This window comes from Delphinapterus leucas, chromosome 8 (assembly GCF_059928025.1).
Source record: "Delphinapterus leucas isolate spDelLeu-1000000601 "Yukka" chromosome 8, BTC_Dleu_Yukka2, whole genome shotgun sequence".
Lineage (NCBI taxonomy): Eukaryota > Metazoa > Chordata > Mammalia > Artiodactyla > Monodontidae > Delphinapterus > Delphinapterus leucas.
In genome coordinates, this window is record NC_143136.1 from 84702218 (window position 1) to 84774306 (window position 72089).

A 72089-nucleotide genomic window follows, 5' to 3' on the forward strand; every position below is an offset into this window, starting at 1 on the left:
AAATTATTTGTACAGTTAAACATATTTTTAGAAATAAAAGAATAAATGTCTAGAAACAGTTTAACACTGAAGAAAATATGTCATATAATATATATCCAGTTCACTTATAGGAGGAAATAAAAAATACTCTGTCTACTGGGAAGAAGGCATATGAAAAATTTTATTTTATTTCTTATTTGGTCTGTCAGATGTTCTTTGTGGACATTGCCTTTTCTTTGCAAGGTGGATCCCTTCCAGGAAATGGACCCTGGCAGACACAGGCTGAGCTGTCACTTGAAAGTTGGCATATCCTTGCAGGTAAACAATTGGTTAGTGTGCCTGCTTGTTTGTCGCCCCTGCCATCTGTCCCCATCCATTATTTTATGCCCCTCTTTGCCCTGCTTTGAGATCTGAGATGCTGACCACTAAAGACTATATCACCCAGGCTCCCTCATTGGCTGGCTTCTAGTACGTTGCAGCTTACATGGAGCACAGGCATGAGATCAGAGGATGAAGACATAGAGAGGTCTTAGTACCATACCTCTGTCCCTGGTGTGGACCTTTCTGGATGTCTCTCCTCTTAGCTCTAAATATGCTCCAGTAACTATGTTCTTTGATACACTTGCCCAGTCAGCCTCATGAATGCCAAGTGCCCACATTTTTGAGAATATCTGGATCCCTCCCTATCTTTGTGGTTCCTCCAAATATGGCCACTTATATATGTAGGTTTTCCCTTTATTAAAGTATCTTTCTGAGATGAATTCTGTTTCCTAATGGGATCAGCATGTTCCAAAGTCAGACAGTCTTGGTTCCAATAGTTGCTTTACTCTTGTTACTATGAAGCTAAAGCAAGATATGAATTCAAGTATCCTCACCTATAAAATGTACATAATAATAAGATGGACGTTATTGAGACCTTATGAAGACTAGATGAGCAAATGTATATAAAGTGCCTTGCACAGAGCTTAGTACTTATTAATCATTACAATAAATGCTGGGAAGAAAATTAAAATAAGAATAAGGTATATTTCCATGAAGTCTGTCAAGGAAAATTCTTACATTCTCTTTGGGAAGTCTTGAGGAAGTAGAGGTCCAGCGGTCATACTATTCTCCACCTCTAAACTCATGCATTTCTTAATTGGAGAAATGAATGTTCAGCCAGGGTAGTTTAAGTCTCTAGCGCACCAGACAGGGTGTAGCCACCTCCTCCTATCACAGAAGGGCATACAGAATTCATTATTTCCACGAGGACTTTTGTAAATCAGGTTTTTAAAAATTACATTATTTAATACCTGTATTAGGTTATTTGCATATTTTAAATTACTATTTTAAGTAATAGCTTAAATTCTTAATTTTTACTGCCCTATTAGCATCTTGTATTTGAGAGGAATATTGTACATCCTTTCTTCTAAAATCACTAGGAGCACATATTGGAAATATCACTAAACCTCAGTGCCTAGATTTTCCAGCAAGTTGTGAAAAGGAACAAGAATAACCAACTCCTAAGTTAATAGACAATTCATCTGAAATGAAATGGAGCAATACTACATGAGGACAAAGCTTACAGTGAAAAAAATGGTATAAAAATGGAGTGTATTCCAGAGGCCAGAATCAAGGTTTGTAGATGACAACAAATTCCCCGAGAAAGATGACCTTATATAGTGGCCAGGAAAGCAAGAGAAAAAGAAAGAGCTGCAAGGAATGTATCCGTTCCTCTTGAGCTGTCCATCTACGTCGGATCAATAGCTCTTCCAACCATGGGACATGCAAGCTTTCAGCTTGAGAAATTGAAGTTCTCAAAATAAGTCAGGGTTGCAACACAAGTCCATCATGGTGTGTCACAGAAATGAAATGAGTTGTCTCCTGCTCGATTGATGATTGACATCAAACCAGGAGGAAAAAAGAAGAAAATAAACGAGTTGCGGGTTTTGAAAAGTTGTTGCAGAGACTTCTGTGGAAGTTTACACTAAGGCGACCATTCTCTGCTCGAAGCACGTGCGTAACTCCCAACACAGTAATGAGAGTTCTGCAGCGTGCCCAAGAAGCAGTGAGGGGAGAGTGCCCAGGAGAATCATTTACTGCGATGATATTTTTATACAAGCTCAAATAAGAAACCCAGAACTTCTCAGACTGGGGTGGGGAACAACCATGGAATGCCCGAGGATTGGTAGAAAATGAGAAAGGCAAGGCGGGGAACAGGTGATTTTTCAATACAAAGTGATTATATGGATCTTATATAATGACTGGAGCAACACATGCTGGCAATGGCCTATCCTGTAAAACAAACTTGTAAGAAAGAAATCAAAGGCTGTTCAGCATATGTCTGTGTTGCACAGCTAAAAAGACCCCTGTAGAGCCTACAAACAGACCAGTGAAATCCATGTTTGGTGCAATTTCTAACTGAACTTCATGAAGATAAAAGGAAAAAAAAAAGCAACTTTGTTATCCATGCTACAAGTCCTCCTGCTCCTCTATTATTTATCCTGGCTTTCAAAGTGATTGACCTGAAAATACTATCCATCAGTGTCTACAGATGCCCCGGACACGTTAGAGAACTGTGAACTGACTGCCTTACATGTATCAGCTCTTCTTTCCTTAGCCATTGCCTGGAGCAAAAAAAAAAAAAAAACAGAGTGGGAAGCAAGAGCATCCCTGGCACCAAAGGTGAAGGATGTTACGCTTAGTTGTGAGGTGTCTGCATTGCCTCATGTAATCTCAGTCAATGCCTTCCAGTTAGCAGCCATTTGCTGTATAAGACTCTGTACCTTTGCCACCTACTGGGAAGCCAGGGTTGAAGCTAGTTATATCAATAGGCCATAATCTGTCCTCTCTTCCTCTTCATGCTCTTCATTTGATATTATCTGGAAAATGCTTTTTATTTATCATTACCTCAGTCAATTCATCTCTAAAATGGACTTTTCTCCTCCTCTACAAGATGGTATGGGATTCTGAGCTTCTGCAATCAGTATGTGAAATGATAGGCAGGGAATTCAAGGATTTGACTTAGAAATATGAATGTATACAAATTCCCCTCCTTTGTATGCCTGCTGTGCAGAAATCGTGTGGCGCCGTGGTGAATACAATGCAGTTATGCAATGTTTACTGAATCAGCAGTCACTCAATTATCAAATATATAATTTTGTACAGAATTCCTGAAATATATACAGTATTTTCTTCAGTGTAGCGGGAGGAAGCTTGAAGTACAGCCCTAAATTAGTGTTCAGAAAATTGCAGTTAGAATATAATGGAACACACTTGGAAATATACACTAGTAACTCTATCCCCCATAATGTGTTCACAGATGTGATTACACACATGAAAACATGATTTTTTAAAATGCATACAGTATAACAAACTCTTCTGGTATTTTGCTCGGTAGCGGAAATTACAGCCAGGTGCCTTCTGATACACCTTTGAGTGACATAAATGAGTTGATGTATTTTCATTATCAATGACATTTCTCTCTATGTCTTGCTGACTCTGTCTGTCTGTCTGTCTCTTGTCTTGTCTCTCCTCTCTCTCTCTTCCTCCTAAGAAACAGAAGCAGATTTTATTATCCCCACTTTTCTCCACAAATCAGTATGATGTTAACGTTATAGAGAACTTGAAGTAATATTTCAGCTACTAAATTCGTATCTATAAGTTTATAAATTTGAAAATTCTACTTAAAAAGTAATCTTTGCTGATATTTAAGCCTCTTCTATCTACACTCTTTTTATTGATTTACACTATTTATTTACTTACATACTTCTGTGCAGTTGAAAATATTAGCTTATTATATACAAAATGTTTAAGGCTCTTAATTGCTTGATTGGTTGAAATACTGAACATGAACTTTCCACCAAGGAAACAATTCCAAATTGTCTTTCGGCTTTGGTTAATTGCAAAGTATATGTTCTATCTTTCAGGTCAGAAATGAAATTCAAGATTGTGTTCTAACCTAAATCACTCTCTTCATTTTTTCTCCATTTGAGCACTGCTGAGCAGTCCCTAGGACAGAGTCCCATAGAAATAAATGAAGATGCTTTTCAGTCGTGGAGTTGAGAGGGAGCAGCCAGTTTCAGAAGTGAGCTCACCCACTGTGAGTGTCAGATCAGACTTGTGCCCTATTGGCCAAAAAACAAGGGTAATTCCCAAAACTGAGGAGAGAAACCAGTTTTAGGCAAGTGAGTAAATTCTTGCTCTTTTAGTTGATTTCACCAAAGTAGTTACTCTCTTATAAGTGTAGCCTATGATATATTAGAAGTTTGTCATCACACTCAGCAAATAACATATCTTTAACTGTCTGTACTGCCCAAAGAAAAAAATCTGCACCTTCTTGGATGTTATTTGGATCTCCTCAGAATCTGGGTTTGCAAAACTTAAAAGGATTCTTTGATCTTTTCTCCCAATTCCTTTGGCAGATGTAATTATATACAGGGAACCCTCCAATACCCAATGATAATTGGTACCTGAAAAAAAATCACTTAGAATGAATCCATCTAAAATGGGAAACAATGTTTCACAAGTAAAATTCACAATTATAATTTAGAATGGTCTGAAAAGTTGTATTTCTCAGAATGAATCTATTTAAACATTACTGATAAGAATATTTTGTTCTTTTGAGATGCAATGGAACTTTTACATTTCTAAAATTTTAAAGAAAACTACCTGAAAGTTGTCTCGCTCAAGTTTATTTCTCCCTTTAATCATATAAATTTGATGCTAGATCTTAATCTTCCTTAGGACAGATAATCACCTCATTTACTTGTTATTATTAATTTTCTATAACTTCTACCCTGCCAGCATCCAATAGGACTTTCAATTTGTTATACTACTCCTTCATGGGCTCCCCCAAACCACCTTCAGTAACTGGTGTTTACTTTTGGTTGTATGAAGGCATACCAAACATTTACTATGTCCCTGAATGTGCCCTGTCCATGCATTATATGTGCTACTCCCTCTCTGAATACTGTCTATCCTTATCCCATTCTCCATCCTCTCTTCTCCCTTCTTAACCCTGCCAAGTCCTACTTTTGCTTTTTATAACCTTTTCCAGAAAACCTGTTGTGATTTTTTTCCCACCTACCATCTTGGATAAATTGGCAACTCACCTCCTTTCTGAGATCTTTCTTGTATCATTTACCATACTCTGTTTGTACTTTTTAATCACTTATCTCCCCTACATAAACTGTGAGCTCCTTGAGGAATGGAACTAAGTGGTTGAGGCTGATAAGCCATCATCTGCCAATGAACCTTGCTTGCAGTATTTGTTCAATAAATGTTTGCTAACTAAATAAATGAAGGCATTACCCACCCACCCCTACTCCTTCTGCACTGAAATCTAGTCAGTTTTAATAAAGTGAACTAATCAGATTGAAAGAGATCTTCTGAAGACAGCAATTTTCTAAATAAACATATAAGAGCAGCCAGGCTCATAGTAAAGGCTCAGAAATATTTGCTGAATTAATTCAAAACGGTGCTTGTGCATTAAGCTGATTTTCTACCCATGTATAGGTTTTCTAGATGTGATAATCACAATTGCTTAATAGTGCTTGCTATGCTCTTCAGACCTAGAAATGATAATTAATGTGGTGATTGTATAGAATCATAAGTTAAATGAGGACAAATTAATTTGTCTTTCAAAATTGCTCAGGCTAAAGTTGGAATTTTGAGTTTTGTATAGGTGTTTATTTGTTCAATAGATTCTTTTATACTGAAATGATGTGAAGTAGAAAGTGACAGAGATAGGATGGTTATGAGATAAAGGGTTAAAAAATTGGTCAGTGTGAATTACTTAATTTTTTTGCACTTGTCTTTTTTTCTGAAAGATCCTTGTCCAGTGGATCAATTTGTCATCAAGAAGGTAATCTATATTTACTTTGCGGCAGGTACTGTAGCTCTTAACTGCATTTAGCTGATTCAGCTCCTACCCAGACTACTCTGACCTCAGAAATATTCCCTGCTAAATGTCCTCCTGTTCACTCGAATTTGTACTGCCTAAATGCTTACTGGTGAGTGTCCCTCTGGCCATTTTGAAAGGTGTTTCATCACACTACAATAAAGGTGAAATACTGATGCACTCAAAATGGCACACACACACACACACAAAAGGCAGCTGGATATCGACATGGGACTGGACAGGGGCATTTATTACACTTTACTCTCATACCTTTGTCTACCTTTGGCAAAGGAAGATTTTAAGTGTCCCTGGTGGTCTGTGTCAATCAATACTACATGGGAGTTAAATTAGACCTCAAGTCAAGCACACATCTATGTTGGCTGAGATACCTTCAACCTAAAATCCCTGGAAAATTTACATTTTTCCACTAAGTTAACCAGTAATAGAGTGAAATGAGTGAGAAAAAAGCAGCTGTCTAGTTTGTACCTTGTATCCCTCCAAACAAACGTGGTCCAGTTTATAGCCCCTGTAGGTGTATTGCAGTAATTAGCTTAACAGTCTTGCAACCTTTCAGCTTAGAAACACTGTTGATTTCATTGCAAACCTTCACTAAGGCAGATAAAACATTATGACATAAAATCCTGAGAATTAGGGAAATTCTGACTTATTATCAATCTTTCCTATATAGCCTAGTTCAAAAATGTCTTCTAAATCCTGAAAGTGAATTGGGAAACAGATGTACTTTCTGAAATCAGAAATACGATCGTATTAGTTAGTTGTTAACTGAGTTGCTGATTCAAAGGTAAATTTAGGTGAAGCAGTCAATTCAGCACCCTCCAATTAGTATTTCTTCAATTATTTCGGTTCTTTGTAGGATTCATACAAAGAACCAAAATATTCACACAAATAACCAATCTGGAAAATATTTAGTCCTGTCTACAGATAACACTATTTATCTTTCAGTTTGTCCCACTTTTATTCTTTGTGATTTTTGATCAGAATATTTTTATGTTTCAAGGTATCACTTTTACCTCCTTTTAGTATTAGAATTATTTTCCGCAGAGGACAGAAGAATTCCAAACTATAGATCAAGACTCCATTTAAAATGAACATCACAAGAAGTGTTTTGCCCTAACTTTAGATAATCAGAGGTAGTTTCTGCTTCTGATCATCTGACTAGGAATAAAACAGATAACTAATTGGGCCAAGTTTCTTAGAGTGGGAAAAAAAATGTATTCAAATAATCCTGGTAGCTGATCTAAAGGGACCATTTATGAAGAATTCTTGAGAATACTGGCACATTTTTTAAGATCAAAACAACAGGTTGAACCTATTGAAAATTGTCTCAGTAGGTTGTTTTCATTGGTATTCTGGTAAGTGTTTAACAACCAGTTCTTGGGGTATGGAGAGGCAGATCTGCAGTGTTTTCAACTTCTAAGGCATAAGTATACCCACCCACAGCTGATTTCAATCTGCCGAAGTGACGTTGCTAATGGAGAATCAGGAAGAGATGCCCACAAATGGCTGTCATGAGCTGGTTCAAGCCAGCTCTAGCACAGTACTAGTTATCTTGCCAACCTAACTTCTCAACCCCAGCTTTAAGACTGAGAAAGGGGAAAAGAGCACTATGAAATGCATGGAAGCCATTAATTAAAAGTATTATGAAATGGTAGCTTACTTTCTCTTTTAACCCATACTACCTAACAAAACAACAGCAACAACATTTTATTTTTGTGTAAACTTCCAACATTTTTACATTTATCTTAATTGCCTTTCTTTATATTAGAGGTTGGGGACCTTGGCTTTTCTCACTGAGTCATGATCCAGAAGTATTTGGCTAAATTAAAAATAAGCATAATCTATACAATTTAGTGTTTGCTATAAATAAAGTATGTCTGTATTATTATGTATTATTATGTATGCATTATTCCCCAGAAATCCACATGGCTATCATCTTCCTCTCATTGACCTCTCTGTTCATATATTACTTTCTGAAATAGGCTCACCCTAACTACCCCATTTAAAATTGTCACTAACCCCTCTTACACTTCTTCTATTATTTTCCTTGGTACTTTTATCTTCTAGTATTACTGAAAATTTTACTTATTTTGCTAATTGAAGATTATCTGTCTCTGGAAGTATGGTATGTTTTGTCTGTTTTGTTCACTTATGCCTCTCCAGTTCCCAGAACAGTGCCTGGTATATAATAGATGCTCAATGAATATTTGTAGAATGAAGGAGATGATCCCAATGTCAGATCAGAAATAAAATCTACAATGCTCAGGAAGAGTTCTCTGGCAGTGTTGGTTACTTAATTGATTAGCAAGAAATTATGGGATGTCACTCAGCAATAGGTTTCAAAAATAGCCTAGATTCTCATTCTTCTGAAATTATTTAGATATGGTCCCACTTAAAGACTGAATATCACCCAGTCTAGTGATTTTTAGGGTTCCTTAGAGACCCCTCAAAGACCTCACTAAGAGGAGCGAAGGAGCCAGATGGAGGGAGCTCAGGTCTCCACTCTGGCTCTATTCAAGGACCCTGCTTTTGTCAGCTCTGGTTATGTGTAGGGAGGGGACCTGGCAGGTGTGTGTATGGGGGGTGGGAGGCTCTGTTATAACAATTTATTGGAATGAAAATTTCTACTGCTGAAGTTTGGAACACTATTTTAGATTGCTTGCAGCTTAAAATCCTATATTTTCTTCTGTATATCTAATTATTTAAGTTCTTATAATTAGTTAATAAACAGAAAAAAATCCATCTTTCCTTTAAAGTAAATTACAAAATGTCCTTTTATAAAATATCACCTAACAGGCAGAGGCCATAATCTTTCAGTAAACTCTTCCCTATTTTTCTAAAATATAAAATGTATCTAAAGTATATTTATCCATAGCATTTACAAAATGGTTTTGAAGAAAATCATATACAAGATTTAAGAGGATGGATTTGAAAAGAAACACAGTATTTTAAAAAAGAGTAAACAATCTATTACCAAAGGAGTATTGAAGAAAATTATTTTGAAATATGAATCAGGTAGAGCCAGATGCCTTCCCCTTGTAAGCAATTTGAATTCAATTTGTGGCAGAAAGTGCAGGCTCTCCTGGATCAATAGGGTGCATTCAGCACAGTTGACATACTACACCTGATCCAGAGCCAACCTGGCTGGGGACCTATTTGTCATACTTGAGGGACTTTCCCTAGCTTTTATCTCGAGGTACATCTCCTAGGATTACAGGTACTTGAGGCTAATTAGTCTGCTCAATTACCTGCCAGGGAGTGCCTCTGTTTGTACAACATCCCGTTTACCTTACAATTTCAATGAGATAATCAGGATGCCATGGTGCACTAAAGGTAAAACGATAGCCTTGCATACACCCCTGACTGCCTTTATCTGTTAATGCCATGCGCCAGCTTGTGGGCACATGCAAGCTTGCGTGCACACACACGCCCACACACACCCCAAAGCTAAAGAGAAAATAGCCAGACTGACCTGTTACAATTTTACCTTGTTTGCTTTGTTGCTTTTCCGCAGAAGTCAGTCCCTTTTCCAATCTAATTACGTAATTAGAGCTAAAGACTATAAACACATAGAGACTGTCCCCTCCCGCCAGCTCTGCAGTCAAGGCTTTTGGATGCTGAGCCTTTGGCAGGGCCGCCTGTACCTGGCTGACCAAGGGAGGCTGACCCGAGGCTCTGAAAGCCTGTCTCACTCCCGACTCAGACTCACCTGTTCTCCCTCCTGGACTCGGTGTACAAAGGGAGCACAGATAGGTGCAGTGTCCGGGCTTTCGTGTTGCATTTCTTCAAGTTTTAGAATACAATCGAAGTGTTTTTTTCCCTTTAAATTAGCATTTTATTTCCTTCTATGGCATATTCATAGAATCATAACAAATTAAGACCATGAATCAAAGCAGATCCTTTGACCATATTTACCTCTTGTATAACTACCCGTCATTGTTTGGACAACCTCCTGGCTTATTACATTTGTTCACTACGGAGGAATTATATTTGAATAGATGGTCGGGTACCTAAGATACCTAAGAAGTATATTCTATCATGATTCAGTTCTGTGAGGTCAAACCCGACGTCACCCTGAAAGTTATTCTGCCAGCTCACACGGGAGACAAGAAGCAGCAGAGAACGTGTGGGCACACCGTACTGTTTGGGCAGAAATGCACTTGCAGTGATAACAAGAACAGTTAGCAATAGTATCGTGTGCTCTGGCTTTGCTAATCCTTTGTCTCTAGAAAACATCAAAGATGTTTCTCTCTGGAGAAATTTCGAGGTCCCCTTTTGCGTACTGAATTTTGCCTACTGTCTTGTGCTCCTTTGATTCTGTTCTGTCTCCAGCTTCAAACCCACAGCGTTCCCTTTGAAGGGGTCCATTCTGGGCTGCAGAAGTGACAGTGTAAGTCAGTGTAAGTCCCTCAAAATCCTACAAGGACCAGGCAAGTGACATGGGTAGGTAAAGAGGGCATGTAGTGGGCTAATTGTATAACCCTCTACAGACTGTTTCTTTTTTTCACTTTTTTAAAATCAAATTTCTGAGATATTTGTTGATTCACATGCAGATGCATGAAATAATCTTGAGAGATCCCATATATATATTATTCATTTTTCCCCAATGGTAATATCTTGCAAAACTATAGTATAATATCACAACCAGGAAACTGACATTGAAACAATCTATTTTTCACATTTCCCCAGTTTACATGTACTGTGTGTGTGTGTGTGTGTGTGTGTGTGTGTGTTGGTGTATTTATTTCTATGCAGTTTTATCACTTGTGTTTCTGTATCACCACCGAAGTCAGGTAAAGAACCAAAACTGTCCCATCACCATAGAACCCCAAATGTTGCATTTTTATACCCACACCCACCTCAGTCCTGCTCCCACCTTCCCCTTCTCATCCCTAACTCCAGGCAACCACGAGTCTGCTTTCTATCTCTATAATTTTGTGATTTCAAGACTGTTATACAGGGAATTACCTAGCTGTCCAGTGGTTAGGACTCCGTGCTTCCACTGAAGGGAACACGGGTTCGATCCCTGGTTGGGGAACTAAGATCCCACATGCCATGCGGCATGGCCAAAAAAAAAAAAAAAAGACTGTTATACAAATGGAATCATGTAGTATATAACCCTGTGGTCACCTGCATTGGTATTTTTTAAATTTGTATAAATCCTTTGAAATTCATACAAGTTGTATGCATCAAAAGTTCATTCCTGTTCATTGCTGAGCAGTATTCCATAGTGTGGACATACCACAGTTTGTCTAACCACTCATTCATTGAAGGACATCTGTGTTGTTTTCACTTTAGGCTATTACAAATTAAGCTGCTATGAACATTTGTGTACAGGTGTTTGTATGAACCTAAATTTTCATTTCTTGCTCACTTTTGGCAGAGACATAGAGAGATATTTCACTACTATAAGAAAAATGACCACATGAATGCCACAAAAAATAGCAAGTGTCACTCAGCCTCAGTGTGTTGGAACAATACGTAGTTGTAGGTACTATGCTGAACTGAAAAGCTTGTCCTGGGGTGAAGTAATTCCCAAGATTCAGCAAACAGTGCCAAGTGGGAATATGAGTCCCATGTCAAATCTGTCTATTTTGAAGAAAATCCTGAAATCTAGAAACGTATATGAAACATTCTGGTTTATGTATTTTATATACAGGCCTTCATGTTTGGAAACAGTATGACAGCCAAATGAAATAAGACGGCAGACTAGATTTTTTAACCATAGGCAACCTTTTTTTTTTTTTTTTTAACTTGCAAAAGCAAAGAACTCTGATATTAAGCTCACAGAGCCCATGACATCACTGAATTTACCTGTGTACTGCTACTTTTTCCCTTGTGTTTGTCTTATTTTTGAATTCATGTTACTCATAAGATAAGGAGAAATGGAATGCACTTAATCGGTTCCTGAAACTATTCCCTCATTCAATAACTAGAACGGGCCTCCCATGGGTCATTTGAGTTGCAATGTGGATACACAGTGAACTGGAGGTAAAGCCCTGGGCTTTCTGCTCACAGAGTGGGTAGCCTTGTGGGGTGTTTACAGACTGGTAGCTGAGAGTGAGTCTGGCCCTGATGGTATGATTTTTCTGACCACAATCTCTATCAATAATTATTAATTAACTTCCTACATTTATATATAGGATGATATCTAATTTTTTAAAAAAATACAGACTTCTGGCTTTTGTTGAAAAACTGGAAACTCAGATATGACTGAGCTCACTTTCCAACATGGGCAGGTCAGTTGGAGATGAAGAATAGCCACCCCAGTAGGCAGGACAGGCACCCTCCTCTCCCCCAGAATCCCCTCAGCCAGACTCTCTCATTTATACGAACTGCATGGCCTCTATGAACACATGAGTTTGCTACCTCTGGTTTCGTGAGAGAGAAAACACTACAAAAACAATAAATGTGCTAAATCCTAGCTTCTCCTAACAGCTCCTTGCTCCTTCCAGGGAAATTACCACTGAACTTGAGTTGTTACAACCATCATGGATAGATGCATAGACACCAAGGCTGTTAAGCATATTTTGTATGATTGGGTCATTGCATATACCTACTCCAATATTTAACTCCTCATTCTTCAGTAAAACATCAGTCTTAAGATGCACAATGAGTAAAATCTGAACATATGGAAAACCAACAGAAATGCATAATTTTAGTCTATTCATCTTATAATGTCAATGAAAAGTCCCAGACTGCTAGATTAGAACTTAGAGAAGGCTCCTTGGATAAAGATTGTAAGTCCAAGTTCTATATTCCAGACATGCACATGATCAAGAGACTGTGTAAGAGCTATCTCTTTAGATTTATCAGGAACATACCCGTTGTTATAGGTTAGTATTTGGGGACAAAGTGGCTGTGACTATAGAAGAGAATCATATAACTTCTTCCAAAGGGAGGAAATATTAAAACATCATTGGCTCTGTAAAGTGATGCATTTGGAAGAGGTGTCATAATGCCAATAGTAGCACACTCTTATTTTTGAATTGGTGCACTGCCTTCTGAGACAATCATAAAAGAGCAACAAATGATCACGTCCCAGGGCATCATCAATGAACTTTGCTCCAGATTCTGTGGTGAATTTCTCATGTTTCATAACATTCTGAAGTTTATAAACCTCAAGAGAGTATACTAAGGGTCTTGATTTTTCTTTAAGATAAGATACCTAGAAACAAAAAATGGGTTTTATTTTTTTTCCAACAAAAAAGGTTGATTCACACATGAACTGATCTTGGAAGGAATATTTGTTCTTTTTTGTTCATAACCTGGCCTTATGACAAGGGTAAGGAAGAAGAAGAAGTTGCCTAAGGCATTTACAAGCCCTACAAAGACTATTAAAAAGAAAAATACCCACAAATTTACTACCAATCCATCTAGATCTTTCACCGTATTGTGTCAGCTCTCATGAGCGACCTGTAACTTGAGAGATTTAATAGCAAAAAGGCACAGAAGCAAACTTTACAATGCAAACAGTAAACCATTTAAAGATATAATTTTTTCTCATACATGCTTGAGAGGCCAATCAGAGAACAATTTCCGAAAAATTGAATTTACATGTACCAAAGTCAATGAGTGCTTAGTCTAGCTGGTCCATTAAATGTTTACTAAAATCACAACTTGTGCTTTGATTATTATTATTATTTTACATATTATATTTATGATGTCAGCAAGGCTTCCAAACAAAGGGAAGGATTTGCCAATCCCACTCTAAGTCATTTTTGGTGACTTTAGATAGAGTGGACAAAGTGTCTCAAGATTGTTAAGCTCACTGGGTGCTGGGTCCTTTCACTCCCTCATTTAAAATGCTGCACTAAGTACATAAAACCAACCAAATTGGATTAAGAACCTGAGGCATTTATTGTTTCTTTTTTCCAAATTTACAGGTCTAAAATTACTTCACCATTGATTAGTGCAGTCAGGCTGATCTGCTATCTTCCAAACACACCAGGTAAGTACCATCTCATGCCGTGTTGTTGCTATTACTGCAGTGGGTAGAATGCTGAGATGGTTAGGAGAGTTTTGCCTCCTTGTGTATCCACCCTGTGCAATCTTGCCCCGTTGAATGTGGGTAGGATTTGTGAATATGATTGGATTTTACTTCTGATACTAATTGGGTTGAGTAATCTGCTAAATTTGAGTTAATTTTAAAAAGGGAGATTAACCTGGATGGACCTGGTTTAGTTGGGTGAGCCTTTTAAAGAGAGACTAGCTTCTTTCTGAAGAGGAAAATTTGAAGCAGCAGACATTCTCCTGATGGCCTTCAAGAAAGACGCTGCCTGTTGTGAGAGGACCTCTGGAAGGTCCACGTGGTGAGGACCTGCGCGTGACCTCCAGGAGATGAGTATGGCCCTTGGACAACAGCTGGCAAAAGAAAATTGGAACCTCAATCCCATAGCTGCAGGGCACTGAATTCTGCCGACACACACGGGAGCCTGGAAGAGGACCCTGAGCTACAAATATCAAAGCCTCCTGGATAATACCTTATTTGCAGCCATAGAAAACAGGGAGCAGAGACCCCAGTCAAGCCTTGCTGGACACCTGACCTACAGAACTGGGAGATAATAAATAGGTGCTTTTAAGTGGTTAAGTTCATGGTGATTTGTTACGCAGAGATAGAAAACTAAAACAATTGCTACACCCAAATGCCCTTGACTTTTTTTTTTACTTAATTCCTATCCATGTTTCCAGTCCTACCTTCTTCATGAAGCTTTAAATGTAACCAATCTCTTTGCACAGTAATCTCTCATGTTTTACCAGCTTTAGCAAATATTCCAGGGACAGAGCATTTGATATAAAGTTTTTTTTTTCTAATCTTTTTATCATAGCTTATATCTTCAGTTAAGAAGGAAGCGACTTCAGTACAGGGACCATCTCCTATATGTCTTATCCCCCTCCCCAGACCCTAACACAGTCACTAGCTATAAGAGATACTCAATAAATATTTTTTATTTACTAATTACTAAAAGATTCACTTTCATAATATACCATTGCCACTATAGCACTATTCAAGCTATTCCTATGCATTCTGAATTAAATAAGGAACAAATGAAGACTCTATAGACACAGAGTCAACAGGTAGCATATCAATTCATCAGGAAAAAACACAGCAAAACTTCTGAACCCCAAACCCATAGTATCTCATGTAAAATTTTCTGGGCATTATATTTTCAAATAGAGAATGAGATTTGTAGAGCCCAGCTTTCACGTGTGCAGATTTAGAAGACAGTGCAGAAGGGCACTAGGGCAGATCACATATGTGCCACTGATAGGCACATACCACACCAACCACTGCCCAGGTGGCCGTGTCTCCTCTAAAGCTGTAATGGTGAGTGAAGTAACCTGCTTAAAACCCCAGGATCTCCTAACCACAGCCACCTGGCTTATAATTATAGACCTTATTATAAATAGATATAAGCTTTGAGTGATTAGTTATTGTGTACAAAGTATTCAACCGTGGACCACCTGATTTTCACTCACTGCTGTACCTTCTCCTTCCTTTGATACATCCTAGCTATTAATAGAAAAACACCTGTTTCCTGATAGTCTTCCCAGCTATAGAGACATCCATTTATATAGAAACAGCTGGGAGAAATGTCCTTGTGAAGGACAACCAAATCCAATTCTTACCATCACAAAGCCTTCTCCTGCAGCTGCTGATGGAAGCAGTTAAGCCTGACTTGCATCACTCCTGCACAAGCTACAACAAACAAAGTGAAGCTAGAGATAGTCTTTAACTACTGTAGGAGAATTAAGAAAATCCTGCAGCAATAAGGCAAGGATTTCCATTTGATCCTAGAAACAAACAAACAAACAAAAAAATGTTTCTAAATCCACAGGTGAATGACATAAACTGAAAACCAGGAGCTAAGTTGCAAGCATTCACTGCCTCTCTCTCAGGTCTCTTTCCAGCACCTGCACACACCTACAGACTGCCCTTCCTGATACACAGATGGAGGTGGCATCCGACTCCAGTGATAAACTGGGAGCAGCTAAAGAAGATGAATGATGACAGGAAATGAAAGTGACAGTGACAGTTTGTGGTTGTTTGATTACTTCAATGCAATGAATGGTGGCCACAGAGTTTCCTGTCAACAAGTGTCTGTATAGAAAAATAAGAAAGCAATCAAAACAGTAACTGACATTTCAGGGCATTTCAGAGAAACCCAGGATTTCATGCTCAACAAAACCATCTGTTTAGTATTCTCGATGGGAACTACCACTCACCCTGAAAAGAATGATCAGGATAAAGGTGAGGTGGGTGGATTTTAACCTCCACGGGAAGGTGGGGCAGATGATGGAAAACTAGACTAAGTGACCTCAATGGTCACATTCAATGTAACAATTCTAGAAATGATACAGGATGTGGGGTTAGGACACTGGCCCTAATGCAAATCCCATTAGTAATTTAATTATGTGACCTTAAATCAGTTCATTTACTTCTCTATGCCTTAATTCCTCCTCATGTAAAAATACTACTTTCCCTTTTTGCCCTTAAACCAGAACTCTGATAGATGCATGAGGTACAGCAAAATGATCCACAGTGTTAGAGGCGTCGGGATCAACATATCATCATATATAAGCACGTGTCTGGAAAAAGAGAACACAATGCAATATTGAGCAGATTTTCTTGGCTAAATGAGCATATTCACATTTCACCATAATTTCTTCTCATCTTTTTCCTGAGAATTCCCTCACTTTCAAGCCAGAGTTCTTGACATACTCTCCTTTGAATCAGGGTTTAGCCCTGCCTCTTGACTTGTCCCATTCTGAGTTCCTGACTTCTACTTTCAGCTACTCTAGCTAAATGCCCAGCTCCCTCTTCTCTGGTAGGCAGCCCTGCCAATTCCTTCATTCCAATATGCTCTTCTCCATTCAGAAAAACATGAACCTGGACTGCACGGTTTAGCCTTTCTCCTTGAAATGCTTCTCTTCCTTTTTTTTCCCTTAAAAAAAGAAAATGCTTTAGAGAAATATGACTGTAATTAACAACTGACAAAAATATCCAGGCTTGAGCTGAAGTGGGAAATCACAGAGGTTAGTTACTTATTTTCTCATGCATTTACCATTTGTTCTCTTTTCTCAGGGAAGTTGAAAGACCTGAGGTTCAAATGTAATAAGGCCCCATACTGTTTCTAAGAGTATTTACAACATGCAACGTATAAGGCAGTACATTGCTTATATTTAAATTTGTTTTCACTCATCTGAGCTATTACACAGTATGCCATCCCTAAACCTTTTATAAGGAACACACGTTTCTCAGCCACGAAAGGGAATAAAATGTTCAGCATTTGGGCTCTCTGGTACTGTGGAGGTGACAAAACACATATATGTATCCAATCCATTCTACTGATCTGGCGCCAGCATTAGGAGGGACTGCCTGGGGCAGAGACCTTCTGCTATATACATGTTCCTGGGAATTAGCAGGTGAACCAAATGGCCCATAGTGATGACAGCAACATCTTTCAGAAGACTCAACCTTACTAAATGGATTCCCCCAATACATTTTCTCTTTCTGAAAACAACAACAGTGTTTTTAAAGTTTAACTGATAGTACAAATGCTTGTTGCCATGTAAAAAAGAAAATTCCCAAGGACCCAAGGATTAAGTTGTAAACAAATCATTTTCACATATAAGAATGGATGCACAGTCCACTTTCTACTAGGTAGCTTCATATTTTTCACTGATCTTTTAAATCTCTAGCCCATGGCAAATGACTCTAGAAGAGTAGTATCATGCTGAGGTATCCATGGCCTGGAACTTAGTATTTATAAGGTTAGTCCTTAAAGATACCAAATAAGCAGAAAATTATTCACTATCTGGGTCATTTTTGCTCCTTGAATTTGAAGTAAAAAGATCTCTGGGTTCTAGACTTAATCTTGTAAATAAACTGTTGTGATATCTATAGAGTAAGTCACTTAAGTTTTCTGGGCTTAATTTTTCTGGGCTTAATTTTCCTTATTTATATGATGAAGAGATTATAAGGTAATACTTAAGGCCTTTTCACAAATTTTTGATTACATTATTTAAAATACTTCCAGTGTATATGTTGAAAAATACACATCTAGAGTTTAAAAGAAAGTGCTTTACTTTTAAATAATGCTTGTAATACTCCTTGTATTTCTTGTATGCTTGTAATACTATAACAGTCATTATCAGATAAGAATATCTTATTTACCATTAATAAAAATAGAAGCAATACTTCACATTCAGATAATATATTTTGATTGTTTGAAAGCATTTTGCATCTATTATTGCACAGAATAGCTTTCTATCAATGGGCCGGGAATAATTATTTCTATGTTAAGGGTCATTTGTGTCCAAGGACATATAAGATGTTAGCAGCAAAACCTAGAACCAGAGTTTTTAAACTTTGAGACCTAATTCTCAATGTAATGTGTATAGAAATGTACTTTCAGGTAGCAGCTCTAGCAAAGGGAATTTAAGGAACATCATCTTGAGCAGTCTACTTACTTTCTGCCATTGTCCAGAGCTGGCCATGAGGTCTCTTGGTGCCATCTTCTGCCCACTGCATTCCTCGTGAGTCGTGCGTGGGTTTTTTCAAGTTTCCAAGGTGAACAGATGTGTATGTAGCCACTGGAAATTTCCTGGGGCAGAGTAGGACTTCTTTTAACACAGATATGCCTCTTACTTTCTACAGATTTAGAAACTGAAAAATAAGTGCTGAATTATTAAATTTTAGTATAAATGAGAGTACCGAAAAATGACAGAAGACAACATTAAGAAATACCTTGCATATTGTCATTGCTCAGCCACCACTCTGCTCTTCCCTGTTGCCACCCACAGTACAGTGTTGTGATCTCCAGGACCAAGCAGCTGGATTAAGAACTATGTTAGGATCAAGGTGTTTTCCTTTTTGTCTATATTATACTCCATAAGAAAGTGCCTGGCACCGTTCTACGGTCCCTTTGGGTAGATAGGAGGTATTCCTGGATGGGAGATGAGCTTATAGGCCATTCAGAAGATGTGGGGTTATACTAGCATGCATACTACCTCTGCCTCACTGAGCATCTCTAGAGTCTTGGAGGTGGCCTGACATTATTCATCTTTGGTCTTAGTGACCCAATGAAATTGAGACAGATATAGAATTGGCCACAGTGTTTGGTTTACTCTAAGAAGAGTTGAGAAACCGACTCATCCATTCTTTTATTCATTCCATGTACACTTATTGAATTCTTAATATGTTCAAGGTACTATTTCAGGTGCTGGCAGTACACTGAAAACAAGACAGACATATTACCTCTTCCTGCAGAGTTTACAGTATGGTTGAATGGCATGAACAATTCCCAAGGAAGCATGAATAAACAAGACAATTTCAGAGTGGAAAGATGCCATAAAATGTGATATTATGATAAAGACTTTGTTGAGTTGGGGAGAGTGCTACATTACTTAGGAGGGTAAGAAAGTATGGATACTTACCCATGCTGAGAAAATTAAAAGTAAATAAAAATCCAAGATGTGTAGGTAACCTAATCAATAAAAGAGAAAGGGTACTGAGAGAGAGAAATGGTCTCAGGAATCTTCCCTGCCCCCACAGTAGTATAACCACAGTCTAGTAAATACATGACAATCCATTATTAATAAAGAATTGTTTTCTTGGGTTGTCAATCAAAATTCAAATGCTGTTGAGGGGAGAACCATATTATGTCTATCTTCTTAATTTTAGTCTAAATTGGCTTAACAGATATTTTTCTACCAACAGCCATTTTTATTTTTGGCAATCACATTTCTTCTCTTCCTTGAGGTATAATTTATATGTATAAAATGTTACAGATCTTTGTTGTATAACTGGCAGAGTTTTAACAAAAGTACACCCATGTTACTGTTACGCAAACCAAAATATAGAACATTTGCATCGCCTCAGAACATTCCCCCATGATTGTTTCCAAGTATTCTTCCCACATGTTCAGAGACAACCGCTATTCTGATTTAGATCATCTTGGGTTAGTTTTGCCTGTTCTTGAACTACAGATATAAATTGAATTGTATAGTACATACATTTCTGTGTCTGTCTTCTTTAGCTCAGCATAACATTTTTGAGGCTTGTTAATATTGTTGCATATATAGGTAGTTAATTTTTTTAATTTTTTTTTTTTTTTTTTGGTATGCGGGCCTCTCACTGTTGTGGCCTCTCCCGTTGCGGAGCACAGGCTCCGGACGCGCAGGCTCAGCGGCCATGGCTCACGGGCCCAGCCGCTCCGCGGCATGTGGGATCTTCCCGGACCGGGGCACGAACCCGTGTCCCCTGCATCGGCAGGCGGACTCTCAACCACTGCGCCACCAGGGAAGCCCCAATTTTTTTAATTTTTAATTTATATTGGAGTATAGTTGATTAACAATGTTGTGTTAGTTTCAGGTATACAGCAGAGTGATTCAGTAATACATATACATGTATCTATTCTTTTTCGAATTATTTCTCCATTTAGCTTATTACAGAGTATTGAGCAGAGTTCCCTGTGCTATACAGTAGGTCCTTGTTGGTTGTCTATTTTAAATATAACACTGCGTACATGTCAATCCCAAACTCCCAGCCTATCCTTTCCCCCCACCGTTCCCCCCCGGTAACCATAAGTTTGTTCTCTAAGTCTGTGAGTCTGTTTCTATTTTGTAAATAAGTTCATTTGTATCATATTTTTAGATTCTGCATATAAGCCATATCGTGTGATATTTGTCTTTCTCTGTCTGACTTACTTCACTTAGTATGATAATCTCCAGGTCCACCCATGTCGCTGCAGATGTTAAATAGTCAGATAGCATTTGATGTGGGAAGAGAAAACCCAGAGACTGTTGAGGAGAAATTTGAAAACACTGAGGTACAGTGCTTCTGAAAATGGGCTCTCTGGACCAGTAGTATCAGCATCAGTATCCAAGGAAATTTGTTAGAAATATAAATTCTTTGGTCCCACCCCATGGCTATTGAATTAGAAATTCTGGGGGTTATTTCCAGCAATCTGTTTTTTAACAAGCCCTCCAGGGTATTCTGAAGCATATTAAAGTTTGAGAAGCAATGTGTAGGAGAAGGCATGGACAGGGAGTAAAATTACTTAAAAGGATTTGGGAACCATGGAAGACAAAAATGTGTTTGCTTTGCTTGCCTGTTTTACCTTAAACTCCTGAGGTTCCAAGAAGGTGGGAGCAGGGTTTATGGAAGTAACCTTTGCAAATCATTAGTATTAATCCATACCTTTGCCTCAAGTAGGTCAGTATCCGGTTCTGATTTAGACTCTGAATTACCCTTCCAAAATTCAGTCATACAAGACATATGAGCAACTTGTAGTAGTTAACAATAGCATACAGTAAAGAGTGTTAACCTAGTTCTCACACATGAAGGAAAACTCCAAACTGTGAAAATGAACAAACCAGCTCATCCAGACTTTGAAAATATTTTATACTTCTTACTAATTAATACAAATAAAAAAGAAATCCTATAAGGTAAGATTTTCAAAAAATAATTTAGAAATTTAGGAATGTCTTTGTAGGAAATTCATTTTCCAAATCTGTGTCAAAAAATAAAAAAGAATTAACCATAAGGGAAAAACTTTGCAAGAATATCAATCATTGGTTTGAAATTAGAGCAGAAGATCAGCAATCTTTGTGAGGGTTTGAAAGAAAATATCACTCAGTTCAAGTCAGAATCAAAACCAAGGGCAAAGACGTTCCAGGAGGACTTAGGTTTCTGTGACAAAGACTTCTCTATTCTAGGGAGACCTTCACTTAAGTTATCTGACACCTTAGTTGTTATTTAATTTAATTTAATTATATTGGGGTTAGTTTTATCTCCAGATAGTCCCAAGAATAAAGACATTGAAGCAGTGACTGTGTAATGTTTAATCAGGAAAGACAAAAAGAAAAAAATATATATATATGATAAACAGATGTCTACAAAAATCCCTCTTCTACATAAGAGGCATAGCTGTCTGAAACAACTGTTACACACTTGAGGGCACCCAAAGTGGAAAGACCAGACAAAAAAGCAGAACTAGAAGAGGACATGACTGTGATAAATTACTTTCAAAACATATGTTTAATGCTCATCATCAAGGTTGAGCTACCAATTCATATACTGATTATAAAAGTCATTTTACCTTTAAATTGAAACATATAATAAACCCAATCTATTGACTAGTTTTACTCTGTATGTCACCCAAGAACACGTCAGATACCCTAGAGGACGCTTCCTGAGTCCCTTAAAATCCATCCATCAAGCTAACTGAGGGTATGAAAAAGCAGATGATCAATTTGAGAATACTTGAAATCAACAGTGGGAGTTTGCATCAGGAAGCTTTGTTAGGGAGTGAGAGTCCCAGGCATCTCCAGCAACTGGAAGTAGTGATGGCCATCAAACCAAAGGATAGTTCGATGTTCATGTGGACTAAAAAAGATTTCCTTTCTCCCTCTTCTGCAGATATCAATTGCAAAATAATAACAACAACAACAACAACAACAGAGAGAATGGGGTAAGTGCATTTGCTCTTATGTAAAGCACTAAATCTTCAAAGGGCCCGTTTTTCCAAAGACCTAAGATACATATGTGAAATGCGCTTCTAGGTGCTGAATGGGCTATACTTTTACCACTCTTTTTTTTTTTTACTACCATACTTTTAGTGTGTTCCATGGACAATCATTATCACCTGGGAGCTTGCTTGAAAGGCAGAATATCAGGCCTTAGATCAGAACTAATGAGTCAAAATCTGCATTTTAACAAGATGCCCACTGATTTTTACACACATTAAAGTTTGAGACACATTAGGCTGTAGCACTACAAGCCCATTGGTTTCTCTACAGTTATTATTTTCTCAGGTTTACCTGATTATTATATTCGCCTGGGAACATGTTAAAGCTGTCAAACCCCACTGAATGACTGAACCAGAATCTCCACATTTTTAAAAAGTGTCCCAGTTTATTATGATCCAAGTAAGTTTGGGAAATGGTTGCTTTAGGCAGTCGTGAAAGGGCTGATTGCACATTTGTACCCCATAAAAATTTAGTCGAACTACAATATATTTTTTGGTCTTCATTTACGTAAATTTTGAGTATATCTGGTTGTAACAAAATAAATAAATGCCAAATAGGAAGAAATAAGGAAATGGCAACATTGGTAAGATGGGCAATGAGAAGCATGACACCGACTGTGTGCGTGTATTTAGGTGCGTCCTTAAAGACTTGCTTACCTAAAGACACCTGTTCAAATCGGTGAACCAAATCCACCTGCAGATGCCTGGGTACCTTCAAAGCTGTTTCAGATATTAAAGGTTAAGACAGATTTCTTACTTTCAATCAATTGTATTGCCCTAATAAACACACAAGATTTTTGTTTGTTTGTTTGTGTTTTAGTCTGAATGTCTGTATCAGGTTGGGCTCCCTAGGAAACAGATTTTGAGTCTGAGATTTATGTGCAGGGCGTTCACTGGGGACACACTCTGATTCACCTATGTGGGGGAGAGAACATAGGATTAGGCACAGGGAAGAGGTGGATCTGATGCAGTCACAACAAAAGCCATTCCTGAAAAGGAACTCAGCTGAGAGCTGTCAGCCACCAGCACTTTGCAGTTGGAGAAATAAATGCCTCAGTCCTGAAGGAGAATCCAGGCAGCACCTCACAGCACCCATTACAACGGAAGCCACTACAATGGTAACTAAATTTTCCATTTTTAAATCTTCAAGAGGCTGTCAGAAATGCCTTATGTCTGTTTTTATCTCAGAATCTTACTTAAAGAATAGTGCAATTTTGTTTGTATTCTCTAGTTTCTCCTGCTGCTTGACAGCTTTTAAATAAATTCTTCCACATATTGATTGTTTGAGGAACTGCAAAGTACAGAACTTCTTTTAAAAAAAATCTACTTTATTATCAGATGAAGGTTTTGTTTTATATAGTCTGAAAAAAAATCCTCAGAGGTGTCAAGAATTAACTAGACTATTAACCAAAGTCCACATTATTTTCCTTAACTTAATTTTTTGTAAGATTATGATTCATGTCATAATTTTCTGAAGGTGCTCATGCTCCTGATTGGATTATTAATTTGTGTTTATTATAGAGATTATGGTATAATGTTTTATCTTAGTATTTTTATGCTTATGCTTTTAAATATGTATATAGCCAGTTTTTATGCTGTTTTCCTTTTTAACATAACTAAGGTTACGTGTTTTCTAAATTAAAAGTAATTACAGATGCTTTATCAAAAATAAAGCAATTGGCAGTTGTGTGAATAGACATCTTCTCCACAGTAATAAAATGCAGACTGGGTAACCTCTGAGTTTACGATTCTGACAATGTTTCTTCTACAGGAAAAAAATAATAATAAGTTTTATGTATAGAATATATTTGCAAACAAGGAAACATCTATCTTTAATTCCTAGTGGTATCTTTCTTCCTTTTTGTTCAGGAGATAAAGTTGATTGACCTTCCATTCCACAGCATATCCAGAAAGTAGATCTGAATTATATAAGCAGATTGTAGAATGATGAATATAATTGTTTTCGTTTTAACTCACTGTTTTCACAATGAAATAAGCAGTTTTCAACTGTGCACACAACTAATATGTATTAACTACCCTCTTTTTGCTAGATACCATGACAAGTGCCAGATCTAACAAAAACAAAAACAAAAACAAGAGTCCTGGTCCACCAGGGGTTCAAATTCTAGTGAACAAATTGTGTTGAGGTTCAATGATTAGGAAAATCAACAGAATTGAACAAATGTTCCATTTTCCATTTATTTCAGTTGTCAAGAAGCAGCTACTGTAGCAACTGTAACCTCAGAGAAATTTTTTTCAAAGAACAGATGAACAGTTCATTTAGATATGAATCAAAATATTCACCCAAAAGATAAATGTTTAAATCCACATTTAATTGTTTGAATAACAAAGAAGACAACTTATTTAATGATTTCTTTAATACGTAAGAAAATTATTTTACTTCTGGCCCTAACTTTATATTCAAACTGTTAGGGATCTGAGAGACAGACTAAAGAAAGGGGCCCTGGTCCCACACTCTCATCAAAGTTTACCACTGCCTGGCTTCTAGTGGATGTGAGTAAAGGAGAGACACTCAAACTTTTCCAGAGTCCATTGAGCTTGGAAAGAGTCAGTTGAGTCTGGATGGATTGTCTAGATTTCTAGGGGGTGTCTGCTGACATCCAATGCTGATGTTCAGTGGTGTGTGTGTGTGTGTGTGTGTGTGTGTGTGTGTATTTGAATTTGTACACTTGCACTCCATACAGGGGCTGACTGTGAGGCCCGGAGTGTGGTCGTGGCTTTTGCTTTCTGAGGAATTGGCAACATCCCGTCCAGGGCAGGTCCAGCTGAGCACACTTATCACTAACCATGAGCAGCTCTTTGCCCAGGGCAGAGGTAACCGGAGAAGGTGTGGTACAGGGATGTAGGCTTTGAGAACAAAAATATAAACCACATGATTCTAACACCCATTTCAGCTCCAAAGGACAGTGAATGAGTTCATCTCTTACTGAAAACTGAACTAAGAGAATTTTAGACTCTCATCTGTAACTCACATAGAATACTTGTTTATTCTACATGCCAGGTAAATCCTCTGCCCTCCCCAGGGTTCTGAAGTGTCCCCAGAAGAAGCTCACATTCCCCTTACCCCTTCTGCCTTTGTCACCTGTTCTGTCATCACTCCCACCAATAGATGCCTTAGGTTATTCCTATTATAAGATGGTTGATGACTTCTAGGAAGGGAGCTCTTCCCTAACCCAGCAATTCAAAAGGAGGTAAGTGTACCCTTTCAATTATGAGAAGATATTTGAGTGGTACACAGTCCTGTATATTTTAGGGGATCAATTTGTAGATATTCAAATGCCATATAAAATTTCTTCCAGAAAATTGATTTGCCTGAGAATGACCCTACCTTCAAAATAGCCCTTTTAGCCATTTTACAGAAGAAATACACATCTCTCAGTCATCCAAACTCTGAAGATGGTGCGTTGCCCTGAGATGTAAAAATCTTCTAGTGCTAGTCAAAGAGAAAATCAAAACAATGGGTCAGGGGCAGCTTCCTGTACGGATTAATCAAACTTCCTTTCTTTCACAGTCTTATTCATATTTCTGTTAAAAATGAAAAGTGGCTGACATTAAAAAGTCATTTGGCCAATATTGGAATGCCCCAAATTCAAATATAAGTTGTTTAGACTGATTATTTTAAATGTAACTGGAATGTTTTCCAAAACAATTAAAAATTCCTAGATAGCACTGAATAAAGTCAAAGATATTGAATATAAAAGTTTTACGTGCTTTCTTTCAGATTTAGTGTACTATATTTAGTGAGGTAATTAAAATCTATTTTATCAGGATATAGAGGTTTTATTCCAGTCATAGTCAAACCTCATCATATTTTATTTTCTCAAGTCTACAATCTTTTAACTTCCTGTTATTAAAAAATAATCTTATTTAAAGCTACAACTAAAGCTTTTACACGTCAACTTAGGAATATGCAAAGAGGAGCACATAAATTTAAATTTTATTCTATGAGCTACCTAAGTACAAAAGTATGAAGATAGTTTTTATTTGTCACAACTTTATTTCTTGGAGGCTTAGACCCAGGAGCTCCTGGGAGATTCCAAATAGTCCTTTTCTTGTTTGTTTTCCATCTAAATATCTGTGTTCTGTTGAATACAGGCAAGGCAGATGGTAGCCTTGTTATGTTCTGGGTTTGGCCTTGGTGTGTTTCTCTCAGCAGTGGTAATTAGTTTTCTACTATTCCTTGGTGTAGTGGTATCTAGAAGGCATTACTTTGCAGGGTTCTTTTCTAAGCAATTTAAGTTTACCCTAAGGAAGGGATTCTGTATGCGAGTATAAAGTGTCATACTCCAGCCCCTTTTGTTTCCACTGGCAATAAAGAGAGGATAGGTGCAGGCCAGCAGACCACATGCATGCTGGCTCAATCTGACCATTCTCAACTCCCCTCAATGCCCATGTACTGAAGGAGAGAAGTAATTAACCATCAGAGTTGCACCCTCAATTCTGCTCATATATCTACCCTCTAAGGGACAGAATTTGTGATATCATACAGTCAGTCTTTGGGAGAAGACTTTGACTCACTAAGTCTTTGTCACAAACAGGAAAAATTCATTTGCACTAGTTCTCCTCTCAAGATCATCCAGGAGGAATTTCTGAATACTAATTTTTGTACAGTAAGACAACACTAAATTTGGGTGTGCATTAATGCAAAATTAATTATAAATAGACATGGACTGGACTGAAGCTTAACTTTTTAGAAGCTTGTGTAAGAGCAAACACAGTATATGAGATTGCATTAGAACCCTTTTAAGAACATTTCTAGTATGGATTTTTCTGAGTATACAGTGGTAATAAGACACTGTTTGGGGACTTCCCTGGTGGCGCAGTGGTTAAGAATCCTCCTGCCAGTGCAGGGGACACGGGTTCGATCCCTGGTCCGGGAAGATCCCAGATGCCGCGGAGCAACTAAGCCCGTGCACCACAACTACTGAGCCTATGCTCTAGAGCCCGTGAGCCACAACTACTGAGCCCACGTGCCGCAACTACTGAAGCCCGTGTACCTAGAGCCCGTACTCCTCAACAAGAGAAGCCACGGCTATGAGAAGCCCACACACCGCAAGGAAGAGTAGGCCCCACTCGCCACAACTAGAAAAAGCCTGCATGCAGCAGCGAAGACCCAACACAGCCAAAAATTAATTAATTAATTAATTTAAAAAATTGTATTGAGAAGAAAAAGAAACGGTTTGTTTGTTTTTTAAAGACCCTGGAGAACCTTCCTTTGTAAGCATTTAGATTTTATCATATGCACTGAATGTAATTGTCTGTGGCCTCGTGGCCTTAGTTCCTAACAAAAATAAAATAAAATGAACAAACAAAATATTTTTAAATATTCTAAAATTAAAATTTTTATAACTTATCCTACTTACATATAAAATAAAATTGAAATATTAATGAGTAAAGACATTTGCAACCAATAATATTAAATAGCTTGCTTATTGCTTTTATGAGAAGCCAAATCACATAGTGAGTAAAAGCAAGGGGTTTGAAAATCATACCTCTTAGGTGCAAATCCTGATCCTACTAATTATCAGCTGAAAATATATAAAGATAGGAATAAATTTTAGGAAAACATATTGATGTATACCCCAAAATACACCTACTTTTTTTTTTTATATATATACTCAGAAAGTCTTTCTCTCCTTTGAGTACACAAGTGTCTCTAGCATGGCTCATTTTGTGGTGTTTTAATAACAGACACATTTACCTGGAAACAATCTTCTCCATTCCTCAGGCCCTGTTGCTTTCCTTCCCCAATTTAAGAATGGAGTTTTCTCCTAGTGATGCCATAATCCTTTTATATATTCATCTTGGTTTCCACAATATTCGTCAGAGATGCAGGTATATATCTGAGCCTCAAAAATTGAAAATGTTTTCATTGTTTTCTCAGGAGACTCCTTAACTCCCCCTTTAAACCAGCCAATGTCAATAGATTGAGAAAGAGGAAGAGCTGAAGGGCACAGGGTGTAAAAGGGGTAGTTTCTCGGCTCACAACCATAATCCTAGTCTACCCACAGCAAAGGAACTGAACAAATATTCCAAAGAAAGAAAAGTAATTGTTTCTGTATTATAGGGATGAAGCATTTTTATATTTCTCAAGCTTTCTGAAACACCTATATATTTTATAGTAATTTACTTTTTCTGAACAAGTTATTAAAAATTGGTATTTCCATTCCATCCTGTAACTTATGGCTGTCTCTGGGTCCCTCTTCTCCATTTTACTCCTCTTGATTATTTCTGATAAGAAGTGAGCAGATCAAAACTGTATATGAAAACTAGTACCTCACTCGTTTGAAGGTTCAAAAAGTTGCTAGGCATTTGCAGACTCCAACTCCCTTGGTTTGGGTAAAAACTCAGGGCTGTGAGCAGTAAAAATATTTTTAGAAAAAAGTTGCGTAGATAAATAGGCATCACTCCCATCTGCTGTAGCCCGTGTGACACTATTTCAGCAGGCAGTGACCTGCTGAAGGGCAGGAAATAGGTTTTAACCTGGAGGTCCTGGTGCTTAGCTCAGCTTCTTGGATAAAATACTAAGTGAATATAGGAGAAAATGAGAAACCTGCACGTTACAGTAGCAGAGGCATTTGAGAGCCTACTGTGTCCCAGGCACTGAGCCACACTCTATAAGGATTCATTTAATGCTCACCCAGCATAAGAGGCCACACCGTACAGGTTGTGGGATCTTAGTTCCCGGACCAGGGATCGAACCCAGGCCCTCAGCAGTGAGAGCGCCGATCCCGAACCATGGACTGCCAGGGAATTCCCTCAAATGACGGTACCGTCTTAAGCAAAGGTGATATCGCTTCTCTAGTGCTTCAATCAGCCTGGGAAGAGTCTGCTCATTATTGATATCCAAAATTTTGCAGGATGGCAGAGGTGGAAAACTCTGCACAACCACTTCTGAAACCAGTGGTTCTGTACTGAGTTATTAAAAATAATAAAAATTTACACAAGACAGAAAGAGTTATTCAAACAAGTTTAACACAGTGATAAGAGCCCCAGTCCAATTAACATTGTACCTGTTGGGCTGTCATAATACTTCCTTAAAAATGTGTTATAAAGAAGGAAAAATGAAAAAAGTTATAGTATATAATAAATGCCACTTAAAAAAAACAACTGTATCTGAGATGACCAAATATATGTATGTAATCTATTTGAGTAGGCTATCAAAAGGCTCCATATTTAGAGCCTGGTTAACTTTATTTTGGCAAAAACTTTTTTCTAATCCAAGCAACTGGTAAAACAATTTTTTCCTAAGGCCACACAACTGATATTTTAAAAGAAAAAATGGTTTATGTTTAATTGGTCATGAACTGAGTGATGTGATGAGAATTAATAAGAATAAAACCCCAAAGATAATATTACAAAAGCTTTACACAGTCTTCAGACAAATGGAGAACGAGAGAAAAGGGGGACAAGCATGGAGAAAAATGTTCCCTTTCCCAAAAGCTCTTTTTGAAAATTACTTGGAGACTTAGAGACCCTGTTGACTTTAATTAAGTGCTCATTAGATTGACAAGCTTTTTCAAAAAGTGATCCTGCTTGCCATGTGGGTTTTCATATGCTCTCCTGGCTTTCCCTCTAAATTACTTTAGAACCCTTTCAGAATAACTTGTTTATGCAAGGAAAATTACTCATAACCCTTTAAAGAATTCAGATAGATTTTTATGTCCTGTGGTTACTGCTTTATTATTTTTACACAGTTTTATAATTTTCACTGAAATCTCTTAACTCCTCCATGCAAAGTCAAAGTCTTCCTAAATAGGACTTAATTCCTCTGGTACCAGTGGGGAAATAACTTATAAGCTTTGAAATCTCAAGTGTCAGATGTCAACACAGACATAATTGAATAGGTAAAGTCCTGGAGGCTTGGCGATACCCAAATAAACAACCGAACAATCTTTCCAACCATTAATTTCAACAGGAACAAAATAAAAAGAGTTAACCTGGTTATATGTTACTGTGTGGGCATATTCATACCACCTTCTGACTGAATATTTTACTTTTTTTTTTTTTTTTTTAACTTGCATTACGCGGGCCTCTCACTGTCTTGGCCTCTCCCGTCGTGCAACACAGGGTCCGGACGCCCAGGCTCAGCACTCCGCAGCATGTGGGATCTTCCCAGACCGGGGCACGAACCCGTGTCCCCTGCATCGGCAGGCGGACTCTCAACCACTGCGCCACCAGGGAAGCCCTGAATATTTTACTTTTGAAATAGTGGCGAGAGATTTGTTTTAGGCTCAGTGTACCAAGGTACTAGAAAGCCTAACATTAAAGAAAGTGTTGATGGATTAATCAGCTCTAGGACATAATTCCTGGTCTGTCACAAAAATGACTACTTGAAGATAATATTACCTTAAAAATATTAATATTAGTTAACTATCATAGTTATTGTCTGTTTCCTGGATCTTCTTATCTTGTTTTAAGTTTCTCTTTATTCCTTATACTATTAAAAAATGGTGGAATCAATAATAAAACAGAGTATTACTTAAAAGCGTAGAATTTAGAAACCAGAAGGTGTATTGACAATTACCTATTTCATACTCATTTCTTTCAGATCTTTTGACTAATATCAATGTCAACATGTTATTGATGAAGCGTTTCAACAGACGAAAGTCATACCTGATTTCTTATTGCTTTATCATATCACTAGCGGCATAATGGTTTTACCTGGATATATGGTAACAATTGTTTTCAGTCTCGATAATTTGTCATCAGAATTTAGAATTATGAGACTCCTAGTAGAGATATGAAGAATTAAGTTGAAGTTAAAAAATGCTTAGGGGAATAAATATTCTAATAATTCTTAAAATACACCTAAAATGTTCTCTTCCATATCTGCTACTTATATTAATCTGATCAAAATTTCTCTAGCACATATGAAGCTATCTTTAGCACTTCAGCAAAATGATGCTAATAAAAATCGAATTAGATACCATTTCACACCAGCTAGAATGACTAAAACATAAAACACTGATAACACGAAAGGTTGGTAAGAATGTAGGACAAATAAAGCTTTCATATGTTATTGACAGGAGTGTGAAATGGTACAACCACTTAGGAAGCATATGTAGTTTCTCATACATGTATCTGCTCTATGAACCAGCAGTTCCATCTCTAGGTATTCACGAAGAGAAATGAAAGTAAAGTTCTCAAACAAATTTGTACAAGAGTGGTTTATAGCAGCTTTATTCATAATAGGTCCAAACTGGAACCAACAACAATTTCCATCAAGAGTGAAACAGATACACAGATTGGGGTGATTTCATGCAATTGAACACTACTTGGCAATAAAAAAAAATGGATTCCTTATATGAACGATAACATGAATGTATTTCAAGGATGTTATATCAAGTGAAGAGAGCCAAAGACAATATTACATTCTATACGATTACATTTATATGAAATTCAAGAACAAATACAGCTAATTTATGGTGCTAAAATCAGAATCATTGTCACTTAGCAGGCTGAGAGTTGACTGGAAGGGGCATGAGGAAATACCCTGAGGTGTTGGAAATGTTCTCTATTTTGACTGGAGTGGTGGCTATGTGGGTATACATATTTATCCACTAACCCACTGAACTGAATATACTTACGATCTGTAAAATTATTAGAATATGCATTCTACCTACATTTTTAAAATATTTAAAAAATAAAATAATTATTATATCAAATTTGGCTTCTCATTTATTAGAAATGAAACAAAAACTCTCCACATTCACTCTGCTGAGATATGCTTTTTAAAAGCAATCTCAAATAGATACTCTTATTTTTTACTAATAAAATATGTATAAATAGGCAGTTTTAAAGGAGAAATATGTAAGAATTTTAAACATCAGTACATGGAACCTTTTTTAAAATGATGCTATAATGCAGAGTTAAATTTCGGTCTACATTTTACCACTCAGTTCCAAAACCAAACAAGGCACAATATGTCATTTTAATATGGGTTTCAGCAATCATGCATCTTGTTATATAATTTAAAATTAATTTAATTGTGCATGGCACAAATTAATTTGTGAAGTGATTTAAAGTATCTTTACATATTATAATCATAATTGGTCTTTATATTTAAAACACTTCTTAAACTGACGTAAAATAAAATTATAAATGAAAAATTCGTTACTATATCCTACTCCAAATTAAGCCCATGACTTAAAAGTTTAATTGTTTGGATATATGTTCATATGAGACTAAACAATTTGGATAACTGTGGTTTATTTAGTAGATACAATCAATTTCTTTTTTGAGTTTGTTCATTTTCTCTGCTCAGTCCCCAAGACCTTGGATTTCCATCTCCTGAAAGGACCTTGGTGATTTAGTGAGCAATAATTCTGATAGTCTACAACTATGGTCAGAAAACTCAGCACTAGTTACCTAACTTTTCAGACTCCCAATTCCTCGTTCAAAACATTGAAATTTGATTGTCCTGAACTCATGAATCTGAGGCAGAGCTTCCAACCATAGGAAGTTAATAGCAAAGAATGGCTTTGTGTGATACCCCTCCCAATATTATTTTCACCTTGACAAAGGCTATCGTTGCCTTGGCCCCGGGCATGAAAATTTTTGAAAAGTTTTTGAAGGTATTTTTCTTGGTAGAAATTTTCAAAACATGACATATATAGCAATCTTCTACCTATTTCACAATATAAGAAATACCACTTATTACTTTAAATAAACATCAGCCATCAGATTTTCCTGTGATTCTCCAATGTCCCTGGTAGTTGTCACCACCGAGATAATCTTTCCGAAGCCCAGCAATCACCCACCCATGTTCCTGCTTGCTTAGTTTATTGTTGCCAACTCAAGTGAGGGCTTCTCAGCTTCCCAATTGACTTAGATGCTTAATGTGTAAGTCCTGAAGCTTGAACTGAGTCTGCACATGTGTGCATTTAGATTTCTCATGCAAAACTATAAGAATATCAGAAACTGAAAAAAATAAAATATCCAAACAAATATAAAACATCCAAATAAAATATCAAAATGTGAAACCATCAATAATGTGCTTTTCTACAATGAACTCACATTAGTTAAAGGCAGTGCATTCATATTTAATTCATAGTCAGTTTTTGCTCAAAATTTGCTACCAAATAACTGACTTGGCTTTTTGTTTATCTGAATTAGAATGTAGTTATTATTTGAGTTATTAGGTTTTACTGTTCAGTGCCTCTAGTCAGCTAGTGAGATGGCCAAAATAGCCAGGTCAACCATCATATGGCCCACTATGTTCAACACATAGCCATGGTCTGAAGGAAATGCCAAGCTTGTGTGTGTGCACATGTGTGCGTCCTTGTCTTAGGTACAAACTGTTAAAAGTTTGGATGAGATTTCCACACTGACAGCTACCACTGTATGGAATGGGAGAGAAGGTGGGTAATAGCTTCCACTAACGTGCCTGGTAGACAAAAAAGGGCCCGTTTTCCTTAATTCACTCAAACTCTGAACAGCAACTTAATTTTCTTTCAGTTTTCAGTTTGAGATGCACGGCAGGGATCTCCTCCCCAAGCAAAAGGCAATCTGAGGTGAGAAGAAGAGCATGCTGCCAGCACAGGTATAGGCCTGCATAGCAGAGCCGTGGTACGCAGAAAGAGGCTTTTCATTTTAACAGCTGTGAGAGCGAGGATGGAAGCATAATGAAGATGGCATAATTGAGGTGGGAGAGGGAAACATTAACCATGCATCCAAAGGAACACTGGGGGACTTATTTAATTTGGACTTCCTTGTTTGCTCAAGCATTAAAACCGGCTGAGGGAGTCAAGAAACTCCAAGAGGTTAGCACCTAAACCCTGACAAACCCCTAGATTCTGGAAAGTTGGTCTGCTGTTTTTTGTTTTTTAAATTATATGAAGCCAAGTTATTCTGTACTTTTCTGTTTTCTCATTTTCATAGGCATGTTAACTCTGGGATACAGACACCCCTGACAAGGATTTCAGTTATACATGGGTCTGATAATGCCCAAACATATCTGTTTTCTGATGCCTCTGTCTCTTTGCCACCAAAGAATTTCATGTCCCACACAGAAAAACACAAGCATGAAAACTTTGAAAATATAAAACACAAGGAAACTGAGGACATGAGAGAGGATGAAAGATAAAAGAAAATATACCAAGATCCAAAGAAAGCAAGACAAGCAGATGAGAGGCACGTGGTTCCAAAGGAGATTAAATTCAAAGAGACTATAAAATATTACTAAGAGATTTACAAATGATACACGAAGTGAAAATCACAGAAAGCTATATTTAACTGCTGAGACCAAATAATTTTTCATTCAGACAAAAGTCATGTGATCATGAATACTCCCATGACTGAAATTTTACTCATAAAACAAAATGAGATTTTAACACTATTTGTTAAATTCTTAGTAAAAAGAAATGCACATTAAAATATTTCTTTCTATCAGAGAATTATAGCTAATTATTTAGATTTTTAATGAATAGTTTTTATTAACCTGCCAAACCTCCAACAATTCATTAAAAAGAAAAAAATTCAAATGCACTGTGGACTTCATTTATGTTAGGGAACTCCTGAGGCATGGATAGGAATAAACAAAATAACTCTAAAGGAAAATCATATTTGTGTTCTCACCTACAGGAAGCTCAGGAAGAACTCACTGAGGTTAGGAAAGTCACTGTTTATTTTAGTTAGATTCTGACGTCTTTGACTCTACTGATCAATATTACCCCGAATAGGTTACTGTGGGATTGAGGCTTTGCTTGATTCAGTAAACCCCAAGTTTCTTAACCCTTCCATTTTTTTAAAAAAAATGTGAGCAAAATGCTTTAGAAAGAAGGCTTTATTATTATTTTTTTAATGTCTTGAGAGATTCTTCAACCAACACTTTAAAGGTACGTGGACACTTTTGAAATGCATCTTATTCTGGTCTAGCCATAGGCCAGAAAGAATTTAAAATCATTTGTTTAGTCCTAAAAATCAATGTAGAAAAAAATATGGCACTCATGTAGGTAGTAATAAACAAACTATTTTATGCTACAAATTAGAAATTAATATTTAGAAATTAATATTTTAAATAAAAAACAGTACATGCATAATAACTGAAATCCTGCCCACCTAAAAATTTACTGATATTCCAATCTGCATGCATTCATTTATTTATTAATTCATTCAATCATCTTTTGAGCATGTATTATAGCAGCCCCTGCACTAAGCACCAGAAATATGTGTTTTTCATATTAGATCAAGTCCTAATATTCTTGGTATTTTATGATTCTCATAACTTTTATGATTAGCCTCATGAGCTTTAATACCTGAGGATTGAGGATGAGATGATTTTATTTAACACTTAAAGTAATGAACATGTAATTTTTATTTTAAATTACATAAATTAATCAAACTGTTAATTATAGTGTTAAGTATTTTTATTGTATACTAGTCCTGGGAATTTGGTAACTCATATCAGTTACATAGAATAACAGGCATATTAAGTCAGAGTATTATCTTCTAAATTATTATGTATTAAAACTGAATAACATAGTTGCTACAATTTGTGGAGTACTTACTCTATGTGCCAAAAATGCAGTTTTTTATATATATGTATATTTTATACATATTTTATATGTATATTTTATATACATTTGTATAACATTTCACATGCACATCTTTTGGCCAGTAGAGAAATCATGCTTAATATTCTGAGCATTCATAGTTGTTTTTGTTGTTATAGTGTGTTTATTTCATAGTCTGTAGATTGTATCATTCATTGACTCTAGAGAACACTTATCTGGAGAGTAAGGTGGCTCTCAATCATCAAAATTGATGGAAATGTCATTATATCACAGTTGGACATTTTACTTATATAAGCCTGAATTGAGTTTTTAATATTCAGAATTGGTTCATACATAAGGAAGCCCTGATCAGACGCCCCCTCTCCCACACACCAACCCATCAGTACAAATTGTCTCAATTGATATCCAATGGGTGGTACTTTCTGTTCAAACTCTCAATAATTTTTAAGTAATTGGGTTGTCTCATGTATTTCTATTACAAGCGATCACGCTCTGCCGTGTGTTGTATCTGATACTAAAGATTGGTATAATTAAGATGATTAGTTTTCTGAAATAAATCACATGGTGAAAATGACACATCTTATACTCTTAAAGAGAAGAGTACGAAATTATCTTAAATATATAAATCACAAGACATATTTCTTCTGGACCCAGTATGAACCATTGCCGTGTTTCTGTCCCTAAGTCTCAGAGTACTTTCCCAAGAGCTCTTCAGCTGTCTTCTCAAAGCATTTGTCACTTTTTGTGTTTGTTCTGTTTGTTTCATTACTGAGACCATAATCCCTCAAAGTCATCTTTGATTTTTTCGTCCTCCTTTTCTATCCTCTTGCCATGTTGCCAAATTTTTATTCTTGTTAGACATACTGCAGCCCTCATATTTCCTAATATCTCTTCCCCTATGTTCCGTTCAGTGTACACACTGCTATTTGAACACGACTCCTGAAGCTGCATTTAACTTCCCTGCAAGTTTAAAAGCCTTAGATAGGCAGTGAAGACCCTCTATGCTTTATCCCTTTCTACTTTTCTAATCTAAAATTTTACACAAACTATTCATTTATTCATGTCTTCATCCAACAAATACTGAGCATGTCTTATGCCAGGAGCTGCTTAAGGCATGGGTGACTGTAGCAAAATGCTCCGCCCTCAAAGGCATCTCAGTCTGGTGGAGACAGTTGGCACTGCGGAGTTTTCCAAGATGTCCTGCTCATATCAAACACACTCACCTCGGCCCCAGTCACTGAGACTCTTAGCTCACTGGCTCTTTCCTACCTCTTCTCCAACTGGCAACTGTGTTCTACTGCAGGGAACTAACTTTCTTGGGGAAGGTCCTACCCCATTTTAGGAAGATGCTTACAGCCAGTAGCCATCAGATGAGAAATACAAAGGGCTGCCCCAGCCACAACTTGGGACAACCCTGAAGGACCTGCCAGGCACCGGAGTTCCCTCTCAGAAGGATTGGGGCTTTGTTGAAACCATATTCAATGTGAGCATCTCACTCACCAATCCTGCCATCCTCACTTCCATACAGGTCTATTTCCAAAGAGCATTTCCTTTTTGGACACACTCTCCATCTTAGGATATGTATCCAGGGAACCTTGTCTAAGATATGAAGTGAGACCGATGATAACCAAGCACATAACATGCATAAGGTACATAATGTGGCGGATGATATTACTGGTTGCCGAATACTCCAGTGCCCTTCCCTGTGGTGTACAAGAATTATATTTCATTACCAGGTTGCTATCATGTTCATCTGGATTTCTTGCTTTGAACCCTATGAAATGTATGTAGAAGGAAGAGAGATGTGTCACTTTGAGGGAAAAGCTTTAACAGTAAGCTTGTGGTTTACCAATTTTTTCACTTCCCTCTGCCAAAACAACCAGCAGTGCTCCACATAGATGTTACTCATTACCCTGAGTCCCAGGGACAAGATTACGTAGAGCTGTGCCACAGCTGATCCCTATGGACTTGTTGTAAAAGACTGAGTGATGAGAGGCTCTCGTTGCCACAGCAGGGCTGGTCTCACCTTTTTGAAACAGCTGGTAATAGGTTTATCAAGTAGAGTAAAACAGGGAAGAGGAATAAGGAAGTAATGGAGTTTGTATGGCGGCCAGAGCCATTGATTTAAACAGGGTTGTCAGGGATGACCTAACTGACAAGGTCAAATGTGGGCAGAGTCCTAAACTAGGTAAGAGAGCAAGTCATGGAGAAGCCTGGATGAAGAATGTCCTGAACAGGGGGACTGCAATGTAAAGGTCCAGAGGCCACAGCCTGGTTGATGGGAAGAGGACTGTGTGGCTAGAATTCCAAGAGAAGTAGAGATTTGATAAAGATGAACTGGAGCAAGAACAGACTCCAGATCATGCAGAGCCTTACTGGTCATTAAAAAGTCTTTAGCTTTTTCTCTGAGTGAGAAGGGAAGACTTTGGGGTTGGAAGCCAGTAGAGAGACTGAGGAAAATTTGGATTCTGGGTATGTTTTGAAGTTAGAATGGACAGGTTGGATGTGGGTTATATGAGAAAGAAAGTCAAGTTGACTCCTTTTTTTTTTTGACCTGAGCCACTGGAAGGAAAGACTGGCCATTTCCTGAGAGACCAACATTGCTGAAGAGAATTTTACAAACCCTGTGCTGAGGCATTATGCCAAGACCCAGATAGGCTGTGGTTCCAGCCTTTGCCTGTGGGGTTGCTAGGGTGCCAGGGTAAAGTTGTTTCCCTATGCTCATTTACCATTCATGTTATCTTCTTTGATGAAGGGTCTGTTCAAATCTTTTGCCCACTTTTAAAATGGGGCTGTTTGACTTATTGATTTATAAAAGTCCTTTATATAATCTATATATATAAATCTTCTGTTGATATTATGTTTTTCAAATAATTTTGAAAATTCTGAAAATTTCAAATTCACTCAGTGGCTTATCCTTACATTCCTAATGGTGTCTTGTGGAAAATTAAAGTTTAAAATTTTGATGAGGTCTAGTTTATCAAAATTTTCTTAGTGTTCTTGGTGACAGCATATCTAAGAAATCTTTGCCTAGTAAAGGTCACAAAGATTTCCTCCTCTGTTTTCTTGTAGAATCTAGAAGTTTTATAGTTTTAGATCTTACATATAGGTTTATGATACATTTTGAATTAATTGTTGTGTGTAACATAAGAGTGAAGGTTTATTTTTTTCCCACACAGATATCCATCCAGTTGTGTCAGCACTGTTACTGACCCTTTCGAGTTGGGCTCCAGCAAGGGTCCCTCTGCTTGGGGTTGTAAGGAGACCAAGTGCGGTTCAGAAGCAAAGGAAAGCTTAATTGTTTCATCAAAGAATGGAGAGGTGCAAGCTCGTCCTTTAGAGTCCGTGCTTTTCCCGAAAGGCTATGGGTGGGGCTGCTTTATAGGGTTCTTGTCAGCGGGAGGGGGGCATAATTCTCCCGAGGCAGGCGGAGTTCTCGCAAGTTCAGGTCAGTCAAGCTGCGCTGCTCACGCTCCAGATGGCAGTGCCCTGCAGCCGCCATCTTGAATTGGGTGTAGTGCACAGATTATGCACACGGTCCCAAGCTGGGGTGTTGGCGCTTTCGTTTTGTATCAGGACCTCTCTTCTGAGGTGTCGGGTGTGAGGCCTCTGCCCGTGGCCCCCTATGAGCAAGTGAAACTAGATTAAGGACAAAAGAAGAGGTGAGACCTTAGTAGATTCCATCATATTTTTCCCCCAGGACCCCAGTGGGCTTTGCCAATGACAGGGCCACTTGCTGAAAAGATTCTCCTTTCCCGTTGAATTACCCTGGAAACTGCTGAAAACCAATTGGCCATATATATGTGGAACTAATTCTATACTCTCTTATATTCCATGGATCTGTATGCTCATCTTTATGCCAGTACCACACTGTCTGGATCACTGTAGCTTTATACTAAATCTTGAAATCAGGCAGGATAAGTTCTTGAATTTTAGTTTATTTAAAAAACAATTTTGGTCATTCTAGATTCTCTGCCATTAGTGTTATGCTTCCTTCAGAAATTTTTCTTGATAGCTTTCCTTTTTTTTCCCCTAAGTTCTGGAGATATTAATTTTCCCCTACAGTTTGTGTAGAATTACTTTGTGAAATCATCTGGGCCTAGTGCATTTTTGGAGGGTAGTTGTTGCTCTTGGACAGTTTCCTGGAAACGTATCTGTTTCAGCCACATTTTTACACTATCATTTGAATTTAGCTAGCCTGCTTTGTGAACATATGTATAGAGAAGAGGGGAAAGGCAATGGAGAAATAATAATATGAATGAGAATAAAGAGCGGATAAGAGAAAGCATTTCAGAATTAACTGAAATAAGGGAGGACTAGGTAATTCACAACAAAGAACCCATTGGTAGTTCTAGGAACCTGGCTTATAGTCTAAATACAAAGACTTTATGCTTCATTTTAAAAGATATCTCTTTTTCTCCTATTTTCAAATTTTGCCTAATACAAACTTTCAAATTAATCAGCTTCAAGATACCCAGACATTCCATCAGTGTCAAAAAATTAATAACAAAAATCGACAAAAGGAAGTGATTTCTCACATAAAGAACACTTAGTTAAAATTATGTATTATGCCAATACATCAAGATCAGCAGCTAAAAGTCTAATTTTTAGCTTGTTTACATGCAATGAATAGGAAAAACACTTGTCCAGTACTCCAGAGCCTTTCCTCTCTCTGCTAGCACCCTGTGAATTTGGAGAAATTCCTTGGTGTCCCTGAGTCTCAATGTCCCCGAATAAACAAGAGTTGCATTGAGTGATCTACTTCAGTTTCTCGATGGTCACTAAATCAGATTCCTTGGTTTCAGTTCTGTAGAGTCTAGTGTGTTACATTTTATCATTACATGTGTAATGTTTATCAATGTGTTTATCACTGATATATTTTAATGAAACTTCTATGAAATTATTTGAGATTAGAAGAATGTGCCTCCTGCCAATTATAGATTTCTTGCTGAATCTGCCCATAACAGTTCTATCCCCGTGTAAGGACAATACAGACATTACCAGCTGAGGCTTCCTTCCTCTGCAAATCATCTTCTGCTCTTGCACTTGAATCCCCTTATTCTAACTTGCCTGACTTAGGAACAAGCATGATTCTCATTTTTTGTTTTCAGTTATTTCTTTCCATTTGTACATCTTAGACTGAAAGATTTAGCATCCCTTTGTTTCCTCAGTCTACTTTATATGTGGGCCATTTAAAATGAACTGACGTCACCTCTAGTGTGTGCTTTTACTTATGCCCCCTTGTTCCATATGGCACAGTTATTGCCACAGTCAGTCCATGTCCCTGTCTCCAAGTGCTATATTCAAAGAGAATTTGCCATCATCCAACTTATCTTATGCCAGATTGTTTATTAGAAAAAAAATAAAAATTTGTCCTGATAAAACTGCTTTGTATATTGCATACAGCATAAAATTTTATTCAATTTTTTACTTCCATAAAAGAGAATACTTCATAAAGTTGTAAAACAAACTATGAGGTTATGGCTTAAGTTTTAAAGAGAAATAATTTCTTAAATCAAAGAAGCAAGAGTCTTATGATTGGTTAGAGCAGAAAAAAGTCAACAGATTTATTGGAAAATATCTCTAATCCTAGATTTCAAAATGTAGCCAGATGGGAATCTGAGCATCTTTGGAATCTGTGATGACTCATGTAGGGCACTTGTGCATGATTCAGTCTTGACATGGTGCCAAAACAACTGGTCACATCAATCAAAAAAAATTAGTTGAGAGGTTCTCTCATGCCATGTAGACAAAGGCCCAATTGGTTGTATTTTTCATTGTTCTACTAAATACATTGGTAGCATGTTCACATGGTGGTAATTTGGCTGTGTTTCTGATGAATGTGTTGCTGTGTGTGTGATATCTATGACCTAAGGCTCAATTCTTTGATGAAGCCTTTCCACAGAAGCTCTGAGGACTCCTAGGTATTCACACTTTGTGCCCCTTGGAACTCTAAGATTGTTGTATATTCCTCTAGAAAGCTATGGTTCAACAAATCATGAGATCACATAGCACAAAGAGGCCCCTGAGAGAGACTTTGGTCCAGCAGTTGATTGTGTATATTTATTTCCCAGAGTCACTTCTGTTTATATCCATATATTTATATTTATGCTATTGTCCCATTATATCAGAAGGTTTTTAAGGACTTGTCCTCTATCTTTCTTTCTTTCAACTCCCCACAGTCCAATAGAGTACTCTAAAATAGTGTTGGACTACTTTCTCAGAGCAGTCTGTGAAAAATTCCTATCATGCCAGATAACTAGGAAGAATTTACAAGGGTAGAAACAACCTGGTCCTCTCCTCTCCAATAAATATATATCCAAAGTACAGGTCACTTCACAAGCCATGAGACATGTTTTTAAATGTCTCAAGATGTTCTAGTTTTGCTTTCAACACAGGTTTCACAATTATTACTGGCTAATTCAGCTAGTTACAAAAAATGTGCTTGTTCAAATAGTAATAGAGGCATGGTTGGGAGCTCATGGCTTGACTACTTTAGGACAACAATTAAAGCTAAATCTTAAGTGGCAGAAGGGCTGGCACCAGATCTGTCTTGCTGAATACCATATCCCCAACACCTGACACATGGAAAGTATTCAGGTAATATTGATTAAATAATTATAAAAGTGAAAGAGAAAATGAAAATAAATTTACTATTATTTCTTCCGCTAGAGTTAATTACTCGATTTATTTAAAAAAATAGGAATATTGGCCTACTTTAAAAAATAGAAGCCATTGATTCTTTTTCTTTTCTTAACTTTTAGATGTGATTTATAATTGACTTTCAAGGTTTCTTTAAATTCCTATTTTATTTCAAAAATAATCTTAAATAATTATCATTGCTCCTAAGAAAAGGTTTTATTTATTACACAGTAAGACACTGAATTAGTGACTATTCTTCCCCTCACTGAATGTTGTTTACTTTTCATGGATTAAATAATCTATAATAATAGAGTTGCTCTAATTTCATAATGATATAAACAATATTGTATATGTGTTTAAAAAGATTCATTTTAATTTATTTAGAGTTTGCCAAAATATCAAAAATCCACCAAAAAAAGAAAAAGAAAATAATGCTAGTCAAAGCAGTTCAAGATGCCAGCCAAATTAAATACTTAATTTAAAAGTAACATATTCTTTTTTAATATAGTATGCTTCTCTGATTAAATCAAAATAATGTTCAAATCAGCATTTCAGATAAAGAAATATGCCTGATAAAGACTAAAGATGCTGTCTTAATATTTTTCAGAAGCATTTTTTTTCCTCTGGTCAATGCCTTCTTAAGGATAAAGAAAAATTCTAACCTATAAAGGATTTTTTTATGATTGTCTGGAAATCACCAGCTTGTTGAACTCACCTTTACTGGACAGATGGCAGGTGCCAAACTGATCTCAGCCAATATAATCTGTCAAAACAATCTGCCATGAGCAGGTGTCAGATAATTATCTAAATGAACAGATATGTAAAGTAATAAACAAGCTAGAAATAGTTACTAAACAGGGTACTTAAGCACCTAAACTTCCAACCTAACCTTAAGTTATACATATGATAAAAAATTAGCTAGCGCTTAGAACAAAGTATAAGTATGAACAGCAGTTTCCATTTTCTTTACGAATTTTTGCTTTGTGAAAAAAAGTTTTAAGATTTTCATTCACGCAGAACTCTGCTTACATCTTTGTGACGTGTCAATAAAATAGAAAACTTTTTTGTTTGCCAAGTATTTTTAATGCCGTATCTTAAGTCAAATCAACAAAAAGATGTTTGTTATATTCAAAGTTATTATTGTAAAACATATATATAAACATGAAAAACATTAAATACATATAACTATACAATCAAATAATCAAAAATATATAACCAGATACACAAAAATCTTTAATTTCTTAAGTGAAGATTTCTACAAATTATGAGTGATATGCATATATCTTGAATTATATTTGCAAAAATAAAATAACCTGGTTTACTTTAGTTAAAAGCTAACAGTTGCTCACTATGTATTTGGGAAATTACTATTTGCCTACATAGTTAGAGACTAAGATTACTAGTCTTTTAATAGAGGATTTTTTTCCTGACCTGATCAGTCATCTTGATTTTGGTTAAGTTTACCTTAATAACTTATCTTGCCACCAGCAAGTCTTATGAGTAGCGGGGGAGCTGGTTAGGTGGCTCTTCATGGAGAGAAGCCACTGTTTAAAAATTTTCTCTATTTAGGACATGTTATTTTTTTGTCTCTGTAGAAACACTCGCTGTGACATCTTGCTTATGTAAATATCAGCAATGTTAGGCAGCCAATCCGAGGTGGGAAAGATGTGTTATAAAAGAAAGATGTGTTATAAAAGTGACTACATCCTAATACTTCTCACAGAGCTGGTCCTTCGGAAGTGGCTACATTTACATAGTAGCAAAAGCCCTGAGAGAAAGTGTTTCATGGACCTCTGACCCCATCTTCCTGATTATTTGCAATGACTGAGTTCTGAATGAGCACTGCCAAAAGGCAGTGGTTCTCAAACATTTGGCCTCAGGATCCATTTACACTCAAGAATATCAACACGCCCTAAAGAGCTTTTGATTAGATGAATGATATCTCTCAACGTTTATCATATTTCTTATAAAACTGGAGACATTTTAAAAGTATTAATTTACTAATCAATTTAAAATAATAATGTGATACTGGTTAACCTAAATTGCATATTTTATTAAAAACTATATTTTTCAAAATAAAGAAAATTGAGGTAGGTGACATCCTTTACATTTTGCAAATATCTTTAATATCTGACAAAAGACAGATGAATTCTCACCTCTGCTTCTGCATTCAATCTGTTAAGATGTGTTATTTCAGTTGAAGTATATGGAGAAAACTAAGACTTTCACAGATAGGTAGTTGGAAAATAGGAGTAATTTAAAAGTTTGTAAACATAATTTTTGATATATTTGGATAAACCAAAACTCAACAAGTGGTGCTTTCTTAAAAATGAATTGCAATATCGAATCTAAAACAGCATCAATAAATTTATTGTACTCTCTTACTTACATTAATAGCAGTTGTTCTATCATGCATTTTGAGTGAATATTTTTACCTATGATTTAGTAACATCCTGCATTGGTCATTTGGAAAATATTGATTCACTGAGTCAGGTAGATCCCCCAGATGTACACTGGAAAGTTCTGCTATAATTTTGTGAGAATGAAAGTTAAAAAATGAAGTAATATCTTAGTATTATTACAAAAAGTAGTTTTGGACTCATAGACACCCCTGAAAGGATCTCAGGGTACCCAGACACTACCCCAGACCAGGCTTTTAGAATCACTGCCATGAAGGAAAGTATAGTATGACTTAGAGACCCACCCTTAATATTGGGGATCAGATCAGTGGCAATAACAAGTACATGGATAATAACAACCACTGAAGGAAGTGAGTATGCAAAACCCCAGTGAAAGGGCAAGTAAGCCTTCTGATCCTCAGGAATGTGGATCAAATGTTGTCTGATCTGGTTTTTAAAGTTCAACCAGAAAACTGGAGTTTTATAAGAAATATCCTGATTTTTAAATGTTGTCCGCTGTGTGGGCTAACAGTCAATGAGCCAAGCAGAATCCCCCTATGGATTTGAACCGTAAGTTAGTCAGGGACACATAGTGGAGAGCACTGTCTTTGCTTGTACATGGCTGAAGCCAGAAGTTATCTATGGGAACCATGACTGGGCAGGAGAAGACAGCTAAGACATATAAAATTCCATAAACTTGGTACACCAAATCTGGGTTTCTTAGATGTTCTTAACTACAGGAATCATGAGGAAGTGGAATCAACCTCCCTGGGTCTGAAAAGCCATCACTACAACAATGGACAAGGGTACTACAAATTGTGTTGGCCCAGTTTTCAATAGGGATGTGTATGTGGTAGTTAAAATAAGCATAGCAGAGAATTAGGCTTCATGGGCAGACAGATCAGTACAAATCCAAGACACGGACTGGTTGTAAAATCAGCATTTTCCTCTTCTAAACTTAGACGATAAGTCCTCTAGAGGAAACCCCCAACTCTATAAATTGGTCCCCAACACATTCATTGATCTTGATCTTAGCTGATCTCTCAGCAATTTCAAGACTCTTTACTTGTTCTTAGTCTTGGTCAACTTCTTCTATTTTCCTGAGCAGATATTCCAGAGCTTCCTATCTTTCCTCAGCCCTTTAGTCAACAGTCTCTCCATAGCTCTCAGAGTGATGCATCTGATAAATTTGAGGCTATCATATGTGAACTACCTGAAATTTATGCACCCCGCCACTTATAAACGTGTTTGTATTTCTGTATTGTTGGAGGTCGCTCCTGAAATGGTTCCTAATAATGCCTGCCTCGTGGCATTCAAGTCCTTGCGATACCCCCTCCTCTGGTGTGTGGGATGGACTTAATGATTTGCCTCTAAGGAAAGGAATATGGCAAAAGTGATGAAACGTCTCTTCTTAGATTATAGAAAGCTGAGAATTCACTCTCTCTCTTCTCTCTCTCCCTCCCTCCCCACACCTTCCCCTCTTTATTTGGTTTGCTCACTCTGATGAAGAAAATTGCCATGTTGTAATCTGTCATATAGAGAAGCCCATGGGGCAAGGAACTAGGAACTAAGGGGAACCTCTGGCCAGCCAGCAAGATATTGAAGTCCTTAGTCCAAGAGCTCACAAGGAACTAAATCCTGACAACAGTCATGTGACTGAGCTTGAAAGCTCCCCTTTCCCCAGTGGAGCCCTGATGGCGGTAGCCCCAGCCCAAACCTTGACTGTAGTCAGGAGGAGAACCTGAAGCAGAGGACCCAGCTGAGACACACGTGGATTCTACTGTACAAAAACTGAGAAATAATCAATATTGTTATTTCAAGCCATTACGTTTGGGGACAATTTGTTATGGAGCAAGTGATTACTAATACATAAATCATTCTTTTCTCTAGGCTGAAAGGATCAAGTGCTCAAGATCAACCTCTCTACCTAATCTCTTGATTTTATGCCTTCCAGACTTTGGTCTATCAGTTTTCCTTTTTTCCTTCTTTACCCTACATTTCTCCATCCTCTCTCTTACTAAAATGAATTTTGTGTTCTCACTGACAGATGCCTCACTGTTCTACTTTTTCATCTTAGCTAAACTTTGTAAAAATTTATTCTACTTTTGCTGAATCTAATTCCTCTCTCAAGTATTCCAACAGCCATTATAAACTGACTTCCACCCCCATCTGAATTTTCACTGGCAAATCCCATCACAGACATTCATATTGTCACATCTAATGAGTGATTTTCAGTATCCCAGATTATAACATTTCTGCCCTTAAAAATCTATTGAGTGAATAAATATTCTCTCTATTTTGAAAGTACTGAACCCTTCAATTTTCATGAAGCACTTAAATACTGGCTCTCTTTCTACCATGCTGAAGGTCCTTTCTTAGTTTATTTCATAGTTTCTCTTCTATTTCAGTGTTTCTAAACTGGAAGGGATTTGTCCTGCAGGAGACATCTGACAAGGTGTGGAGGCATTTTGGTCCCAACCAGAGGAGGCACGGAGTGCTACTGGAGTCAGTGGGTAGAGGCCAGGGATGCTGACAAACATGCTGCCTTGCATAGGACAGCCTCACCATAAAAACATTATTCAGCACAAGATGTCAGTCATGCTGAGGTTGAGGAACTCGCCTCTGATATCTAAAACTGTTTTTTTGCCCAAGATTTTGTCCTTCATCCACTTCTTTTACCTGGGAAATCTCATCTGCTCTTATGGTTTCAATTACTGTTTTTATTCTGAAGATTTTTAAATTTACTGTTCTGATACTGACTTCTGATATTTTGAATCAAACTGTGAACTAGATACATTTAATTGGGTGTTTCATGGCAGGGCAGGAATAAGGATGCAGATGTAGAGAATGGACTTAAGGACACAGTGGGGGAAGGGGAAGCTGGGACAAAGTGAGAGAGTGGCATGGACATATATACACTACCAAATGTAAAATAGATAGCTAGTGGGAAGCAGCCGCATAGCACAGGGAGATCAGCTCGGTGCTTTGCGATGACCTAGAGGGGTGGGATAGGGAGGGTGGGAGGGAGGCTCAAGAGGGAGGGGATACGGGGATATATGTATACATATAGCTGATTCACTTTGTTGTACAGCAGAAACTAACACACCATTGTAAAGCAATTATACTCCAATAAAGCAGTTTTAAAAAATAAAATAAATATAATTGGGTGTTTCATAAGCTGAACTAAATTAACGTGTCCAAAACAGTGGATGGATTTATCTTCCCCATCAGAAATCTTCTCCAATAACCCTACCTCTATCACCATCATCACCATATGACTGCCAACCCCAAGTCTGAGACTCTCTACCTCCCACATCTGATCCCCAAGTCCTGGACAGTGACCTCATATGACTTTCTATGTTCCAAATTCCTTGCTCACCTCACTAATGCCTATTTGTCCTTTAAGTCTCAGATGAGGTGTCATCTCCTCAAGGGACCCTTCCCTGGCCTGAGGCAGTGCCCCCCCGCATGTGAATCCTCTAAACTCCCCTAGATCCAGGATCTGCTCTAGTACAACACTGACCATACTGTGTTGAAAGGATTTATTTATGTTTTTGTGTCATCTGCTAGAATTTAAGTTCCTCTAAGTAGAAGGCCATATCTTACTTTTTGGTGTGTATCTCCAGATATCTAGTATAAGGCATGAGAATGAAGATAATAATATTAGCAGCCAGTATTATTTGAGAAGTTATTGTATGTCAAGCACTGTACCAATTTTTTGCTTAATTCTTCTAACAAAGCTTTAAGATAGGTACTATTATTATATCCACTTTAAAATAAGTTAAACAAAGCAATGGAGAAGTTAAATAACTTGCCTAAGTCACATTGCAAGCAAATAAAAGATTGGGATTTAAAAATCATATTTCTAGCTCCAGAACTCACCTTCTTAACCACAATACTACCCTGATTCCCCTAGGATTATACCTGCTGTTCTCCTACTCTAGTCGTGATCTAAATTACTTTACTATTAATAAAATTAATGAAATGTTATTAGAATTAATAAAGTTATATGTGTTATTTTAATATCTCAAATAAATATATCCTTATACATTAATATATAACAATATATTGTTATTAATATAAATAAAATATATCCACTTTAATACTTTTGGAAGCACAAAAGGTACAAGACTAAAATATTTTTAGAAAGCAATGTAAAAGATGCTCAGATCAGTGTATCAAATGTTCCCTTGGTCTAAGTTTGTGGAACTGAGGTGGAAGGGTTTACGAATTCAGACAAATTAGTGATAGTTCAGTGAAAACTGCAGAAGGATTTGCAGATTCGGACTTTAGATTTTGCTAGTAGACGTACAGAACGTAAGTGCTCTAAGAGCACCCTAGCTCTTGCTGAAGTCGGTGGGGGAGGGTGGGGCATGGGAGGCAGAACCAAGACCAGCAGCAGCGTTCAGGGATGGGGATAAGAGGCGTACAAATGTCCTGGCTGTGTCTCAAAGGAAATGATCAAAACCACTCTGTGTTAGGTCTCAGGAAGGACTGTGTTGGATCCATTTCAACTTTTGCAATGCCACTTTTCAAGGGTGACTTTTTACCACCTTAGAATAAATAATAAATGCTGATTCTCTGATTAAGTGGCATTCAAAAAATCAGTTCCCTATTGTTTGGTGAAAAGCGTTTGGAGACAGGAGGAAGAATCGGTTCAGGTTATTTGAGCTACTGCTGCACACCTGTTTCCTTATAATCTGGAGCAGAAGTGCTGGCCCATTAAAGAAACATTTTCCATGACCTCTTTAACCTCTTTTTAAATAATTAGGACAAACTGTAAGGATTTGTTTCCTCCCTTACAATTTGCTCCTGTTTGTTTACTGGTTCTCTAGTGTGTAGGAAGTTTAATAAGTAACTGATGCTCACAGAACACACTGGGCACTAACACCTGGGGACATTCATAGCCAAAACCAGACTTGAAATAACTCAATGAATGCCTGCTTCCTACTCACGGACCGGACGGAGGACCTTTAGGCTTAGAAATCTGGACAGACTGTCCCCGGAAGCTGTAGAGACCAAGCCCCTGGTTGCAAATCCATGACGAGCAATGGTGTAGGATGGTTCATCATTTTTTCTTACTTCTCCTTGGTTATTAAGTAAAATCCCTGAATAAAGGTAATGTAAAAAGGAAAGAAATATTGGCTACAGTCCTAAACAGATTGGGTTCCTCCCTCTATGATTCTGAACGTCTCAATTGCTGACTGTGTTAAATCAGGGAAAATAATATCCATTTTACAAAAGATTTAATGAATATTAAATATAATGTATGCACAGTGACCATCACATGTTGTGTCCTCTTCAAATGAAAACTATTTAATTCCTTGACACAACAGTATTTTCAGATAAAGTTGAAAAATCTCAAAGTGAAAATGTGTCCTTAACTGTAGAAGAGAACTTTTATTATCAGTATGTATAGTTAAGATATTCTTACAAAGATATATTAATAGGGTGCTAGATATATCATAGATGCTTTATAATGGCTTATGACCGACAAATATATAAAAAATGAAGAAGAATCTGGACCCTGCATTTCGCCTTGGAGTCCCTTTTGCATTATTTAGGGGTCAGAAGAGAGGCTACCAGGACACAAGATGCTCTGGGCCTTCTCTGATCTGGGTTTTCTCAGGACTAAAATTTTTGTGGCATGGAAAACACATTCTTTCTGGACTCATAGTCCTTTTTTATTTTTTTAAAAAAAATTACTGTAGTCCTTTTGATGATTATAAAAATAATGCATTTGTTGCAGAAAATTTGGATATGTAGAGGGTATGATGAATAAAATAAACATCACCTTCACTCCCAACCAACTGGAGAAAAATATTGTAAAATCTGCCTTTTTTAATATTTTCTTACTTCATGTGGATATGTATATATTTGTATCTATATGCTATCTATATACCTATTTATTGTTTATCCATCCACACATATGCGTAATTACATTACATTTACGTATTATCTGCATATATGTATACATTTTAAAGAATTTGATAATTTTACACTTAAAAATAAGCCACGAGAATTCCCTATACATAATATTAAATACATCTTTAACCTATCACTGAATATTTTTATAGTATTTCATAGCCTAGATTTTCTAGCTTATTCCTGACTGTTTAATTTGGAAATGTTCTACTTTTTAATGCTATAATTTATGCTGTGATTAATATCTATATGAAAACATCTCTATGCATATCTCCAAAATAAGTATAATTACTGGGTCAGAAGATAGAATCTTTTAAGAATCACTTAGTTGATAGAGATGTGATGCTTAGCAAACATACCACAGCTTATTATTTACCCTTTATTTTAATATAAAAAAAGCGTTACATGTATGTTGTCAAATATATGTTTTTTCCTTTAGAGTTCTGCTTCTGTTTTACATTTAAAATAATCCCCCCATTCTGAGTTTATACTTATTTTATAGTTTTATAATTTGATTTACTTTATAGGATTTAATTTTCCACAAAATTTCTCAATATACCTGGCAATGACTTTGGTATCGATGGGAGACAGTAATGCAATTTTTCTTGCATCAAAGACCTAAATAATTTCCCCAACACCAATGATGGACAAGATTCTTCTTTCCTCATTAAGCATTCACCTTTATCATTTACTAACTTATTATATTAGAACCTCTTTCTTCTCATTGCATTTTTTTCTATTAATCTACTGTACTATGGAGTTATCTTTTCCATTATTAATTTTTTGTTCACTTGTACCCACCTTGCTGCACAGAGTGATCTGATGACCAGCAGCCTCACCATCGTGGGAGCTTGTTAGAAGTGCAGAATGAGGAGGAGCTTCAAGATGGCGGAAGAGTAAGACGCGGAGGTTACCTTCCTCCCCACAGATAACAACAGAAATACATCTACAGGTGGAACAACTCCTACAGAACACCCACTGAACGCTGGCAGAAGACCTCAGACCTCCCAAAAGGCAAGAAACCCCCCCACGTACCTGGGTAGGGCAAAAGGAAAAACAGAGACCAAAGAGTAGGGACGGGACCTGCACCTGTGGGAGGGAGCTGTGAATGAGGAAATGTTTCCATACACTAGAAGCCCCTTCGCGGGCGGAGACTGCGGGTGGCGGAGTGGGGGACCTTCGGAGCTGCGGAGGAGAGCGCAGCCACAGGGGTGCGGAGGGCAAAGCGGGGAGATTCCCACACAGAGGATCGGTGCCGACCACCACTCACCAGCCCGAGAGGCTTGTCTGCTCACCCGCCGGGGCGGGCGGGGCTGGGAGCTGAGGCTCGGGCTTCGGTCAGGACTGGGGTTGGCGGCGTGAACACAGGCTGAAGGGGTTAGTGCGCCACGGCTAGCCAGGAGGGAGTCCGGGAAAAGGTCTGGAGCTGCCAAAGAGGCAGGAGACTTTTTCTTGCCTCATTGTTTCCTGGTACGCGAGGAGAGGGGATTAAGAGCGCCGCTTAAAGGAGCTCCAGAGACGGGCGCGAGCCGCGGCTATCAGCGCGGACCCCAGAGACGGGCATGAGACGCTAAGGCTGCTGCTGCCGCCACCAAGAAGCCTGTGTGCGAACACAGGTCACTATCCACACCGCCCCTCCCGGGAGCCTGTGCAGCCCGCCACTGCCAGGGTCCCGGGATCCAGGGACAACTTCCCCGGGAGAACACACGCGTGCCTCAGGCTGGTGCAACGCCTCGGTGGCCTCTGCCGCCGCAGGCTCGCCCCGCATTCCGTGCCCCTCCCTCCCCCCGCCTGAGTGAGCCAGAGTCCCCAAAGCAGCTGCTCCTTTAACCCCGTCCTGTCTGAGCAAAGAACAGATGCCTTCAGGCGACCTACACGCAGAGGTGGGTCCAAATCCAAAGCTGAACCCCGGGAGCTCAGCGAACAAAGAAGGGAAAGGGAAATTTCTCCCAGCAGCCTCAGGAGCAGCAGATTAAATCTCCACAATCAACTTGATATACACTGCATCTGTGGAATACCTGAATAGACAACGAATCATCCCAAATCGAGGAGATGGACTTTGGGAGCAACGATATATATTTTTTCCCCTTTTTCTCTTTTTGTGTGTATGTGTATGCTTCTGTGTGTGATTTTATCTGTATAGCTTTGCTTTTACCATTTGTCCTAGGGTTCTGTCTGTCCGTTTTTTTTTTTTTAATTACTTAAAAAAACTTTTTCTTAATAATTATTTTTTATTTTAATAACTTTTATTTTACTTTATTTTATTTTATCTTTTTCTTTCTTTTTTTTCTCCATTTTATTCTGAGCTGTGTGGAGCACAGGCTCTTGTTGCTCTAGCCAGGCATCAGGGCTGTGCCACTGAGGTGGGAGAGCCAAGTTCAGGACACTGGTCCACAAGGGACCTCCCAGCACCACATAATTTCAAACGGCGAAAATCTCCCAGATATCTCCATCTCAACGCCAAGACCCAGCTCCACTCAACAACCAGCAAGCTACAGTGCTGGACACCCTATGCCAAACGACTAGCAAGACAGGAACACAACCCCACCCATTAGCACTGAGGCTGCCTAAAGTCATAATAAGGCCACAGACACCCGAAAACACACCACCAGACGAGGACCTGCCCACCAGAAACACAAGATCCAGCCTCATCCACCAGAACACAGGCACTAGTCCCCTCCACCAGGAAGCCTACACAACCCACTGAACCAACCTTAGCCACTGGGGACAGACACCAAAAAACAACAGGAACTATGAACCTGCAGCCTGCGAAAAGGACACCCTTTTGCTTAACACAGTAAGTTAAGCAAAGTGAGAAGACAGAGAAACACACAGCAGATGAAGGAGCAAGGTAAAAACCCACCAGACCAAACAAATGAAGAAGAAATAGGCAGTCTACCTGAAAAAGAATTCAGAGTAATGAGAGTAAAGATGATCCAAAATCTTGGAAATAGAATGGAGAAAATACAAGAAACGTTTAACAAGGACCCCGAAGAACTAAACAGCAAACAAACAGTGATGAAAAACACAATAAATGAAATTTAAAATTCTCTAGAAGGGATCAATAGCAGAATAGCTGAGACAGAAGAACGGATAAGTGACCTGGAAGATAAAATACTGGAAAGAACTACTGCAGAGCAGAATAAAGAAAAAAGAATGAAAAGAATTGAGGACAGTCTCAGAGACCTCTAGGACAACATTAAACACACCAACATTCGAATTATAGGGGTCTCAGAAGAGGAAGAGAAAAAGAAAGGGACTGAGAAAACATTTGAAGAGATTATAGTGAAAACTTCCCTAGTATGGGAAAGGAAATAGTTAATCAAGTCCAGGAAGCACAGAGAGTCCCATACAGGATAAATCCAAGGAGAAACATGCCAAGACACATATTAATCAAACTAGCAAAAATTAAGTACAAAGAACAAATATTAAAAGCAGCAAGGGAAAAACAGCAAATAACACATAAGGGACTTCCCATAAGGTTAACAGCTGATCTTTCAGCATAAACTCTGCAAGCCAGAAGGGACTGGCAGGACATATTTAAAGTGATGAAGGATAAAAACCTACAACCAAAATTACCCAGCAAGGATCTCATTCAGATGTGATGGAGAAATTAAAACCTTTACAGACAAGCAAAAGCTAAGAGAGTTCAGCACCACGAAACCAGCTTTACAACAAATGCTAAAGGAACTTCTCTAGGCAAGAAACACAAGAGAAGGAAAAGACCTACAGTAACGAACCCAAAACAATTAAGAAAATGGTAATAGGAACATATATATCAATAATTACCTAAAATGTAAATGGATTAAATGCTCCAACCAAAAGACATAGATTGGCTGAATGGACACAAAGGCAAGACCCGTATATATGTTGTCTACAAGAGACCCAATTCAGAGCTAGGGACACATACAGACTGAAAGTGAGGGGACGGAAAAAGATATTCCATGCAAATGGAAACCAAAAGAAAGCTGGAGTAGCAATTCTCATATCAGACAAAATAGACTTTAAAACAAAGACTATTACAAGAGACAAAGAAGGACACTATAGAATGATCAAGGGATCAATCCACGAAGAAGATATAACAATTGTAAATATTTATGCACCCAACAGAGGAGAACCTCAATACATAAGGCAAATACTAACAGCCATAAAAGGGGAAATCGACAGTAACACAATCATAGTAGGGGACTTTAACACCCCACTTTCACCAATGGACAGATCATGCAAAATGAAAATAAATAAGGAAACACAAGCTTTAAATGATACATTAAACAAGATGTACTTAATTGATATTTATAGGGCATTCCATCCAAAAACAACAGAATACACATTCTTCTCAAGTGCTCATGGAACGTTCTCCAGGATAGATCATATCTTGGGTCACAAATCAAGCCTTGGTAAATTTAAGAAAATTGAAATCATATCAAGTATCTTTTCCGACCACAATGCTATCAGACTAGATATCGATTACAGGAAAAAGTCTGTAAGAAATACAAACACATGGAAGCTAAACAACACACTACTTAATAAGCAAGAGATCACTGAAGAAATCAAAGAGGAAAAATACCTAGAAACAAATGACAATGAAAACACGACAACACAAAACCTGTGGGATGCAGCAAAAGCAGTTCTAAGAGGGAAGTTTATAGCAATACAATCCTACCTTAAGAAACAAGAAACATCTCAAATAAACAACCTAACCTTGCACCTAAAGTAGTTAGAGAAAAGAGAACAAAAAACCCCAAAGATAGCAGAAGGAAAGAAATCATAAAGATCAGATCAGAAATAAATGATAAAGAAATGAAGGAAACAATAGTAAAGATCAATAAAACTAAAAGCTGGTTCTTTGAGAAGATAAACAAAATTGATAAACCATTAGCCGGACTTATCAAGAAAAAAAGGAAGACTCAAATCAATAGAATTAGAAATGAAAAAGAAGTAACAACTGACACTGCAGAAATACAAAGGATCATGAAAGATTACTACAAGCAACTATATGCCAATAAAATGGACAACCTGGAAGAAATGGACAAATTCTTAGAAATACACAACCTTCCGAGACTGAACCAGGAAGAAATAGAAAATATGAACAGACCAATCACAAGTACTGAAATTGAAACTGTGATTAAAAATCTTCCAACAAACAAAAGCCCAGGACCACATGGCTTCACAGGCGAATTCTATCAAACATTTAGAGAAGAGCTAACACCGATCCTTCTCAAACTCTTCCAAAATATAGCAGAGGGAGGAACACTCCCAAACTCATTCTACAAGACCACCATCACTCTGATACCAAAACCAGACAAAGATGTCACAAAGAAAGAAAACTACAGGCCAATATCACTGCTGAACATACATGCAAAAATCCTCAACAAAATACTAGCAAACAGAATCCAACTGCACATTAAAAGGATCATACACTATGATCAAGTGGGGTTTATCCCAGGAATGCAAGGCTTCTTCAATATATGCAAATCAATCAACGTGATACACCATATTAACAAATTGAAGGAGAAATACCATATGATCATCTCAATAGATGCAGAGAAAGCTTTTGACAAAATTCAACACCCATTTATGATTAAAACCCTCCAGAAAGTAGGCATAGAGGGAACTTTCCTCAACATATTAAAGGCCATATATGACAGACCCACTGCCAAAATCATCCTCAATGGTGAAAAACTGAAACCATTTCCACTAAGATCAGGAACAAGACAAGGTTGCCCACTCTCACCACTATTATTCAAGATAGCTTTGGAAGTTGTAGCCACAGCAATCAGAGAAGAAAAAGAAGTAAAAGGAATCCAAACTGGAAAAGAAGTAAAGCTGTCACTGTTTGCAGATGACATGATACTATACATAGAGAATCCAAAAGATGCTACCAGAAAACGACTAGAGCTAATCAATGAATTTGGTAAAGTAGCAGGATACAAAATTAATGCACAGAAATCTCTTGCATTCCTATACACTAATGATGAAAAATCTGAAAGAGAAATTAAGAAAACACTCCCATTTACCATTGCAACAAAATGAATAAAATACCTAGGAATAAACCTACCTAAGGAAACAAAAGACCTGTATGCAGAAAATTATAAAAGACACTGATGAAAGAAATTAAAGATGATACAAATAGATGGAGAGATATACCATGTTCCTGGATTGGAAGAATCAACATTGTGAAAATGACTCTACTACCCAAAGCAATCTACAGATTCAATGCAATCCCTATCAAACTACCTCTGGTATTTTTCACAGAACTAGAACAAAAAATTTCACAATTTGTGTGGAAACACAAAAGACCCCAAATAGCCAAAGCAATCTTGAGAAAGAAAAACAGAGCTGGAGGAATCAGGCTCCCTGACTTCAGACTATACTACAAAGCTACAGTAATCAAGACAGTATGGTACTGGCACAGAAACAGAAATATAGATCAATGGAACAGGATAGAAACCCACGCACATATGGTCACCTTATCTTTGATAAAGGAGGGAAGAATATACAGTGGAGAAAAGATAGCCTCTTCAATAAGTGGTGCTTGGAAAACTGGACAGCTACATGTACAAGAATGAAATTAGAACACTCGCTAACACCATACACAGAAATAAACTCAAAATGGATTAAAGACCTAAATGTAAGGCCAGACACCATCAAACTCTTAGAGGAAAACATAGGCAGAACACTCTATGACATAAATCACAGCAAGATCGTTTTTGACCCACCTCCTAGAGAAATGGAAATAAAAACAAAAATAAACCATGGGACCTAGTGAAACTTAAAAGCTTTTGCACAGCAAAGGAAACCATAAACAAGACCAAGACAACCCTCAGAATGGGAGAAAATATTTGCAAATGAAGCAACTGACAAAGGATTAATCTCTAAAATATATAAGCAGCTCATGCAGCTCAATATTAAAAAAACAAACAACCCAATCCAAAAATGGGCAGAAGACCTAAATAGATATTTCTCCAAAGAAGATATACAGATTGTCAAAAGACACATGAAAGAATGCTCAACATCATTAATTAGAGAAATGCAAATCAAAACTACAATGAGATATCATCTCACACCAGTCAGAATGGCCATCATCAAAAAATCTAGAAACAATAAATGCTGGAGAGGGTGTGGAAAAAAGGGAACCCTCTTGCACTGTTGGTGAGAATGTAAATTGATACAGCCACTATGGAGAACAGTATGGACGTTCCTTAAAAAACTACAAATAGAACTTACCATGTGACCCAGCAATCCCACTACTGAGCATATACCCTGAGAAAACCATAATTCAAAAAGAGTCATGTACGAAAATGTTCATTGCAGCTCTGTTTACAATAGCCAGGACATGGAAGCAACCTAAGTGTCCATCAACAGATGAATGGGTAAAGAAGATGTAGCACATATATACAATGGAATATTACTCAGCCATAAAAAGAAATGAAGCTGAGTTAGTTGTAGAGAGGTGGATGGACCTAGGGACTGTCATACAGAGTGAAGTAAGTCAGAAAGAGAAAAACAAATACCGTATGCTAACACATATATATGGAATCTAAAAAGGAAAAAAAAAAAGGTCATGAAGAACCTAGGGGCAAGACGGGAATAAAGCCACAGACCTACTGGAGAATGGACTTGCGGACACAGGAAGGGGGAAGAGTAAGCTGGGACAAAGTGAGAGAGTGGCATGGACATATATACACTGCCAAATGTAAAACTGATAGCTAGTGGGAAGCAGCCGCATAGCACAGGGAGAGAGCTCGGTGCTTTGTGACCACCTAGAGTGGTGGGATAGGGAGGGTGGGAGGGAAGGAGATGCAAGAGGGAAGAGGTATAGGAACATATGTATATGTATAACTGATTCACTTTGTTATAAAGCAGAAACTAACACACCATTGTAAAGCAATTATACTCCAATAAAGATGTTAAAAAAAAAAGGGAAATCACATCTGAGTGAAACCCTCTTAATATAAATAGTTATTTTCTTTTTCTTTCATGGTATTGAATGTACAAATTATCTTATATGTACATTATAGTTTTATATGCACAAAATATTTCATTATAAAATAATGGTGCACAATTTATCCTTATTTCTTAGTGGTTAGTCTTTGAGTGTATCTCCTTTACCTTTGATGTGATTATTTTCAGATGTCATAATTAAAATATTTCAGAGTAATTTTTATATTTCTATATTTTTATCAGAATAAGAGTTGAAACTTAATTAAATAATTTTTAGTAATCAATTGGAATAATTATTTTTGATCTATTATATGATTTAGATTCCAAGTTAATACATCATATTTGCAATACTTTTTGGGGTACATTAGTCTCTTGATGCACTGTTGGATTTATTTACTAGCATTTTATTTTGAATACTCACAAATCTCTTGGATTCATAGTTTCCTTTTATGTGCCATCTTTGTGATATTTTGAAATCAGTTGTATACTTGCTTCATGAAGTGAATTAAATGGCTTTACATCTTTAAAAAAAAAAAGAAATGCAGAATCACAGACCTACTTAGTCAGAATCTCTTCATTAGTCATATGCACATTTAAGTTCGAGGGGAATTGGTCCATAAGTTTCTTTTGGCCATTGAGAGAATTCTTGTTTTGCTGGCTGAATGAGAGGAGAGTATGCTGAGGTCAGGAGGACCTGCTTAGCTAAATTTCCTCGTTGGTTTACTGCATTTTGAGAAAGGCACTTAAAAAATGCCTCTCCACATCTCTGCTGTCATTCCAGAAAATCCTCTTGTACCATAAGACCACTTTTTACAATAAAACTTTGACCTCTATGAGGCTTCTCTTCTGTTTCCTTCACTAAGTCAACTCAAACAAAAAAGAATAAAAGAAAACCATAATTCAAGAAATCAAAAATGTTCCAACCCAGGTACTTAATTTTATAAAATGTCAGCTATGATAAAATAAAATAAAATAAAATAAAATAAAATAAAATAAAATAAAATAAAATAATAAAATAAATAGGAAATTTCAATCCAGTTTATGAACTCAAAGTTGCTTAGGACCCTGCAGAATTTAAGTTTCTCAGTGAACCATTTTGTTTGTTACTATTGAAATGTAAGCATTAAAGCAATGTAAAACTAACTAAACCTTTACAAAAAAAGAAAGAAAAAAGGCTCCCTTCTTGTCTTACCAACACTGCTATTATCACATAGTGTGTTTCACATGATAAGCTATTCATTAAAGCATCACCTACTGTTTTTTTCCTCCTCAGAACCAGCTAGAACATGATCTGTCTCTGCATGAAGACATTGGACCTCTGACCTTTTCTGTAGCTATTCCAGGCAAGTATAATAAACAGAGTTCACTAGGTTTCTGTAAATCTCTGATTATGCTTACTGTGGAATCCAAGTGTTCATCTCAGGCAGAAAAATTAAGGTTGATTTTCAAATATTATGTACAAACTCTAGCTACTAAGCATTCCATAATGAGCACTTTGACAATTTAAAGCAAATTTTGGTTCCCACTAGGCAAGGATGACATGCTCTGCAGTCAAAGAAAGATGGTATGTTGTTAATGGAGAATATTCACCAAGAATTTAAGATAAATCCAGAGAGCTCTCCTCATTGTAATTTTGGGGAAAAAACCCGACTGCACTTCATTACTGGGACTTTGTCAGTGTTAAACTCTCCTTTTCTGGTTTTCAAATCGTACCTTATTGAAGAAGGCTAATGAATCACCACCCAGTATCAGGAGGTGGTTGTCCAGGGACATGACAATTGTGGGAAAATGGTTACCTTCCACAGGAACATAACTGACAGAACAGTTCAGCACACCCAACTATTGCCACAGATTAATGCAAGGTTTGATAAAAATGAGGAATGAACTTTTATTTTTACCCAAGCCCAAAATCGAATCAGAATTGCACTGATCACATATGTCAAAGAAGCAAGTTGTTACCAACTCATGATAAGCAAATTATTCACTTTGTTTAATTATGAAGCAATACACCTATTCTAGAAAAGTTTAGAGATATAGAGAAGCATAAAGAAGATATAAAAATCATCATTATTCCTATCACACAGAGATAACCATGATTAATTATGGCCTGTATTATTTGAGAATATATACACACATATACACAGATAAATAAATATATATGACATGAAAATGTATGATAAATAAAAGACTATATACAGTTATAGTATGTATACATATATGCATGTATATATTAATTTATTTGTCCATGTGAGGTTTAAACATGTCTTATGTGTGGATGTATGTATGTGTGTATACAAGCATATATATGTGTATTTATGTGTATATATATATTCTCTGTATGACTGTGTGTATATATAATTTTTGTAAATTGTTTTTTAAAGTTATATACCACAAATAGACACACACACACACACGCACACACACAGAGACACACTTTTCCATGTCAAAAGATCAATATCACTTCAAGTGATATTCCATTCTATGAATTTTACTATCATTGGTTTCACTATTGTTGGACATTTAGGTTGTTTCTAAGTTTTTTATTATCATAGATAACGTTGTAATGAAAATCATTTGTATAACTGATTACCTCCTTAAAAATAATGGAATTATTGGGTCAAGGAATATGTTTTTTTCTGCCTTATGAAGTATATTACTACATTATCCTCCCGAAAGTTTGTATTAATTTACCTTACTCCTGGCAGTTTATTAGAGTAAATGTTTTATCTTAAACCGAAATAGATGTTATCATTAAAAATTGTTAATTTGATAAACCAAAAACCAATATATTCTTAACAAAGAAATTTGAACTTTTTTTCATATGCTTTCTTCTACTCTTCTATTATTGTATTTATTTTGTCGTTATTTAGTTATGAGTTTTCTTCATACATTAAAGAAATTACGATACATTACACATGTAATAAACACTTCTCCATTTTGTCATTTGTCTTTCATTTTGTGGTAGGACTTCTGTGTTGTGTTTTGCAAATCTGAAAAACAAACTTTATATGGTCAAATATATCAATCTATTAATTTGTGCATCCCTTTTTTATTCTGGTACTGGTTCTTCACTATGATAACTATTGTTATCTTTTAGTATATTCCAATAGTTTGTAGTGAGATTCCCCCATTCATTTTCTTTCATTTTCAGAATTTCATAGCTTTTATTACCTGATTAGTTTTCAAATAATATTTAGAACATTTTCCCAAATGGACACAAAGTGTTTCTAATTTGAATTGAATTACATTAAATTAGGATGATTTGATAGCATGGTCTTCCTATGCAAAACCATAGACTTCTCTTCCATTTATTTAATTTTCAATCTCTCAATAAAAGTACATAGTTTTCTTCATATGGGCCTTGCACCTTTTTTTTTTTTAAATTAATTTATTTTTGGCTGTGTTGGGTCTTTTTTGCTGCGCGGGCTTTCTTTCGTTGCTGTGAGCAGGGGCTACTCTTCGTTGCGGTGCATGGGCTTCTCATTGCGGTGGCTTCTCTTGTTGCGGAGCGTGGGCTCTAGGCATGTGGGCTTCAGTAGTTGTGGCACATGGGCTCAGTAGTTGTGCTCCCCGGCATGTGGGATCTTCCCGGACCAGGGCACGAATCTGGGCCCCCTGCACTTGCAGGCAGATTCTTAACCCCTGCGCCACCAGGGAAGTCTGGGCCATGCACACTTAGTTTTTATCCCTAGGTATTTTATATACTTATGTTAACTAATATTAATTGGTTTCTTTTTTTATTTGAAATACAGGATGACTATTTTTGAAAATAAATTTTTTAATATGTCACATACAAAAGTCTCATTTTTAGGTATTATTGTTTAATGCTTGATTTACCTAGGTTTTCTAGTGACACTATAAGTGTAATTTTCAAGGGATTTATAATTAGACATGCCAAAAATATAACTCTTAAGATCCCATGCAACCTAATGAAAGAGTATTTAACCTAATTAGTTTCTGATAAATTCAAACATGTCAGTGCTTTCTCTTTATCTAGGCTTAAACTCACCCAACTCATGTTTTGCCCCTTCCTTCACTATACTGTTGAGAGAGTCCTATATGACATCAAGTAAAGGGGTAGCCCCTATTCTGAGACATCTGTTCTCTGCTTACACCTTTTGAAACAACCATTCCCCATTCATTGGTGCTCTGGTTATTGCTTAAATGTTCCATGTTCCCTCTGTCTTTAATCATATGGTGTGTGCTGCAAATCTGTGTGTACATTCCAACATGATAAATTTGGGATGCCTTTGGTCTCCCTGTCTCTCTCTCTTGCTCTTTCCCTCCCACCCCACTTAACCTCACCCCACCCTTCCCTCAATTTCTGTACCTGCACAGGGACATGGAAAAGGATGCCCTATTCTCTGTGGCTGACCGTCATCAGACACTTTTATCTCCGGTACCCCACCCAGCCATCCACGCTGATACCCTGATACTTTTGTCTCATGGGGCAAATCTGTAAGGCCAGTGCCATCATGTACAATTGGACAAGTTTTATTTCATAATCAATGTCTATAGATTTGTATTTAGGGAGCATTAATTGAATTGTATGAAATGATTTATGATCATGAAAATGACTATAAAATAATTTTTCAAATAAAATGTGATTTTAAAAAAAGTTTCTTATTATGGAGAACTAGCTTTTAAAGACTATGTTCTGAAAGACTGGTAGTTAATTTTTGTTCAAATACTCAAAAATGTGATTACTGATATTTTATTTAGACTCACTAACAACATAAACATTTATTTTACTTTTGGCTGTAAAGACAAGATCTTATAGATCAGAAGGGTATTAACATCCCCCTCCCCAACTTTTTTTGTAGAAGTGAATAATCTTTTCATTTGTAAATCACCATGTTAGGTGCTAATCAATTACTATGAGTATTAATAATCATGAGAACACTTAATAAACTGTAATAGTAAAAACAGCTGACGCCCTATTCTTGAGCACTTAGATGGATATACACTGCTACATGCTTTCTATAGTTGACTTAATATTTGTTGCAAACTTATGGATTTGTTTGTATTATATGCAGTGAACAAACTCTGACACAGAAAAGTTAAGGAGTTTGCCAAAGGCACACACTTTGAGAAAGGCAGAACATGGATTTATCATCATAATAAGTCATTGTCTCTGCCCTGAGATTTTTCAACTAATCAAGCACAGCCTCTGGAATAAGACTGGTTAGGTTCAAGTCCCAACTCTGCTACTTCCTAATTGTGTGATCTCTAACAAGTTACTTAACCTCTCTCTGCCTCAGTTTTACCTTCTTTAAAATGCAAGTAATAGTTTCAACTCCCAGGTTTGACTGAGGATTAAATTAGTTAACACATATGAAGTACTTACTGGTGCATAGTTAGCATTCAGTAAATGTTAGCTATTGAAAATCCAATTATATAACTGAACATATAACTATATAACAATTACACAAATTACTATTATTAGCATATAATTACATTTATTGATATTGCTACTAGTTCAACAATTTCATTATACTAGTTTCAGTCGTTTTCCCCATGTGATGAAATATTTACTGATACTTTCTCTTACAATTCATTTTAATTCTGTAAGATAGATGTTAATCATGGCACACATAGAAGTCACAACAGGGTCCAGCTGTATGCTAGGAGCGTGAAGAATTTTTAAATAGAGCTTTACAGTTTACGACGCACTTTCACATCATTGCAGCCATTTACCTATATATTCCCACAAGAAAATGTTGCAGTAAAATGCTTCATGAATGTGTTCATTTAAAGCGAAAATGTGCTTGAGACTTTGGGGCTTGAGAATTGCCTTTTATTTATTGGTCCAATAAAAAATATCATATTATCTACTTCATCTACTTTTTCTGCAAGGTACAATATTGTTATGAATATATTCTGCATACATTTATGGATTTTATCTTTATCAAATTCAATTTAAATAGCAATTTAATCCAAGAAATCTGGTTCAAATGGGAAAAAATAACATGTGATCTTTTTATATTTCTAAAAATATGCTTTATTTTATTTAGAAATGGTATTGTGGCAATTTTTAAATCTATGCTATTTCTTTGAGACAATTCTGTCTAGGTTTTGGTACAGGTACTTTAAAGAATTTACTAAGATGTTTTCTTTGTTTACATCTCACTATTTCTAATAGCTTCTTATTTCTTATGTCTAAATGATCCATTTTTCTTACTGTCAAGTGCTGGTCCAGTTTCAACTTTGATGTTGTTTTAGTCGATGCAAATAGTCTTATCATTAAATAATCTGGATTAAGCTCCTCATTTCTGCTTAAGGAGTAACTCTTAATATGATTAAAATACTAAGTCACTCTTTTGGTGGGGTGCTAATTATAATTGATACATAAAATTTTGTTCTTATCTCTGCAGCTGCACTGAGCCCTCATTATATGATAGGAGTTTTAAGGTGACGACATGAGATTCAGTCAAGTTTTGTCAAGGGTGGTCAGGACCTAATTAAGGGCGGAGTTTCCGATTCAGATGCCAACAGGTGCTAGTCAGCAAACTTAAATTTGAATGAAGTCTGTTTGTTACAAGACCAATAGGGGGTGAGGAAGATCTCAGGGATCAGGAGAATGAATACGAAATTGGAAGGACAGCTGCTATGAAGCCCACCTACTTGCTGCCACGTAGCAATGTGTGTTCACTGTTACCAGCTCTTAAGAATTTTTTTTCCTAGAAATTTAGATATTTTAAAACGTGAAATCTCTGAATTTTTAAATGTTTGTAATCAATTCAATATTTTTTGAGTTACTGTGGTTTACAAATGTGCCATTGTTGTGCCCATATCTGGCACAGAGGCATCTAGTAAGTAAATTTTGTTTGGAGGCAATCTCATTTATAAGGTAGAGTTACAGCATAGGGTCTAGCAAAAGTTCCATGTGTTTATAACTGAAAACCTCCTCTGCTTACAGGTTCTCCTCCCCTTACATCAAATAGCACCAAATTCTCTGAAGATTTCATACAGGAAAATAAATGTATTTTTAAAACTGTGTGTTTATGATTTCAAACTTATTTTCTTTTATGACTCCCTCTAAACACAATTTCCTAATGAGAACCAGTACCCTTAAAGATTTTTCTTGCTATGTGTGTGTCTTCTTATCCATATTAAACATTTTATTTAGTTCAGAAAATAAGGCAACAGTCCTTTTTACCGGCTTTACCTCTTACTGTTTTCAGATGTATACCCAGATCAGAGACAAATTAAAAGACTTTAGGTTGAAAATGCAACATGCCAGACACATAATCAAGGACTTCACTCAGACATATGTCAGCCATAGTGAGAAGTCCGCAAACAACTAGACCACAGGTTCAAAACTAGAGTTGTTCACAGCTCTTTCAACTAGTACACAAAAGTTTAGCTTGCAATTACCATACATAACATCCTAAGGATGGGTCTAGTGACAAAGCCACAGGGCAGCCTGGGTGACTTTCAGATTACTATATTTTCTTTTAGACCTTACAGGCCTAGAGTCCTGAGTGAATTTGCTTTGGCAGTTTAGCTCATTTGTCTCCCACTCTTTTCCTATCAATTCTCCAGCTTTTGAAAACATCCTCTCACCCTTTCTGCACCTCCTTTTTCTGGCTTTCTTTCTGGTCTGGGTTTTGCTTAGGTTATTTCATCACTATGTAGTAACATAATTTTTTTCAAAGCCTAAACTCTCCCTTATTTGAGAAAAGCTTTCAGTATGTTGTTAGCTCACTGTTTTGTATGCCATAAAAAAATGACTGATACTGTGGGAACATTCCAATCATTATTGCTGTTACCAGATTTTCCATAGTTATTCAATATCTTAAGCTTGAAATTATTCATTTTCCCTCGGTGTACATTTTTTGGACTGAAGTAAAAAGATTTTACATAAATATTTACTTTGTCCATTAAATTAGTGGTCATTTGTAAAGGAAATAAAGCCAATGAAAGCCTAGCTTTCCATTTCTCACAACACAACTAATATTTGAGATTTTCTTTCTCATTTTAGACAATTAATAAAGCCTTGTATTCATCTAGCACTTTCAAAGATATTCCTCGCCATGACCTTACTTATATTCCCCAACTATTGTAGGCAGAACAAGAAATATCACCACCACTCTTCTGAAAGGAAACTGAGGAACAATGGATGGGAGGCACTGCATTAGAAGAAACCGTGAATGTTGCCAGATGAACAGGTAACCAGCCACATACATGCTTAAGGTATCTGGATGCTAAAACAACCTGGGAAAAATTCACAAATCCCATTGAATGGGGTGGCAGTAGCAACTTAACGGTGGTAATAGCTTCATGATACTGAATTTATTTTTAGTTACTAGGCCAGAGATGATTCTCTACTAACTTCTCAGGTCTGTTTCATTATCCTTTAGAATTAGCATGCTCCCCCTTTTCCCTCTTAGACACCGTGGTTCACTCTTCCCAAAAGGGAACAGCCATACTTTTACCTTATATTTCTTATTTTCTTTTTTTGATTAAGAGTTATGTCTACCATATTCAATTCAAAGTCCTCCATTTTCTACCAGATATGTAAAGACATTTGGCACCACCATATGTTCCCATTTCAGTTCGTTTGTTTGCTCATGTAACCGTTCATAAAATTTCCTATAGATAATTATAAGACAGGAATGATTTGAGTCACAGGAATAAAAAATATGAGTAATACCCATTCCATAACTTTAAAAGTTACCAATTCTAGGGATTCAGACATGTCAGTAGTAGATTACAATACAAAGTTAGCCAATACTTGATTGCAATACAAAGTCAGCATCCTAAAAAATGTTAACCAGGTGCAATGGGAATAAAGGAAGGAGAATTATCTGTGCCTTGAAAAAAAAATGACAAAAGTTTTACAAAGCAGTGAATTCCCTTAGGGTTTTCTAGGATGAATAGGGGCTAGAAGCCTGAGAGAAAGACCTTTCTGACAAAGAGAACCACATGGCAAAAGAATATGTTTGAAAGAACATGCCCTACCTGGGTAATGATGAGAATGGACTAGGGCATAAGGAAGTGAGGTGCAAACTAAGGCTGGAATTTAATGTCATGCTAAGACATTTACAGTTTCTCCTAAGGACAATGGGTAGCCTTTGGAGGCTACTAAGAAAAAAGAGAGGAATGAGCAATTTTGTGCTATGGAGTATAGGTAACTTGTGGCAGCATAAAGGATAAAAGGAGAAAGCAACCAAGGATGCCACTTAGGAAGATGTTGTAAGAGGTCACACCAGTCCTTCACAGCTTGAATTACAAGGTCAATCAGTGTAATTATTCCCTTGCTTACAATCCCAACTCCTTGGCCTCTCTTGCTGCTTTATTGTACTCTCTGACAAATCACAACAGGTCAATACAACTCTCTCCCTGCTCTATGCCTGCCCATGGCTGGAGGAAAACACAAACCTGCAACTTATTCTTGCCTTAAATTCTAAACAAGATCCTTAATGTTGTCAGACACACATGCTATGCTTTTCTCATCTCACTCTCCTAGTTTATTGCATCCTTGTCTCTACCCCGAACTCCAGCACTTGCCCCAAATCCTATGTCCAGGGGATTACCAGACTTCCCACTCCATTGAGAAAGCTGAAGCAGTGAGAAGAGAATTCTCACAAACTCTGAATACCACATCTACCCACCTACCAGCAACTGAAACCATCTAGCTCTGTTACTAATAATTTATGTGTGTGATATAGATTCATATGTAGAAAGATAAGAGAAATCTGGGTATGGATGGATCTAGACAGAGCTCATAGTTATAGATATAACTGGTGTTCCTAACTAAAGTCAACTCCTCCATTTGTATACTAGATCCAGTTCTTTCCCACTCCAACATATACCATCAATTTTTTCCTACAAACATCATTTTATCCCTCTACATAGTTCCATTATCCTATAAACATGCTGTTATTTTTTTCCATCTTAATCTCTCTAAACCCTATTTCCCTTTTCAGTTATTAATCTAAACCTGTGCTCCTCTTTATAGGAAATTTCCTATAAGTGTTCAAACTTTCTCTCACCAGTTTCTCTATGCCCATCCTCTCTGAAGCCCATTAGAAACACCATAAACACTGCTTTGTCAAGGTCATGAATTATCTCCATATTGCCATTTGCATTGCCTAGTTCTCAGTTTCTAGCATGGTTGATCTGAAAGCACTTTCCCCACTCACCTTCCAGACACCCACTCCCTTGATTTTCCTCCGACTTCACTATTTCCTTCTTCCCGGAGTCTCTTACTAGTTTTTCTCCCTCTCTTCACCTTCATAATGCTTGCCAAAGGACTTGCTCATAGAATTGATTCTCTTTTTGGCCTATACTCACTCCCTTGAAGACCTCATTCAGGCTCGTGGCTTTAAATATCACCTGTAAGTGGATGTTCCTTCTAAAACAGTCCTTCTAAAATTGAGATTCTACATTTCAGAGATTTAATTCCAGTCTTCTGCACCTACAGACATTTATATAAATAAAAGTTGGAGGCAGTTTGACATGAATATAAACTCAAATGCCTATTAATGATCTAAATACTTACTAAGTAACCCTTCTTAAACCAGATTTTCACATCAAAGCTATTATCCTATGTTTTTCTCTCCTCTGGATTCTAGTCAAAAGGAGAGAGAGGTAGGAAAAATAAAAGGTTAACTTCCATGAAGAGAAAACAATTTCTTTCATATGATCTTTTTTCTCCCTTCCCAAAAAAGACTTCTACAGGAAATGGAGTCAGAGTTCCACAGAAACCAACTTAGAAGAAAAAGAACCATTCTCATAAGATACTCATCTGCTGACAATCAGGAAAAAAAAAAAAAAATAGAATTAATTGATTGGTTGAGAATTCTTTGGTGAAACATTTATAAAGCATGAGAAATTTGCATAGTTGCTATTTAAACAGGCTAGATAATAACACTTTCTAAGAAAATAAATGGGGAAGAAAAAGCCTTTTTAACCGTGCGGCTGCATATATTTATATAATCTCCAAACTGCAAATCAACTATGAATTACTCATTATTTCAGTATCTATATATTCCGACAGATATTTGCTATTGCCAAGATGTCTTTTTCATATAGTTGAAGTTCAACTGTATTTGTATTTCATGCAGTTTTGTTGTCCACATTGATACCCATTGAAAAGTGATGACTATTTAGAAATTTTAAAGAATTTTTTTCTAATTTGGCTGACCAAGTTAACAGATGTCTCATATAAGACTTTTTATACTAATTCTTCCTGATGTTAGCAACATTTCAAGATAAAGACAAAATTACCCTCTGCCACCTCTCAGCTTGACAGAGCTGCTAATCCCTTTTTACTCAGTTTCTACATTTGAGGATTTTTAGATCTTCATAACCTACTCTGTTTCCTTGTTGGGAAATGCCTGATCTGTTGTCAATTTTAAGTAACTAAGTCATAAATTTTTGACTTGATCCACACTTTAATGGAGAAGAGTCAAACAGTTCGAAACTTAAGCTGCTGACCTTGGTATTAAGTGTAATTTCCAATAAATTAACTCTGGGCATGTGTATGAAGAGAGAGAGGCTTCTCGATTTAGGTGTTGTACTCCCAGTCTGTAGACGGTAAGACATAATAAGGTCTTTTTGCCCCCTTTTTATTCCCATTTATTCCCATTTTCTGCTCGCCTTGTATTAATTTCACTAATACAACAAATATAAGATTTATATAACAAAGTTACCATTTCTTTGGGGATATTTACCAACAGCTGACATCAAGGCCTCACAATAGGAAAGAGGTGAAAATTGTTTGCTAAAATGAAATATTAGGGCTATAAAACATTTTAATTATACACACTTAAGAATTCCTACTCAGAATTATCTGAAGGCTCCTGCCTCTCTTGAATCCAAGTCTGCTCAGCTTTCATAGGATTCCTTCATTCCTTTAAGGTCATGTTTCAACAATAACAAACTAAAAGATAAGCTGTTAACTACTTGAACAACGAAGTTTTAATTTGGACATAGTGCCAAGTTACTAATTTCTCACCCTTATCCCCACTTAATTGACTGACAGAGCCTAAATGGACTAGTGGATCCAATCTCAATTAAACATTACTTGGGGTAGGAAAGTAATGCCCATGTTTTCAATATAGCAAGGCAATAATGTAGGAAATTATTCTGGCCTAATCTTGCAGTTTTCAACCATGGAACTCAAAGAGGACCCAGGCTTCCATGCTAGAGAAATAATTAGCTTCTTGGAAGGTTGTCTATGATTGTTTCAGAAGTTTTGAACAAAACCAAACAAGATAAAACAAAATGCAAACAAACACTAGATGATTAGTAAATACAAGCAAACCCATAAAGCAATGTCCCCAGGGTTAGGAAGCAAAGGTGTAAGCAAATCCTAGAAGAGGTGTTCCAGTGGATCTGGCCATGTCAAGGCCCTCTGTTAAGACATTCTCAGTACAGGTTCCTGTGGGATTCCACCCTGACCAGCGTGGGATTTTGCCCAGACTTAAACTTTGACCTCAACCATTTTGATAGAAACTTCTTCATGGAGGGGGGAATTAAATTTACTAAGATTAGGAAAGATGAAGAAGCTGACCTGAAATTAAAGGGAGTGGAGCATAGTTGACAGCAGAGCCTCTGGAGTTGGACTGCTGGGTTAAGACATCCAATTTTTCTGAAGAGTAAATGAGATCTAGTCTATAAAGCATATATCACAGTGCCTGGCATATACTACACCATCAATAAATATTATTAGTATCATTATTATTGAGCCAAGACTAAACGAATATTTGAGCTTTAATTCTATGACAATCAAATCTATCCTTTAACCATGGGCATAGAAATGTTAAATAAGACAGTTTTGACCTCAAAAAAAGACAAGAGTAAACACACAATTACTATGCAACAAGTTAATTGCTATGCTAGAGGTTAGCACAGAATCTTCTGGGAGCATAAGGGTATAGGGGATTTTTTCCTGGAAAAAATAATTATGCCCCAAATACAGTATTACATTCTGTGAATAGACATCAAATATGTGGCTCTGCCCCTTAAGGACATGGTAGAGTTTAGGTCAACTGAAGTCTCAACTCAGGCTTTGTAGTTTCAAGGTCACTGGTGTTTGCATAAAATGTGACTAAATCACACTCACCCCCTTTAGTTCTTCCAATCTCCCTCCAGTCATTGATTTCGTTGTTTGCCTTTAAATCCTAACAGTCTTAAAACAGTCCTATGGAGAAAAAAATTTTTTTAATCAGTAATTTAAATAAAAGTAGTTATATGAACTCCACATTTCTCAAAAGAA